Genomic DNA, 72,089 nt, shown 5'->3' with positions numbered 1-72,089 from the left:
GCAATATTATTTTTTAACAAAATAAAAAACATTTTGTTACATTGGCAAACAGCCTAGATTTAAAGACGGACTCTTACAAAACAGCTTTTGTTTCATGTTTGTACTTCCATTCACTTTGAAGGAAAATGGCTCTATTCACTTAATGTACAAAATATACACTTAGTACATTTTAAACCTCGTGTGAATATCATCATGAATCACATGCCAATTTGTCCTGTGTAGACCTACCTACTAGTACCAGAAGTCAAATAGGTATAAGGTGATCAAATACTGTAAAACAGTACACTGTATCATGTTCAGCACTCATGACAGGCAATTGGATCTTTCAACTGGATAGATTCTGAAAAATGTCATAGGACAGGTAAATTTGAGCTATATCTTAAATGCTAAGAAGCTTTTAAAATTATTATCTTTAAGATTCCATACATGCATACAATCAATTTTGATCATATTCAGCCCCTACTCCTCCCTATAACTCCTCCCAGGCCCATCTCCCACTTCCACACTGTCTCAGTTATAGCTTCTATTGTTGTGAAGAGACGCTGTGATAACACTGACTGTTATAAAGGAAAACTTTTACCTGGGGACTGGCTTGCAGTCAGGGTTTAATCCACTGTCATTGTGGAAGCATGGTGTCATAAAACAGACAATGTACTGGAGAAGAAGCTGAGAGTTCTATATTTGGATCTGAAGGCAGCAGGAAAAGAGAACAGAACTGGCATTACCTAAGCATCTGAAACCTCACAGCCTGCCCCCAGTGACATACCTCCTCCAACAAGGCCACACCTCCTCCAACAAGACCACACCTCCTCCAACAAGGCCACACCTCTTTCAACAAGGCCACACCTCCTCAACAAGGCCACACCTCCTCCAACAAGGCCACACCTCCTCCAAGGCCACACCTCCTCCAACAAGGCCACACCTCCTCCAACAAGGCCACACCTCCTCCAACAAGGCCACATTCTAATAGTGCCATTCCCTCTGAGTCTATGGAGGGTCATTTTCATTCAGATCACCATATCCACCTCTTTCAAAGTTGCTGTACCCCTTTTTATTATTTTATAAGCCCTTAAGCCCAATTTGTTGTGCCTGTATACTATACCATGTAGGACCATGCACTGGATCATGGTCAGCCTATCAGGAGTCATGCCACTCAAAATCCTGACAAACCCTCCCTCAGAAGCTATCAACTGTCAATAGCACCTCAGGCAGCAGTTGGGATTCATGAGCCTCTCCAACTTCCTTGCTAGATTGTTGGCAGGCTTCATCTAGTGTAGATAACCATGGCTGTCGTAGGTTCATAAGGGCAGCAGGCATGTCATGTCTGGAAGACAGTGTGTCAATCTCTTCCTCCTTGACCTCCGCCTCTCTCCATCCCTTCTAAGGGTCCCTGAGTCATGGTTGGAGGAAATGTAACATGAACACCCCATTGTGGCTGAGCACTTGACTAATCTTCATTCTCTACGCATACTAGTTTTGAGTGTCTGTATTAATTACCATCTACTACATAGAGAAACTTCTCTAATGAGGCCTGACAGTTGTACTGATCTATGGGTATAGAGAGCAATTTGATACTGTGTACATTTAGCAAAATAATAGTTGGTCTTCACCCTTGAAACCAATAAACCTAATTTATTAACTCTTGGTCAGATTATGGTATCAGGTATGCATTTCCTCCTTAAATCCTATCAGAAAGTGATTGGTTACTTCATAACATTTGTACCATGATTACACCCATTGGCACATATTGGCAGTCATTAGAGTAGCTCAGAAGATTGACAACTTGGTGTTTTACAAAACTGTTGATGACTTTTCCTTTCTAACAGCCCACAAAACACCATCAGTTACTATGGAAGACAGGAAGTCAGTGGAAGCTTCTACGTTGTTTTCTCCATGTCCTGCGATTAATGTGCGTGGTGTCTTCAGGAACAGAGTCAAGTTTTTATGGGAAACATAGAGCAATAGCAATACCAACAGCTTGTACTGTTTGGGGGACGTCGAGGCATAACGTGGGAACAGATAGGGAGGTGTCAGTATGAAAGTGGAAAGGTATGGCAGAGGAGGGACTGTGGGCAGAGCTAATGGTCACCAAGGAGACTTGACAAAGAGTTTAATTCAGACTCATCCTAAATTTCTTTTAAGTAAACAAATGGAGCAACAACTCTTTTTCCAGGCTGGGAGCACATCCATGGTCAATGAACTCCTATGTAATAATTAAGCACATACTGTGTTGAATATGTATTTGTATACCAGCTGAATGCATGAATAAGCTAAATATTATACTTGGTAACAGCACAAACTAAAGTCAAAAGAGACAAAGACAACAAACTAGAAATTCAGGCCTTCCATGTCATCAGAAAGTTGATTTTTAGAACCCATACTCACAGCAACACCGAACCAATTTGGTTTTATGTTTTGAAGTAGTATCATTTAAGAAAAAGGCAGTGAGTGATTGAGACTTTATAACTGTCTGCCTTATATGGTGTGTGTGTGTGTGTGTGTGTGTGTGTGTGTGTGTGTGTGTGTGTGTGTTACAGGGATACCAATTATTTGGAACCTGGAACCAAGGAAAGAAGGGTCCCATCCATGGGTAAACTATAAACAACAGTCCTCTGAAGGGTCAGACTCTATCTATAATGACTTAGAGAAGAGCAGGCAACAGTTTTCAATATCCCTCTCCCTCACAAATGCCTATTCCTATCAAAGAACTAGGTTTAGCTTAATCTTGGGGCATTCTTGGCAGAGACTTTCAAAGCTAGTCTGCACATTATCATTAGCCTTCACATGTTGGGCCTGTCTAATAGACTGTACATTCCTGAGGACAAGAAACAGATCTGGTTCCCTCACACATTTACACATTGAAGCGCATAGCATAGCTAAGTAAATAATAGACTCTTTGTATTCAAAATGTCAAAGCTCTGAACATCTAGTAAGAGAAAGTGCTAAGTTCCCTAAAGGAGGAGTCATGCTGTTTGTAGGAGAAACTGTTTCTATGCAAGGCTTGGTTACTTGGTTTACTAATGGTAAACCAAGAGTTTACCATTCCTCTCCCTGATGACAAAGCTACTTCCTGATCCTGGGTGACAAGGATGCTTCAAGGCAGATGACCTCCTGTGTGGAGGGAGGTGCCGTCTTGTAGTCACACAGTGACCTCTTTTCATCTCACTTCCTAAAGCCTTCAAGTTAAAGATGGCGACAATTTCTCTTATATTGGGAGAAGAAGAATAAACCCAGCCACCTGACTTCCAAAGCAACACCTTGAGGCTTTGTCAAAAGAAGAATTTTCCAATAATTAACACATTCAGGTACTACGTTATGACATTAAAACCTTTTCCTTTGGCCTGAAGAGTTTGAGTAACTAAAAATGGTACTGGGAAGGCCTGGTTCACACCTATATTTTAATCACAAGGGAGGATCCTTTTTCACTTCCTCTCTATGTGAATTGTTTTTCATGTTTTACCAGAGAAGGAAGGTGGGATTTATAAATTCCAGAGCAACGAAGCAAGTGCCAAGGCCTGTAAAGTCTCCATTCACCATGCCAGCGAAGCTCACATACGGAGGAAAGAGTATTTTTATTAAATATCACCTGAAGACAACAGAATTGAAAGCAGCAGAAAAGACAAATGGCCACTGAAAAATTTAGTGCTGTGGACACACACTGTATTTTTCATCCTTTGCCATATTTACTGAAAAATCAATGGCAGATCTCCTGTCGTGTGACTGCGGTGTGACAAACCCTTATTACAGGTTAACGCCCTATTACACCAGTTCATTTGTGTAAAACTTTCTGCCAGCTGAGCAGGTATTCATCGCTGAGAAGAAACAAAGAACAGAGCCTTCTGAGAATGGAAGGAAAAGGAGCTTTTCTGATGATGGAGATACTGACTGATTTTTTTTCCCACATTCATTTTATACCCAACAGACTTGTTTATCCCAGAAAAGACAGTCTCAACAGTGAGATGGATGCAGGGTGGGGATAAAGGGAAAGACAATAACAAGTTAGAAGTGAGAGAGAACTGTGCTCCCAGTGAGGTCAGTTTTCAATTCTTGAGTAAATAAGGCCATCGATGTGATGCTTGTGTTTTCACACCCAACTGAAAAAGACCTGGTCAGATTCATGACTCACAGGGAATCATGAGACAAAAACCACACCAGGTCAGTGCTCAGGAATATCCTAATGTTTTCATTTTATACCCAGGAATATTTCACTCTTGTGGAGACTGTGTGTGTGTGTGTGTGTGTGTGTGTGTGTGTGTGTGTGTGTGGAGAGAGAGAGAGAGAGAGAGAGAGAGAGAGAGAGAGAGATTGATACACATAGAAAGAGACACAGTAAGAGACACACAGAGAGACAGAAAGACACAGAGACAGAGACACAGAAAGTGATAGAGAAAGAGAGAGAGACACACAGAGAAAGAGACAGTGAGAGAGAGACATAGAGGCAGAGAGACAGAGGGGCAGAGAGACAGAGAGAGAGGACACATACTGAAATATGGAAGATACTACACTTTATATATTTTCACAGTGAGCTTACTTACAGTTTTCTTCTACATGACCTGATAGCCTGACAGAAGTACTACCCTAGAACAATGATGTAAGGGATCTTTGGAGCAACTACTAGGCTGTGTTGGAGGGATGGTGCTCATGTTGGAGTGGGCTAAGGAAAGATAGACTTTAATGTGTCCTAAGGACTGGATGAACTCTATAGTCTGATCATTTCTCTTTGTGTCTTTCCCTTTTCTCTTTCTATGTCTCTGTCTATCTGTTTATCTGTCTGTCTTTTTGACTCTCCCCCTCTTTGTACATGCCTGTGTGTACCCCCTTTATTTGCCCTCTCTGTCTTTTTTCCTTTTTCCAAGTTTAGGATTTTAAATACCTTTTGGTAGATACCTGACTGGTCTGATAAAGCCACATGGTTCAGCTATTGATCCCGCTTGAAGTATGGTTGCCATGGTTTCATGAAAACACAGAGGCCTGAGGAAAAAATGTACCCAAAATAGAAAACTATTCTGCTAGCCCATGGAGGGCACCCCAGGATTCTCAGAGTTCTTCCAAAGAAGGACACTTTCCTCAAGACTTTGGAAGACCATATGTATTTAAAGGGACGGCAGGACTGACCTGAAAGTGTATACACCTTAGTTGATTTGCATTCTTGTACATTCCTCAGTGTGAGCTGACAAAGTGGGCCAAGTAGCAATGACTTGAATCTCTGAAATCTGAGTTTGTAAATTGATAGTCCAAACTTCTATAAGATATGGAGAATGTGAGAAATCCACCAAGCAGGTCTGGGGCAGAACCGTCTCCAGTGCCATTGGTTCGTTCCTCTTTGTGCCCACCATACACTCCTTCCTCCCTTAGCTCACTTCACCAGAGTAGTCCCTCATCCCTGCTTCAGATCATCCCATCCGATTTCTCCCTTTTCAGTATTATGAGTGGCAAATCAATGTTGAGCAAATGAATTGATGTTATTATTTATAGACCATCTGCATAAATAAAAATCACTTTGCTAGTTTTGCAATAACCAAAATTTTATTTATATACGGACCATTTAATGAAACACTATATTTTTCATTATAAATGTAGAAGTTGGGATAAGGAAAGGAGAAAAGTTGTGCGGGATACTTGACTTGAGGAAAAGAACCTAGAATCTGATAGAAAAGAAGCAGGATCAATACTCCTATATTAATACTACTATACAATGGATTATATATAATAATAATGGATTTTAAAATCGATTATTTTAAATAATAATTTTAATAATAGTAGATTTTTAAAACAATAATAGATTAAAACTGCTCCATATATGCATATACATCATGTACATATACATCAACATCTACATTTAATCAACATCTACATATACACCTGCATCTACACATACATACACATACATATACATGCAAAACAGTAGCTGCTAAGCTACTCGTCTTTTATATCATGCTCTTTTATGGCATTGTTTTACGCCATAAAACAATTCAATTCTTTGAATCCAGATTGACACAAGCGGACACTCCCATAAGTTTAAATGACTTTGAATCCCATGCCATCCAGTTTGCAGGTTGCATGTGGTTGCAAAGGCAGTAGAAATGAGGACTACAACGACTGGAGTGGAGAATGCAGCTCCATCAGTTACCCCTGAGTGGGGGTAGGGCCATGTGGTGAATTAGGCACATTTGCCCTGATCCTCAGCCTGTAAATGGGTACCCTCCTGACAGTTTCAAAGTGGTTCTGGCCGTGTTTAACTTCTCTCCCTGTGGGGGGCTAATCTTATAAAGATTTCAGCCACACAAGCAACAGTGTCTGGGGTGTAATGATCACTTTGAAGTTTGTTTGCTCTCCAGTGCATTTAAACAGTTTAAATGTTCCAGGAATAGGATTAGATGCCCCAGTGAATTCATTTCATTTACCCCCAGCAGTGGTTCCCCAATACTTGGAGAGCTTTACATGGTATCAATTTAGAGGCATGCTGCTTCTGAAGATTTTCCCCTTCGCCCTCTCAATTTTCTACTTCTCTCAAGGTTTAACTTAGAAAAATATTAGAGGTCAAGTCTCAGTAGAGAGTATTATTATTATTATTATTATTATTATTATTATTATTATTATTATTATTATGCCCCTTGGGCATGCAAAAGATAATTTTCCTGAATTATCTTATAAAATATTGTTAGATAAAGAGAAAGCTGAAAATGAGAGCAAAATTAAGGGCACTTCTGCACTCACTTGAAGATGAAACAGAAGTATTGGATTTCTGGCTAGCTCCAACCCTGATCAGCCATGCTGTTTGGAGGTGAGGGGTCTGATCACTTGCTATGAATTGTGGATTTAGTTAATACCAGATCACATTTTGGAGCTTTGACATGTAGATACTACAGAGAATGGAAATATCCTCCAGCAAAGCCCAAAGCTGTATTTGAAAGTACTGGCTTGTGGTGTCTCTCCATGTCCAACCATCCTTTCACGTCCAGTGCGGGTATAGTAACTCAGCACAATCCAAGAGTGGATTGAACTTTGCAATCATTTGCTATAGATTGAAAAATGTACTCTCAAGCTACCGTATGCCTTGGAAAGGATCTCTGGGACAAGGAGGTGTTAATGAAAAGATTTAATATTCTACTTCTGAAAATTTCCATGACAGGATCAAAAATACTTTGAGATAAGAATTTATCATCACAGGTATCACTATTAGCAGGGCTCATACTTAACATCTATAAGTGGTTGGGCTTTACATGTTTTAGCTGAACTAAATTCAAGAAAACTTGAGATTTAAAAATAGCTTATCTCACAGATTTGTATTGGGATGTGTCCTTGTCCTTGTATTTCCAAGAATGGGTAAGAATAATACCCAACAGGCCCTAGGCTCAGTAGTAGATGGCCAACACAAAAGGGACTCATTGGCCTTTATGGAGGATTCTTTTTTTATAGTGCTCTGTCTCTCTGTCTCTGTGTTTCTGTCTCTTTGTCTTTGTCTCTGTGTCTGTGTTTCTCTGTCTCTCTCTGCCTCTCTCTCTCTGTCTCTCTCTTTCTCTCTCTCTCTCTCCCTCCCCCCCCCTCTCTCTCTCTCTCACACACACACACACACACACACACAGAGTCACTGTCTTTATCCCCTTACTTAACCTACAGGCCTTTTGCTTATGCTATACATTCCAATTTTGTGTTTTTGTGGGATTTCTGTGCACTTGAGTTTGTCTACACCTATGTATCTGTGTGCGCTCCTTTCCTTTGGTTTTGTTTTTTTTCTTTCCCCTATTTGTTTTGTCCTAGTCTGTTTTATTTTGACTGTTTTGTTGCTGTTACCCATTTGTTTTCTAATGAGAGAAAGAATCAACAGCATGCATGTGGATTTGTGAGTGGGGAGAGTCTGGGAGGAGTTGGTGGAAATTAAACCATGGTCAGAATATTGTGTTTGAAAGATATCTATTTTCAACAAGAAAATATGATAAGCTATCAAAATAGTTAAGCAAGATATACTACAGTTTTAATTTAAAATATAAAAAAATAAGGCCCAAGACAATATTGTAAACTTTCTTAAAACACGAGAGTATTTAATATAATCTATTTTTGGTAACTCGATGGTGGTGTTCTTGAGTGTGAACCTTGTAGATGTCAATGCCATTTCACAATTTTAAAAGGTTAAACACATCTCAGATGATTTATGCATGCCTTAGCTATCTATTTTAATCTCTATTCTTAAAATTAAGGTAGAAACAAGATATTCTCATTGCAGAGAACTCGGCAGAATCAGGCCAGTATAAAGGATCAGTTACCCAGAGTTCTTCAGTGTTTCTCTAATTAACGTTTAAACATTGAAAGCTTTTATTTTCTGTATTCTATGTGTATTTCCCATGATCATGTTTATAATATAACAAACGTTTTCCTTATTTTTTCAGGGACGTCATATACCAAGTCCTTGTCTATGCCACTGGCTTCATACAATGATAATGTCTGGACAAGACAGTGTTAGTGTCAGAATTTATTATCTTTTTTGGTAGGGTATTTAGAGTCTCCCTTATCTTGTATATATAGGTTCTACATATTGGAAATAGTTGTAGTACTTTTATTATAATATGTTTCTACAGGAGAAATTAGCTAAAGATTGTGAATATCTTAAGAATTCTGAGAGAATATTTATACATAATCAACGATTTTCACTGATGCACTGTAAAATTATTAGGAAAGTTAATGTTTTAGGATATGTTTATCACTCTCTTTGTTCTCTTCTCTTCCCTGCTCTTCCTCTCTTCCCTGTCCCTTCTCTCTACCCCCACCCCTTCCCTCCCAATGCTCATGGCCGGCCTTTCCTCTCCTCTCCTCTTCTCTCATTAAACCTCTCCACGTGGAATAAAAAGATATGTTTATCGGCATTTAAGTTTTTTCATATTGTTTGTGGTCATATCCCAAAACATTGATGATGATATCCATGTAATTCTTCATGATTTTTGAAGCTCATCATATGGGAAATTATCCCTTTCTCTGTTTATTATGCATATTTCCCCAGGCTAAGAATCACTACTCTTGTTCATTTCATCCACATCTGTATCTTGCTGCTATTGTATCCGAATAAGGCCATTTTAACGACCCATTTTAGAGCTCTACAGATTATTACAATTAAACTACTTTTGCGCTCAGAAATTATGACTAATCACTCAGTATTTGGGAAGGCCTATCACACAGTCACTGAAGGCTTAGTACATTCATAAAGAAAACAGGTTTCACAAATTTACTCTTCATTGGGCGATCACACTTTTCCTCACATACATGTCCTCTGAGCGTCTCGCCATACCCCAATCACCATGCTCTTTTTCTTTCCCTGAATAGGAAAACTTTCAGTTCTTTGAAGGAGAGTTAGAAGTCAATTGATCTTCTCTTCCCACTCTTGCTATATTATCTAGGGACCTGCAGCCCATCTCTTATACTGTCATTTGTTTACCACACACAAAAGGCTCCTCTCTCTCCTCTCTCTCTCTCTCTCTCTCTCTCTCTCTCTCTCTCTCTCTCCCTCCCTCCCTCTCTCTCTCTCCCTCTCTCTTCTCTCTCTCCTCTCTCTCTTCTCTCTCTCTCCTCTCTCTCTCCTCTCTCTCTCTCTCCTCTCTCTCTTCTCTCTCTCTCTCTCTTCTCTCTCTCTCCGTCTCTCTCTCCCTCTCTCTCTCCTCTCTCTCTCTTCTCTCTCTCTCTTCTCTTTCTCTCTCTCCCTCTCTCTCCTCTCTCTCTCTTCTCTCTCTCTTCTCTCTCTCTCCTCTCTCTCTCTCTCTCTCTCTCTCTCTCTCTCTCTCTCTCTCTCTCTCTCTCTCTCCTGTCTGCTTGATCCTATTTTAAGGGACACATTCCATCCCAGCAATGATGTTTGCTAGTCTTCACTTCTTTCGCACTTTGTTTAGTTCCTGATAATGAGTTCTCAGAATCTCTCAATCAATTATTTGATAATTTCTCATTTACTTAAATACTATCCTAAGCAATGAGCAACTTTTACTTAATTTTTTTTGGTAGATACATAGAAATACAGCTTGGATCTACTCTGGCTTTCTCTTAAAGATTTCTTTTTCCTCACAGTTAACACCATCTTGGGATGGAGGTGCATTTTGTTTTCACTTGAGAACTGAACTTGTTGTCTTGCTAGCCCAATATGAAGAATTAATAATAAACACCCTAGAAGATATATGCCCAGATACCATAAAAATTAGAATTATTTTTGCCTTTCCTGTACTTATTAATTTTGAATGCATTTGAAACAACTGTCATAAGCTCAATTATGCAATTATAGACATGCATGCACGCTCTGCTTCAGGCTCGTTCCACGGTGTGACCTATGAGAGTGCTTACTGAGGCCTTCAACTGTACATGCTGTAGGAACAAGAACCACTTAAGCTGGGCTCTGCTTCCTAAACAAGTATCTAATCTTCTCATTAATGATATATGAAACTAAAAATCAATGAACTCCGGTGGTTAGAGCTTTTTAGTGGAACTAATGGATACACCTTGTCTAACATTAGGAACTTCACTTGTGGTTTACAGCTGTACACAATGAGAAAACATGAATGTAGAAATAAAGTCTCCGGCTAGAGTAGTAATTGGGCTGTGAGCTCTGGATAAGCAGGTCTCATAAATATATAACACATGGAGTAAAGTATCGCCAGCTCGCATTCCCTCACACTAAATAGATATGGTGAACTTTGACTAGAAAGCTCAAGATTAAAGACAGTAAAATTTTGCTTGGATGGATGCCCTATGGAGCCTCGTTAAAAAGACTCTTAACAGTAATTTTAAGCCTCGGACATGCTGATATCATGAACTACTTAAAATAAGCAACATTCCACAAGACTTGTTTGGAGGTATAAAAAACCACTTCATCAGGCAAATGGGGCCAAAATACTGGTATATTTCTGATAAATCACAAATAAGCATGTGCTGGCCATTTGAACAAACACCTAGAATCTGAAACAACTGTGTGTGTGTGTGTGTGTGTGTGTGTGTGTGTGTGTGTGTGTGTGTGTGTGTAAATCACAGGATATTTTAAACCTCTTCACAGGTATTCATTCTGTTGCCTAATTCTAAATTATTGTTTTTTTATTTACTTCTCTTGTTGAAAACAATGAAAGAAAATGTGAGTACACAGGAAAGATGGTAAACCCTTTGAATCAGAAATTATGTTTAGCTTCTCTAAAATACTATAACGCATGCACATTGTTCAGGTTAAATCAGCAAATGACCACAATGGCCATATGTAAAGTTGAGCCTTGTTTCTAATTGATGGAGCAGTCTACCTGGCTCTAAGTTAATCATGGTACACCACTGCATAAAGTTCAAACCTATTTTTCCAAATCTGTGCCTAATTAATTTCTGGATAGATGAATTACTATACATTTCATTCATGTTTCTGTAGCCCTCACCAAATAGAAAAAAATGGCTTACTGAGAAACTGTATAAAATTTCTATCTGACCAAACAGACTCATTTTTAATTCTAAGCAGACACCAAGTGGCAGGTTTCTGGGGTCCTGCTCCTAGACAAGGAACAATGGGCATATATTGACTGCTAGGAGTATTGGAATGTCCTAGGACTAACCCCTTATTGGATGCCCAACATAGTAGTCAGTCTTGAAGTCATATCTATACAACCAACAAAAATGTACACTGTAGGTTCCATTTGTATAATATATACATATATACATATATGAATGTTACAAACATAATCAAAGAAAAACAGGCTGTCAACTTGAGAGTATGGGAAGATGGGAGAGGTTCAAGAGAAGAGGAGGAGCTGCAGGGAGGATAGGGAGGAGGAAATGGTGTAGTTACATTTCAACTAAAACCATTAACAAAGAAATCTTGAAGTAAAAATTATTTTTGAGCCTAAGTTTTTTCTCAGTCTACTTTTAATAATGGCTCTTTAACAGTTTAACCTCCCTTTTAGCCCACCACTCACCAGAGGTAGTGGAAATAAAAGGTTATTAGGGTATGGGGGAAGTGGATCTGTTTAGAAATAGTTCTTTGGAGAAAATCCCATCTGTGTTGTTAGGAAATCAGCAGTTGACAGGTTAGCAGTGGCAGCTTGATCTACTAGCAAATACTTCAATGATATACCAGCAGACCAGTTCAGTTATGTCAGGATAACAGCAGTGGTGGCACGACCTAGCAGGGACAGCTAGACCTCAGTAGAAATTGGCATGAGTTGGCAGGAGGGACTAGGACCACCAGGGATACCAGAAGTTCTTTGCTGTGCCTCTCTCAATGAAGTGAAGATTAGTGAAGACATGAGAGCAAGAAGTGTTGCACAGCTAGCTCTATAAGCAAGCCCCTACCTCATAGTCCATTGAGTACCTTTAAACTCCCTCCAAACATCATGTACCCTTCCTGAATCTTGCCTCACCGAGTGTCTTGCCTCAGCACAGGAGTCTGTCTTAGAAAAACTCCACATGCATCTGTATCAGCTGACATCACTCTGCCAATAGGCCTGAGACCAAGGAAGCTACAGGAAGCTGCAGCACACTACCAGAAGGTTTTTACTGTTTCTCTCTTTGAAGTCAACTACGCAATGTAGTTGTGACCAATATATGTGTGTGGTTAGCGAAGAATCCTTCATCACATGTCCTTTCACGTGCTTGCTTTATCAGAGAATCCTTTCATTTGTTTCCTCTTCAGGAAAACACTCTTTCACCTGTTTGCCCCAGCAAAACACCATCCAACACAATTGACTTCCCAAAGAACCCTTAACTTTCCATTTTAATGATTGAAAGGGAAAGAAGAGAATTATAGAACAAATGTATTTGTGAAGCATTGTATGTCATGTATATTACATGGTACTGGAATCTGGAAGTCCTCTCTCTCTGGATACTAGAAAAACTACAACTTCAAGTACTAAAGAATTACTAGAAATTCTTCAGAGCAAACTTCTCAGAAGTCTAAAAGAAAGAATCAATTTCTTCCAGTTCTCATGTTATAGAAACTTACAAACACAATCAGATGAGATTGTACACAGTTGCAAGACTGGGGCTGTGGTTTCAGCTGCAAGAACTTAGGCTCTACCCAAAGTCCGAGTTCCTCGTTCACTTGTATGGTCCTTGTGGTTGCCAGTCTGAATGTATATACACGACATTTATGACTTTTCTCCATTAGTCATTTTCATGTGGTTGCTGCCATACCACACACATCTGGACTATTAAAGGAATTTTTGCTTGTTGTTATAAAACTCCAATTGGAACTACTTGGCCAGGAGAACCGAAGGAGTTGACTCAGATGATAGCTTTTTCATGATCTTGTGGAGTGCAGCTGAACCCACCTTCCAATACAGTGAACTTTGAATCACTCACACGAGGACTGTGTGACGTAATACAGCACCACTCAGAATGCTTTATTACAGGAAGGATGTCCTGGAGTTAACAAGCAGCTCTTTGGACACAGATGTCTACTTAGCTTGACAGGGCTCTGTTTCTCAAACTAAGAACTAAGGAAGCACCCTTGAGTCATTGCTCATGGCACTCTCTCAGGCTTGAGCAGGACCCTGGCATTTGTGTTGGACAACAATGGACCAGACATTCATAACAAAGATGCTAAATATGCCTGATATTGTTTTCATTCCTTGAGTTGTAAGGAGGGCAGAATCAGAGTTTATTGCCAAGAATTTGGCATCCCTCCTGGAATTGACCTTACCATTCCTCATCTTAATGACATTATCTCTAAGATAATTATTAGAAGAGTGAAAACCAACTTTGACCCCCAATTTAATGGTAATTTTGAATGAGTTGGTATGACCTTTCTGCTGGTACTTTAAAAAAAAATCATGATCTCCATGAGCAGTTGCTCTTGCGTTATGTCCTTTAACCAAGTCTCTCTGACTTTCATTTGGATAATCTACCTTAAGGCCATCCAAAGACAAATATATACATATTATTGCCTTGAGGGCATGCTCTTCGGCATTAAAAGAAGACCCAAGGGATACAGTGAATGACACATGTGGGATGGAAGAAAAAAGTGACTCTCCCAGAGTTTTAAATGAAGAATCATTGAAAGGAGTGGGCCCAGACGTTGCTAATCACGAAGTATTAAAAGGAAAAATAATAAAGTAGCCTTTACAGGTACCCTGAGGCTCTGAACTGTGTAAAAGTTTATCTACCCCCTTCTCTGTTCTCATTCAAGCTCCGCTGAGCTCCTTGATGTTGGTTGAGTTGCAGCATGCTCCTGGGTTTGCCCCAGCCATGTTCTCTGGTCTGCTCCTGCACTAACATCTCAGCTCCACCAGCCTCCAACGTGCAAGGCTTTTCCTGCTACTTCATAAAGTAGAACAAGAGACATTTCTGCTGTGTGCCTCCTGCCTGCTTATTGTTTTCTTTCTGGGGGGACCAGTTTCTGGCCAAATGTGTCCCTGTTGCTTCCCATTGGAATGGATTGGCATAAAATAGTGTGATCTTTTGTGTTGTTAAACCTCCGTTTGCTTCATAGCTGGTGTTCAATGCATCTTGTTGAGTAAATGAAGTTATGGACAGATGTAAGTAAAAGATTCTTATGTAAAATCTTATTATTAGCCAACAAATGTGCATTTTGGGCCAACCTCACAGTAAATACTTATCTGCCTACCCAAGTATTTTTTTGATGAGCCTGACATTTCATCTTCAATGATAGCATTTATTGTCATGCAAAATAAAGTATTGGTACTAAATAAGATTTGGTTTTGGTATTGAATTAGCATCTTCCTTAATAAAAATAGCCATTTTGTTGGAAATAAAAGGGGTCATAGCCTTCATGTTGCTAGTTGAAGATAAACACAGAGTGGAAATATACTTAAGAACTGAATGTTCTGCCTGAACATTTATTTAAAAGAAAACCATATACATCATGGAAATGGTACAACATATTGAAAAACACTAAAATAGACATTACACTTTGTTTTATCATCACTGGTGATATTTTAATATAATATATGCTTTATGCACATGTTTAGATGAGATTTTAAAATATTGTCATTATATTACATCATTATGTGAATACTTTAAAACTTGTTTATTTTTAGTAATGAATAAAATCTACTCTGATATCATTAAACACTGTCTTATAAACATTTTAGTAGCTTTATAATCTTTCACTTTGTGGGGAAATATTATTTATGTAGGGACCCTCTGTTGTTGAAATTTGATGGTTTCTTATAGCCATACACAATGGTGTGAAGAGCACACAAAGACCAAACCTGTGATCATTTCCAGAGAATGAATTTCTAAAGGTGGGAACTTGATCATAGCAACTGAGCTTTTCACTCTCCATCTTCCTTTTAATAATTTCCCACAGGTTCGAGTAGACTGGTCTTCCACATCAATGAATCAGAGTATACATCCATTCGTGTTATGCAACGAGAGAGGAGGATGTTATTTTGGTAGAGTTAAATTTTATTTTACAATAAAATTGTGAGATTCACTTAAATTTGTGCTTTCAGTAAAAGAGAATTTACCACAGTGCTTAGAAGGTGTTTGCTCATTTGTGTCCACGCCTGGGGGAAGTGGGAATAGCTGATTCACACATGGCAAGGGAGAAAAAAGGCACATGCTCACTTTTATCTGGGTAGGATTGTGTATTATTTAAGCTTTTTGATCTATTATCCAATGCCTGGCAAACCAACCTAAGTGAAGAATAATTATCTTGGTTCACAGTTCCTGAGGGTTCCTTTTGTAGTCACTTAGGCCTGTTTTACTTACTGGGTCTGTGGTAAAGTGTCAGCAGTGAGAGTATATGGCAGACAGGACTGAGAGACTGAGGATGAAGTAGGGATCAGGGATAACTTTAAAAGGCCTATAACTCCTTCCCCTATAACTTACTCCTTCCAAGTCTTCCTCTTAACATTTCCAAAAACTACCTAAAACAACCCCAACAGTCCCACTAGCTAGGGGCCAAGTGTCTAACACATGAGCCTGTAGCGGGCATTTCAAACTACAATAGGTGGTGAGAGTCCTGGGTCACTGGGAAACCAAATAAAACCATGCAGAGTTTGCACATCTCAATGGTACATACATATCTCTACTTAAAACTAAACCCCAATGTCTGCATTACTCTTATAGGAACTTATCTTATGTAAAGTTAAGCCTGCTTATTAAAGCTCTGGGCATAGCTCTTTAGTAAATGTAGAAAGGAAGGCCAACTAATTATTTTGTTGACTCTGTGGTACAGCATTTTATTCATAAACATAGAGATATATTCCTAGTTTTGAAAGAGAGAGTCATACAAATTAAGTCCTTAGGAATGTGTGAAAGGCTTGCAAAGAGGTTATTTTTGCTACTTAGTTCAGAGAAAGGAGAGAAGAATCATTGACTTACATTCATGAGCTTTGACTAGGTTTACAGTGCCAGGTATGAGTTTCTATGGAGTGGACTTCAAATCCAAACAGGGAGGGACTTGTTACCCTCCTAACAGTCTCATTACGATTGCACTAGTGGGCATATCTTGCCTGGTAAGTTGGTTTTGTAGGTCATAAAGACACAACTAGGTGAGACTTTTCTCTTCTAGCAGCCTTCATAGAACCTCCCAGAACTAAAGCTCATTTCTTAAGAATTATGTGCACTCTCATTGATAAGTGGATATTAGCCAAAAAGCTCGAATTACCCAAGATGTAATCCACAGACCGAAGGAACCTCAAGAAGAAGGATGACCAAAATGCAGATGCTCCCACTCCTTCTTAAAAGGGAAAAATATCCATAGGAGGGGATATGGAAGCAAAGTTTAGAGCAGCAACTTAAGTAACGGCCATTGAGAACCTGACACACATGTGGCCCATAATATACAGTCACCAAAACGAAGCTAAAAAATGCATGCTGAAAGGGACCGGATATAGATCTCTCCTGAGAGACACATCCAGAGCTTGTCCAATACAGAGGTCAATGCTAGCAGCAAACCACCAAACTGAGAGCAGGATCCCCTTGGGGAGAATTAGAGGAAGTATTGAAAGAGTTGAAGGAGCTTGCAACCCCATAAAAACAACAGTGCCAACCAACCAGAGCTTCCAGGGACTAAACCACTACCGAAAGACTATACATGGACTGACCCAGGGCTCCAACTGCATATGTAGCAGAGAATAGCCTTGTCAGGACACCAGTGGAAGGGGAAGCCCTTGGTCCTGCCAAGATTGAACTCCCAGTGCAGGGGAATATGGGTGGGTGACAATAAGGGGAATGTATGGGGGGAATACCTATATGGGGGAGGGCGAGGAGAGGGGGTGGGGACTTATGGACAGGAAACCGGGAAGGGGAGTAACATTTGAAATGTATGTAAAGAAATATATCTAATAAAAATTAAAAAAAAAGAATTATGTGCACTGGTGCATCATTGCTTGTGTACAAGCACCATGCACATGCAGTGCCCACAGGAGCCAACAAAGAACACTGGATTCCTGGAACTGGAGTAATATGTGGTTTTAAGCAGCCTGAGATAGTCACTTGGAAGCAAACCCATGTCCTTTATATGAAAAACATCATCCTCTTAACTGAGGACCTTCCAGCCGCTAATCTATTTTTATTTTAGAGACGCTAAAGCCTCTGCCTAACAACTGGTTTCCATTAGCATAAACTTTCACATATCATGTCAAAAGATTACTAAATGTTAAGGATTACTATTCATGACCTGTTTTATTATTTTTCATTAGATCAAAGTAGTAAGAGATTATAACTTCTTAAGTCACATTTCCTGTTTTCCATCGCGAAACAGGACAGAGCAGTGCAAGTGCACAGGGATTGACAGAGTAAGCTGAGTCCTGGGTGGGGCTGCCAGAGCTGTCAGGTGAAAATATTTTAAAATCACAAGACATACTTGTTCATGGTTTTCCTGCAATTTAGTAAGCTGCCATCTGTTTTCCTTTGTAATTTTAAGCGTAAGTTTCTTACGATGAGATGACTATTGTATTTAATGGCAAGACTACGCAATTTCTGTTTAAAAAAAAAGGAAAACATCCAAAAACAAGCTAGCAGATTGCAAGGTCACCAAGATAACACTCTAGGAGACTCGGTAGGGTCCAGTGTAGTTGTTTTCTTTATTGAGTGGTCATCTCTATAGCCAAGCACAATTACTTAATTATATCTAGAAACAATAATACATTTTTTGTGCTTTGTTCAGTGAAAGTCAAATCCTGAGGGCATAGCAATTTTGAACACAGAACTGGGAGACTATTGAAATATAAAGTGCGGGGCACGTGTCGCCTTGCTGCATTCACTTGTCTTAAGAACAGGAGAGATAAATTGCAATCTCAGCAATTTTTCTAATTTGATTGACACCAGTTCTTACTCAAACCCCCACCCTCATTTTGTTCAATGCCTGGATATTTTGCCCTAAATAATATACAAAAAAGCTCTTGACCTTAGTCATCATTATTTAGTATTTAAAATGAGGTATCTTGACACATGAAATATAAAACACAATGCACTAAAATTCTTCTCTATTATTTCAATGCAGTACACACTGGGCATGGTTTTCTGTATTAAAGGCATGGATTACAGATTTCATTTTAAACCCCACTACTAAGACCCAATCACATCCTTAGTATCTATCCGATATAATTACATTTCAATATGTTTCAATATGTAAAGACATTCATAGCAACCTACTGAGAAAAGCACTAAAAACAGAAACAGTCATTCTATAATATACATGTATGTCAAAATATTCAACTAAAGGTGTGTACTATACCATGATGAATGACATAAAGTGTTAAGAGAAAAATAACCAATTTAATGAATAAATCTTCTATAACTTATTTACGTGAGGCAAAAATAGAAAACACATAAAAACAAACTCTTGTGGTTAAAGGATATATGTGTAGATATAGAAATACAGGAAAGACAATTATGAAGTCCAGGCCAACAGATATCACTGGGGAAGGGGAAAGGGCCAGCCCTTGGGGAACCAAATGAGAGGCAAAGGCAGTATTCTCATTCTCGGTATAGCACACAGATGTTTGGTTTATAAGAAATGAATAAACTGTCTGCGGTTTGTTTAGCTCTTTCTAATATACTTATAGTAAAGTGTATCAAATTAGAACATACACAAATTTCAGAACATCCATTGAAAGGACATGACCTTTTAAATACTGAAACCCAGATCAGCATCATTTCCCAAGTTCTCCTCTTGACCTTAGACATTGCCTTTGTGACTCCTTAGCATTTGAGATGCAATGAGTTTAGTGACAGACACAGCCTGTCTACAGTGGCAAGGCAGAAAAAGGGGAGTGGAAAAGCGTAAGGAAACTGCCAGTGCAAATATGACTTGACTGTGCTTTTTATTGTAAAGTATCTCATTGGAGCTCCACTTGACAGTTTCCCAGAATGCTAGGTATCTTGTATGAGGCTATTATTTAGACACCAAGTTTTGTGAAGATACCTTGGTGCAGATTGCTGTTCAGTATTGTTATATGCTTATGCCCTTTTTCTTTTGAGTATATATATGAGACGATTCCTCAGATTCAATTATTAACTGTAGCATATATATATATATATATATATATATATATATATATATATATATATATGATCAATCCTGTCTCTTCTTTCTGGTAAGAGTTCTGTATCACTTGGTCTACCAAAGTGAATGACCTGTACTTAAATGCCAGTTCTGTAAATGTTTGAACAAATGTACTATTGTTTATTCTTTCTTGTCTCCACTATGGATACATCCGAGTCTTTGGCACCAGTTGTATTGTTGGGACAGTGGTACTTTCCAATCTCTGTACTGGACCAAAACTCTAACTCAGTTTACTGCCAGGAAAAGAGATAATGGATGCTTGAGAACCAAAGAAAAATGTGTGCACATCATATATCTCTGGATCAACCTATCCCGTTTGCCCTTGATATGCATCTGTTAAGGTAACAAAGGGCAGATTTCTATTAGCTGGAACACTGGGCGCTCAAACGATTTGAGTGTAAGTATATTCATGGACGAACAACAGCATGTCCTTGTCTACCAGCTCTTTGTTGAAATAGCTCTGAGGCTGAGGTGTCAGCATTAATACCACTTGTGCTGAAGCCCAAGCTGGGATGCTTTGACAAAGTAACATTCAACAAATCAATAATTTGTCTGAGACTGCAGCTCCTGACTCGGAGCCAGCTAGGCCATCCACACACTCAGAAGGAAAGCAACCCTGAGTCCTTATCTCGACGGAGGTTAACACAAATGGACAGGAAACTCCACATTTGGTCTCACACTGTCCAAATGAGACAACATAGTTCCTTCTGATTTATTCTTTTTTCCCTTCAACTCCAAGCCCGGCTGTATTGTGTTGCAGAGATATGAATGACTATGCCAAGGTCAAAAAGGCACTCTAGTTCCAGTACATCAGACAATAAGGACACAACGGAGCTCCTTTTACAGACTTCCACTGACGCATGAAGAAACCCATTATTGCGCCATTTGTATGTTTTCTCTGAAATGGTAACCACTGGCAGTGATGTCATAGTAATGATATGTTACCATGCCCTGTAAGGAACTTCTGAAGGAAAAGGCAGTGGAAAGCCAGTCTCTCTCCTGTTATTGAAAAAGGTCAGACTCCTGTCGCTCTTTCTGACATGGCACAAGTACTAATCCATGCACTTCACAGTTGACCAGAAATGGAGTGGGCACATTAGACAGCTTGTTCTGTGATCTTGACTGACTCATTGTAAATCAGCGCCATCCTACACATTGCACAACTGAAAATCCCAGTTTAGACTGCCTTGCCTAAAGTATAGTAATGAGAGCTCTGAGAACTGTCATTGCTTCTGAAGTTACAGTCATGGCTGTGGCCTACTGGAGGAAAAAGACTCTTTGTTGGGGCATGTTGGCCAGATCATTCTGTACAATTGGGATGTTGTGCAAGTTCTTTTGGAAGGCAGAAACAAGGTGAGAGAAAGAAAATCTGAATGGAAACACCTTCAGAGCTCCCTATGGAATGATTTACAAGGACAGGTTCCTATTAGAAATAATTATGAGCATATCTCAAACTATGTGTACATGAGTTCGATTTTTTTTATTTATAACTTATAGGTACTTATAAAAACTAGACATACAGCACAGAAAGTGCTTGGGTATCCTGTGATGAATTTATTACTGAGATTGAACTTCTTCTTTAGGCACATGAACACCAGCTTCTATTCAAAATGTTTGAACTGCAAGTTGTACCCCTACTAAATTATTTAGAGCTAGTTGTCAGGAACTTTCTCTTCTTTGTAATTCAAACAGCCAGTGTTTTCCATTCCTTACAGTTTTGTCTTGAGTTTTTATTGCACACAAGCAAGCCCCATTTAAAGAAATAGTAACTAGGACTAGAGATGGCATAGTGACTAATAGCATTTGTAGTTCTTGCAGGGGGCCCAGATTAGATTCCCAGCACCTATGTGGTCCAACTCCAGTTCCAGGAGATCCGATGCCATTTTCTGGACACTGCATACATCAGACACATATGTGGTATACATACATACATATATACATACATACATATAGGCAATTATCTCTATATATAATATATAACTTAAATAATAAACAGTTTTGGAGAATAGTCTACCTCCATATTGTTTCCAATCAATTTATTTTCCATGACACTTTATCCCTTGCAACACTTGATGTCCTTTATATCTTTCACTAGTTTGATAAAATTTATTAGCACAGCAATGTAGAATGACTTTTCCGACCTACTTTGCTTTTGTATCTGAGGCTAAAACATTAGCGTGCCTGTGGGTGTTATGCTTTCAGAACATTTCCAGGTTACGTCATCCATCACTTCATCTGAGTTAGGAGGCAAAATGTGACTTCTTCGGTATTGTCACAAGCAGATCCTACAGAATTGGGTTGTTATTTCAGAGTGCCATTTAACATTCAAATGTAGGATAGTCTTAGCATTTTCAGAGACAGTAGATATATAAAGAGATGTAGAGAATCATATAGGACAGGCTCTGTGGCAAATAATGATGAGTGGATATAAGTTTACAATCCTATTGGCAGGGCAAGGAGAGTTGGCTGAGAGATTAAGATAATGTGTTGCTACTCCAGTGGACACAGGTTTCTTCCCAGCATCCACATGGAGAGTTTGTAATTCCAGTTCTAGGGGATCCAATGCCCTCTTCTGGCCTTGGCAGGCACCAGGTTACACACTCTACATAGACATACATGCAGACAAAAATATCCCTATATATTATACATAATAAATATTATATATATAATAAATCTAAAAACAGATACAAATCCTATGGGCAGTGAGTGGCTGTTATGGGAGGGAGACTTTCTTTCATGTATGCATGTAAGTATGCATGGATGTATGTTGTAATTGTGTATGTACGTTGTAAGTGTGGCCACTGGAAAGTTGTCTATGTCCCAGTGGAAAACTCCACATTCAAGTTCATATGGCCAATTTTAATTGGTCTTAGAGAGCTAAAAATATTCCTTGAAAATTATGGGCAGTGGATATAAAATAGAGAGGGAGATATGTGTGGGAGTCCCACAGCAATAGGAGGAAGACAGTATGGGGTAGCAATGTGGTGAAGATAGACTCTGAATATGGATATTTTTCAAAGAATAAATTGAAAAATATTAAGGAAACAATTCAGGTTTAAAAAATTCTTCAATTTCTGCATGAAGCATGGAAAAGGGCCCATTTAGTTCTTACCTTCTGTTATTGAGCCTTATCATCTAATATAGATATTTTTATGTTTAATATACCCCTTAAAAGGTAGCAACAAAGTCAGAAATTTTGTGACCCAAGTAAATGATAAAGATTAGAAGATGGTTTATATACAAGTGTGCAATTTCTAGGCTTGAAAGTAAAATGATGCTATCTGGTGCTGGATAGAGGAGCCTTATTTTTTATTATGGCAGCTTGCTATTTTTGTAATATGGTGATTTGGTTGAACACATTAAAGTACAGTAGTAACTGATCTCCCCCTCTTCCTGGATGAGTGAGGAGATGATTAAATGTTGATGTCAGCATCCATGAGCATATTCAGATGAGCTTCTGCTTCTGTTGAAAAGGATGCTGTGTTTGATTGTGGTCCGAAGCTTTGAAGCACTACTTGGCATCTCCTTCCTTGGAGGTCTCACTGTTTAAACATAACAGATTTGATAGCTTGTTGGTAAGGTGAGGTCCAGCTTGTCTCCACTAGGTCATCTTCATGTGAATCCGGTGGTTATACGGTTTTGTTCTAGGGATATTTCATTTTTTTAATAACGGTTTTAGCTGACATTCATGGAGAGAATGAATCCTTAGAAGTGTGCCACTAGTGAAAGGAAATCCTGTCTAGAGTATGTTTCTTTACAAAGCTGTGTCACACCATCCTTTGGGCCCTCTGCTGGAAAAGTAGAATCAAGTCTCAAATAATGCCTTTTAAATTGTATCCTCTAGTATTATAGATGTAGGACAGTACTGTATCATACCTCTGTGGATGTAAAATAGCTTGTACCTGCTTTATGATACGTAGTAGTGACCGTGCTTTATCAGAGCTGTTTTTAATGATGTTGCTCAGAATGTTTTCTTTCCAGATGATGATTGAGAAGCTAATTTTAAAAAAAAAAAATGGTGCCAGGTACCACAAGAGTAACAGAACTGTGCTGTTTTCTCGGGTTTTGTTTTTTTACTTTTTTTTTTTTTTAATGGAGTGTGCTGGATGTCTCTACAGTTTTGTTCAGATGACTGCAGAACCTGGAAAAGCTGTTGCTGCTGTTGATGCATAACACACTGCTATTATTGGTCTTTTTATATAAATATAAATATATATAAACAGATATATAATTTGAATTTTTTGAAACTTTACCTGTGCTGTCAACTTTCGAAAAAAGTATCCCCGTTTACTGTGTTGAGTTGGCACTGTACAGAAATTAACAGCCATATTGGTCTAGAAATGTTGAACTTAAGTTTTTTCCATTTGTACAGGGGTAACACACTGTATTAAATATGTAAGGTCTTAAAAAAAAAAGATTAGGCTGTAGGCAAAACTAGAGGGCAATTTTAGTTAGTGATTGATGGGGAGGGCCCAGCCCATTGTGGGTGGGGCTATCCCTGAGCTGGTGGCCCTGGGTTCTATAAGAAAGTGAGCTGAGCAAGTCATGGGGAGCAAGTCAGTAAGCAGCACCCCTTGATGGCTCTGCATTAGTTCCTGCTTCCAGGTTCCTGCCTTACAGTAAGTTCCTGCCCTCCCTGTTTTTAATAATGAACTCTTAAATGGAATTGTGAGTGAACCGAGCTCTTTAATCCCCAATTTGCTTTGGTCATGGTGTTTCATCACAGCAATAGGAACACTAACTAAAACATCTGTGAAGGATTATCTTAATTACACTAATTAATGTGGAAAGACCCGCCTACTGTGGGTGGCACATTTCCTTGGGCAGGACATCCAGGAGAAAATGGACAGAGTGCTAGCATGCATTCATTCACTGCTTGGCTGTGGATGTAATGTAAGCAGCTCCCTCCAGATCCTGCTGCTGTGACTTTCTGCCACAAAAGACTGTAACCTGTAAGCCATATAAAAACCTTTCTCCCTTAAGTTGCTAAGGTGGTTTGAATGAGATGTCTTTCCATTGCCTTGAGCATTTGAACCCTTGGTCTTTGGTAGATGGCACTGTTTGGGAAGGCTTAGAAGGTGTGGCCTTACTGAAGGAAGCATGTCACTGGGAGCAGGCTCTGAGGTTTCAAAAGCCATGTACCACTCCCAGTTCACTCTCTGCTTTCTTGGTGAAGTTTAAGATGTGAGCTCTCAGCTATTCCTGCCTCGATGCCTGCTGCCTGCTGCTAAGATTTCCTGCCACGTGGACTTTGTCCCTCTGGAACTAACCATGAGCCCATCTTATCACAGCAATAGTAACTGATGGAGTTGGTTTTACCAGGGTATGTGTCTTATCGTAGCAACAGGAAAAGACACTGGGGCGTGAAGAGACACAAAGGAGTGACCATGGTTGTTACACTCACCATAGTAGAGTAGCACGGTGGGTGGTGCAGATGAACTGTTGAGCACACAGCTTCTGGTGGCCACACAAATCTGCCATGTGCTAAAACATGTCTCAAAACATTTACTGCATAGTCGTTGAAATAATTAAGAATGAAATAACTCAAAATTATATCGCCGTTTCTCAGGAATTGTAACTAGCTTATCCTGGGTCAACCATTCAACACATCGGGAGGGTGTTTCCATGTGGGGTCTTTTGCCTGGCTGCAGTTGTTTGTCAGTTCTCTAAAGCATTTATTATGCCACCAGGTTACAATGTATGGTCAGTTCAGGGTGCCCACTATCTTTTAATTGGACCTACAATGGTGTCCTGCAAAGTTTGACTCCCAGTTAGGTTGATAAATTTCATCTTTTCAGCTTTATATCACATTGAAAAATAATGTGATAAAATAAGCAGATAAAAGGATAGTTATGAACATTTGACATTTACTGAAAGTATTGTACTTCTTTATCAATAAACTTTCAAGTGTAATCTCTTATGCTGAATAATTTTTTTGAGATACGATCTCATTATGTAGTCCTGAAACTTGCTATGTGGAACTTGCTGGCTTTGAACTACCAGAGATCCACATGCTTCTGCCTCCCTAGTGCTGGGATTACAGGCACACATCATCAGGTCTGCAAATGATTTATTTTATTTTGTTATTTTATGAGTATGAGTGTTTTTGCTCTCATGCATGTCTGTATACCATGTGCACACCTGGAACCCACAGAAGCCAGATGAAGGTGTTGAGCCCTCTGGAATGGAGTTACTGACGATTGTGGGTTGCTATGTGGGTGCTGGGAGGGAGTCAAACCCAGGTCCTCTGGAAGAGCAGCCAGTGTTCTTACCAGCTGAGCCATCCCTCCAGCTCTGATGATTTTAATAAGTGTTTATAGTTATAAAAATACTACAATTTTATTTTCTCTTGATTTTAATTTATTTTAAAATTAATTAGACTAGCTATTTTTGAGACAGGGTTTTACATAGCCCAGGCCAGACAGTCTTAGTCTTCTTGGGCCTGCTTTCTGAATGGTGCGACCCCAGGTATATGCCGCATATATATCCTGCTTAATTGAATTTCTTAGTATCAAGAACAAATACTGAAAAAACTGAAAGTTTCAAAAAATAACATTTATAAAAGTGTACAAATACGAAGTGTCCAGTTCTTATTACATATGTGCCAATACAGAACCCACAAATAACGACATATCTGTGTCTGAGAATGAGCCTAGTTAAAGACATTCAAGGCCTCTATACAGGCACTGTATAACAGTACTGGCAGAAAGTACAGAGATTAACAAAGGCCTGGCGAGCAGGGTTGAAAAGGGTTAAGTCTTGGCTGCAGCGTCTTCCGGAAAATTATAGTTATTCAGTTTGTTTCCACTGACTGAGGAAAACACGCATGCGGCCAGCTGTTGTTTGGTCCTGCACCGGTCCAAGATGCATCTTCAGATTCTGTGGTGCAGAACTTCCGGCGCCGTACAAACGCCCATCCAAGGAGTTTCTCAATGTGCTACAAAAATTTCCAGAACCTGAAAAACATGAATTAATCTTGGAAGCTCCAAACCAACCACCGAAGAAAATTCGTCTGCACGAAGATCGGGTTGATAATTTGAGTGAGGATGGAGAGGCCGGAGTCTCTGTTACGGAAGACAAAAAACATGGCTGCCATGGAGCCTTCGAATCTGAGCGTGCGCAATGTTTGGTTAGGTATTCTTCGGGGATTCTGTGAGAAGGGGTTTATTTCAGAGGTAAACATCCATTTCTCAGCAGAGCTGTGATGATAGATAGGGTCAGCTGTAAAGCTTAGCAGTCTTAGACACACCATTCCTGAACACCACCGTTCATGCCTGCTTGTTTCATTCCAGGGGGTCACAAACATCTCCTCATTAAAAAAAGGCCAACTATTCTGAAATCGTTGTATCAACATACTGCAGAATTAATAAAAACTGTCTGAACCTAAAAAAAAAAAAAAAAAAAAAAAAAAAAAAAAAAAAAGATTAGAAGATGGACTATTTTAATCTTTCATTTATCTTTCTCATGCTTTTTTTGATGCGTACTTGATTTTATGTTACCTTGACACTCACAGGGATTCATCTATGCTTAAAATACACACACACACACACACACACACACACACACACACACACACACACACGCATGCACGCACACATGCACACACACTTCCGAAAACTGCAAGCCATTTGATGGAATTTTACTCTACAACATCAGTCTGGGAGTAACTTTGAGGAAGCTATGAGCATGCTGCTTTTTGCCCTCTGTCTTTGGGGACAGTGTAATAAAATAGCAAAAGGAAATGGAGAAGAGATCACGTGACCAGATGACTTATGGACAAAGCATGTTTCCCTGGTGTTCCCATTCATTTATCTCTACTGTATAATGCATTTTTCTTGTTTTACTGGGTAATTAAACCTTCAACACTCCCAAGTTCTCGAAGAATCTGAATCCCATTACAGAGAGATGCCTGAGTCTGATTCCCTGGTATTATTATCAGGAGTTGGCCTCTTTCAAAGGGAATGCTTTTGATAATGCTAGGAGAGGTCTCCAAGGAGCGTCCCCACTCTGAGCAAGTTAAGCACTGTCATATGTCTTGGCAGGGTTTGCTGAACTTTTAGGTTAACTTCTACAGCTGCTTTCCCCCTCTCACCTAAATTTTGTTTTAAACTTATTGCCTTGTCTGCTTCTTAACGGAACAGGATCATTTTCCAGAGGTAGGGCTATTCTTGCCTTTCAAGTTACATTTTATGTAAAGAAAAAAGAGAGAAAGAAAGAGAGAAAACTCCACATCAAAGTCCTTAGAGGAAAGACTGAAGATTTTCTGCATGTGTCTGCCCTAGCTCAGCAGTAGTGTCATACAAACACTGGACATGAGTTACTGAAGGCTTGCACTAGCTGTGCTGACCCTATGGGCTTAAAGCCAGCTGTGTGTGTCATGTGTCTTTCATCTGAAATGCACAACAAAGATCCTCGTTTACATTTCTCTCTCTCTCTCTCTCTCTCTCTCTCTCTCTCCCCCCCCCCTCTCTCTCTCTCTCTCTCTCTCATATCTCTCTATTAACTCTCTGTTTATGGTTTTGGATCTAGGCAAAAAAAGCTAAAGTTATGTTTCTATTGTTGCTTCTTATATACATCCATCCATCACCATGTATTTTGGTTCTTTGATTTTTGAATAGGCAAACTACAGTTTTACGAATTTTTTTTTAAAGAATGACAATGCGGTGTCTGGTCTGCCCAAGGGTATATTCTTCATTTGGAAATTAGGAGATGCAACAGATGGCAGTGTGGGATAAGAACTTTCATGTACTTCATACAGATACTCTGAGATAGAAGATACATACTTTGGTACCAAGACCAATTAATCCTACCACCATCTCTGTCAAAAAAAAAGGAATTCTCTCTAAAAATCACCAAAATTCCAGAAGCCAGATATGGTTTGTTTCAGCAACCACTCTGAACTGGAAACAAAATCTAGAGGTGACTAATCCCAAAGTTCCACCTCTAAGCAGAGTAAGGACAGATATTAAGGGGATTCTCACAGGAAAGGTCTTCTGAGAAAAGACTTCAACCTCTTCATTTTTAAAAAGCTGGCAAAATGGTAAAACAAATGAAGATGGGGTTTCATAACCTTCACCACAGCCAGGACACCTGCTCTGCTGTGGGATCTCAGGCCAGAGTGTCACTGTGATGACAGCATACTATGATTTCATGAGAGCTAGAATGGGAGCTTAGCTAGGGCATTTGCTCAAAACTTAACTCTAACTATTTAAACAATTCTGAGGGTATTTTTTTTTTTGTTCCCCTTCATTTGGAGCTGAAACAAGTGTCGTTAGCATTGTACATAATCTCCACATAACAGATTATATGCTCAGCAAACAGGAGATATAAGATGATGCCAGGGGGACTCACTAACTCCATGTGTCCCATGATAGTGAAAGTGGCAATCTTTGGAGATGATCGTCACAAGGAGGATGAGGGCATGAGACACTATCTGTAAGCACCACAGCAATTTACAGCAGGAAGCTTCAACAGTGAGAGGTGAAGAGATGCTTTAAGGTCCTGCTAAGACTGAACCCCCAGTGAACTAGATTGTTGGGGGGAGGGCGACAAGAGGGGGAGGATGGGGAGGGGAACACCCATAAAGAAGGGGAGGGGGGAGGGGGATGTTTGCCCGGAAACCAGGAAAGGGAATAACACTCGAAATGTATATAAGAAATACTCAAGTTAATAAAAAAAAGTTCAATCAGCAAATTAATTGCAATGGTTCTGCTTTTAATTGAACGTGGGCTCTGGGAGACTTCCTGCCTTTGTAAAGGTGGGGAGTCTCTGTAGCTCTTTTAAGTGCAGACACTACTATGAGCCAAGATTTCAGTGTAGTAACTTAATTATTCTCTCTGATATTACAGTTATCCTTTGTATTTGTTGACAGGTGTTTTTACTTGAGGAATATTTGTTTATTTCCTCATGTCTTCTGGAAGTAGATCATAAGGCACTAGAGAGCTACCTCCGAAGTTAATAGCACTGGTTGCTTTTCCAGAGAACCCAGTTTGTATTCCCAGCACCCACATGGCAGCTCACAGCTGTCTGGAACTCCAATTCCAGGGGATTCTGTTTTCTTCTGACCTTGGTGAGCACCAGGCACAGACAAACATGCAAACAAACATGCACATCCAATAAAAAACAAATAAATCTTTAAAAACAAGCAAACAAGAAAACAGAATCTAGGTTTCCGCTCCCAGACAAATGACTTTCACCAAATTTGCTGAAGGTTTTATACCAATCAACAGGTTAATTTACATCTGCTACGGGAATGGTTTTCGGAATGAACACTTGAAACAGCGTGAGTCTTGTTAGAGTCTCAGGGCCACTGCTTAGAATGCTGGGCATGGATTCACTTTTCACCTCTTAACTTGGAAGAAAGAAGCTCCGTGGGCTAGGCAGGACCGTCTTGTGAGGGTCAGAATAGAGAGCATCTGAATGGACCAGGCGACAGTGCAACAGCAGAGAGAAGAAAGAAATCGTGAGGCAAACCCATTCCCTCCGTTGTGCCTTTGCTGGCTGATCAAGCACACGCTTTTTCACCATATTGTTTGTCTGCTTAGCTACAACACTCTGTAGAAGAGGAAAAGAAATTCACCTGTGCAGAGTCTGACCCACCTGTAGAGAGTCAATCACCTGAACCGCCAATATGTTTTCTTTCTACAAGTTGACATTAGTTATGTTTTCTGAAACCTTGAGGGCACTGGTGGTATAGTTGCTAAAAATAGAAATTAAGAAATAAACCAAGAAGATACATCAATTACCAATTACCATCATCATGACATGTTTTATAACATATTTCTGTGTACTATAATGAGCATGTTTGAAATATTTTTTTAAAAGAAGACATTAGTTGCATGGTTTCAGAGCTTCCTTCTTGCCAAAATCACAGGCATGTTTTCTTCTATATAGCATGAAGTATTATATTTTATTCTTATTTTAAGGGTTCAGAATAATAGAATATATAGGTATGCTGTCACACATTTAAGCAATTTAGACACCTAAATTTTAGTTGGATTTTTTTCCCTGAATTTAGCTACTATATAATATGATATAAACACATTTGCTGAAAAGAATTAGCACAAAATGTATTGATTTATTTATAACATATATTAGTGTTTTGACTATACATTTGTATATATAATAAGTGTGTGTCTGGTACCCACAGTTTCAGATTTCCTGAAATTGTAGTTAGAGTTTGAACTACCACATGAGTTGTGGGAACTGAATCTTTTTTTTTTTCATGAATTATTTTATTCACTTTCTATCCCAATTTCTGTCCCCCATCTTCTCCCAGTTTTCAACTCTCCCACACCTCCTTCCATCCCCCATCCCCTTGTCTTCTGAGAAGGGAAAGGTCCCCCTGAGTATCAACCCAACCTGGCATATAAAATCTGCAGAACTAGGCAATTCTCTCCCACTGAATTCAGACAAAGCAGTCCAGTTAGGAGAATGATTCACAGACAGGAAACAGACTCAGGGACAGACAGACCTCTCTCCATACTCCCGTTGAAGATCAAGCTGTACAACTGGTACATATGTGCAGGGGACCTAGGACCAACCCTTGCTAGCTCTTTCATTGGTGGTTACATTTCTGAGAGCTCCCAGAGGTCAGGTTATTTGATTTGGTTGATCTTACTGTGGGGTCTCTATCCTCTTCAGGTCCCTCAGTCCTCCTCCCAATTCTTCCACAAGACCCTGTGGTGTCCAACTGATATTTAGCTGTGGGTCTCTGCACCTGTTTCCATTAGTTGCTTGGTAGAGACTCTTAGAGGACAGTTACACTAGACTCCTGTTTGCAAGCATAACAGAATATCAAAAATGTATCCAGGATTGGTTCTTGCCTATGGGATGGGTGCCAATTTGGGCCAGTCATTGATTGGCTATCATATCCTCTGTGAATAAGGATACTTGGACTTCTTTGCACATTTGTGTCCCGTCGATTTCCTTAGTTATCTTATTGCTCTAGCTAGAACTTCAAGTACTATATTGAAGATCCAGAGGGAGGGAGAGAGTGGACAACCTTGTTTTTTTCCCTGATTTGAGTGGAATTTTTTAAAATTTCCCTCTTTTCAAATTGGTGTTGGCTACTGGCTTGCTGTGTATTTCCTTTATTGCATTGAGGTATGTGCCTGTATCCCTGATCACTCTAAGACTTTTAACATGAAGGAATATTGGATTTAGTCAAAAGCTTTTTCCACATCTAATGAGATGATGATGTGTTTTTCTTTCAATTTGCTAATATGGTGGATTATATTGACATATTTTCATATATTGAACCATCTCTGTATCCCTGGGATGAAGCCTACTTGTTTATGGTGGTTGATGCCTTTGATGTGTTCTTAGATTTAGTTTGTGACTATTCTAAGTATTTTTGCATCAATATTCATATGGGAAATTGGTCTGAAATGATCTTCCTGTGTTGAGTCTGTGTGTTTAGGTATCAGGGTGACTGTGGCCTTATAAAATGAGTTTCTCAAAGTTTCTTCTGTTTCTATTTAGTGGAATACATTTGAGGAGTATTGGTATTAGCTTCTTTGAAAGTCTGGTAGAATTCTGTGCTAAAAGCATCTGGTCCTGGACTTTTTTGGTTGGGAGACTTTTAATGAATACTTCTGCTTCCTCTGGGCATACAGGACTATTTAGTTTACCTGATTTTTATTTAACTTTGGTAAGTGATATCTACCTGGGCAATCATCCATTTCATTTAGATTTTCCAGGTTTTTGGAATACAGGCTTTTGAAGTAAGACATAATGATTTTCTAAATTTCCTCAATGCTGTTGTTATGTCTCCATTTTCATATCTAATTTTGTTAATTTGGATACTGTCTATCTGACTTGTACTTAGTTTGGCTAAGGGTTTGTCTGTTTTATTGATTTTCTTAAAAGACCAGTCCTTAGTTTCTTAATGATTGATTTCAGCCATGGGTTTGTTTGCTTCTTTTTTTGTTTTTCAAGAACTTTCAGGTGTGCCTTAAAATCATTTGTATGAGAACTTTCCAACTTCTTTATGAAGGCAGTTAGTGATTTGTACTTTCCTCTTAGCACTGCTTTCATGGTGTCCCATAAGTCTGGGTATGTTGTGCCCTCATTGTCATTGAATTTTGGAATGTCTTTAGTTTCTTTATTTCTTCTATGACCCAGAGATTATTGAGTGAAATGTTCAGTTTCCATGGGTACGTGGCTTTCTGGTGTTTTTGTTGTCATTGAAGTTCGGCTTTAATTCATGGTGGATACAAGAAGTTGTTTCAATTTTATTTTATCTTTTGAGGGTTTCTTTGTGGCTGAGTATGTGGTCAACTTTGAAGAAGGATCCATGAGGTGCTGAGAAGGTATAATCTTTTATGTTTGGGTAAAATGTTCTGTAAATATATGTTAGATCCATTTGATTCATAACCTCTCTTAATTTCATTAGTTCTCTGTTTAGTTTCTGTCTCAATGACCTGTAAATTGTTAAAAGTGGAGTGTTGATGTCTCCCACTATTAATGGGTGGTGTTTGATGTTTGATGTATGATGTAAGCTTTGGTAAATGTTTCTTTTACAAATGTGGGTGCCCTTGTATTTGGGGCATAATGTTCAGAATTGAGACATCATCTTGGTGGATTTTTCTTTTGAAGAGTATGAAGTGTCCTTCTGCATCTCTTTTGATTACCTTTGTTTAATAGTCTATTTAATTAGATATTAGATTGGATGAATGGCTCCTAAAACTTGTTTCTTGAGTCTATTTGTTTGGAAAACTATTTTCTAGCCCTTTACTCTGAGGTAGTATGTATCTTCCTTGCTGAGATATATTTCTTGCATTCTTCAGATACACATCCACTCTGCTATCCATGTCTTTTCATTGGGGAATTGAGATCACTGATGTTGACAGATATTAATGATTGTGAGTCCCTGTTATTTTGATGCTGGTAGTGGTACTTTGTGGGTATGTGATTGAGTGTGTGTGTGTGTGTGTGTGTGTGTGTGTGTGTGTTTGTGTGTGTGGTTGTATAATCCTCTTCTTTGGTTTAGCTGCTGTGGAATTTTCTATTTATTTTGTTTTTAAGGTGTTGTTACCTTATGTCTGTTGGAGTTTCTTTTTCCTAGTATTTTCTGTAGGGCTTGAGCAGTGGAAAGATATTGTTTGAATTTAGTTTTGTGATAGAATATCTTGTTTTCTATGTCTATGGTGACTGAAAGTTTTGCTGGGTATTATAGTCTGGGCTTGCAGCTGTTTTCTCTTAGAGACTGTAGGGCATCTATTCAAGTCCTCTGGTTTTTAAAGCCTCTGTTGAGAAGTCTGGTAAAATTCTAAGAGGTCTGCTTTTATATGTTACTTGCTCTCTATCCCTTGTGGCTTTTAATATTTTCTTTGTTCTTTACATTTAGTGTTTTATTATATGACAGAAGGATTTTCTTTTTTGGACCACTCCATTTGGTGTTCTGTAAGCATCTTGTATATTTATAGGCACCTCTTTCTTTAGATTAGGGAAATTTTCATCTATGGTTTTGTCGAAGATATTTTCTGGACCTTTGAGCTGGTAACCTTCTCCTTCTTCTATTCCTATTATCTTAGGTTTGTTCTTTTCATAGTGTCCCAAATTTCCTGGATGTTTTGAGTTAGAAACATCGTCTACACCTGAGATTCCTTTTTACATCCCTTCTATTCTGTTGGTGATATTTTTGTCTATAGTTCCTGTTTTATTTCCTAGATTTTCTATCTCAGGGGTTGGCTTAGTTTGTGTATTCTTTATTGCTTCTATTTCCATTTCCCGGTCTTGAACAGATTTACTCACTTTTTCACCTGTTTGATTTTTTTCCATATTTCTTCATTTCTTCTTTAAGACCCTCTACTGGTTTGATTTTATTTTCCTGTATTTCTTTAAGGGATTTATTAATTTACTCTTTAAAGGCCTCTATCATCACTGTAAGATTAGATTTAAGGTCATTTTCTTGCAACTCAGATGTGTTAGCATATTCAGGGCTTGTTGTAGTAGGAAAGCTGGAGTTTGGTGGTGCCATACTGCCCTGGTTTTTCCCATTGTGTTCTTATACTGATTCCAGTGTTCGCAGGCCTGGTAGTTCCTGATGGGACTGCAGGTAGAGCTGGTTGTTCCTGGTGGTAGCAGGCTTCCAGCGATACAAGCAGAGCTGGTAGTCCCTGAAGAATCTAGGCGACTGGTTGTCCTTGGTGTAGCCAGGGAAATAGAATGTGGACAAGGGGACAAGAGGACAAGGGGACAAGGGGATAAGGCAGAGGTCACTGCTCCTGGGTTCACCCAGAGAGGTCAGGCAGAGAACTGGGGTACGGGTCTCAGGTGACTGATGATGTCTTCAGGCATCTGGGACTGTGGTGTGGCACAGAAATTGGAGCCCAAAGGGGACAGGGCACACTTCAAGGCTGCTTTGGTTTGAAGGTTGGGGACTCACCTGGTTTTCTCTGGTAGCAGCTGGCCTCCAGGTATTCAAGTGGAGCTGTGGCCAGGAAATGGAGTGAGAGAGGGCAAGGCAGAGCTCAGCACAACTGGGTTTGCTTTGTTTTCCCTGGCAGCAGCAGGGCTCTAGGTATCCAGATGGAGCTGTGTCCCTGGAGATGCAAAAGTGTTCTTAACCACCAAGCCATATCTCTAGCCCCAATCTTAAGTATTTTTGAATGAAAACTTCTGAACAGCAGAGCAGTAGAACAACATGTTCTGAAATACATGTGTGTGCGTGCACCATATAACTTCATCCCTTTGTTCAAATAGACAAAATCTTAGTTCTAATAGTGGCTGAATTCATATACTCACAAGACATCATTATGCCTATCATTTTCCTCGGTGTGGTAGATATAAAATGCTCACAGTCAGGCAATATCAACAGTGGGCAGTGGACGCACAGGTACAGGTTTGCAATCAGTAAGGACCTGTTTTTGTTTCTTTCCTTAGGCCCCATTAGTGATGCAAAGTTAACCAAGTTGACCATTTGTTTGAGCTGTACAGTTTTGTTGATTTATCGCCTAACTATATTAATGAATTATAAACTCATCAACTTGGTAGAAGCTAGCACAAACAGCTAGTAACTTAATCACTGAAGGTTTTACCTTGCTAAAATGTACGGTGTGTGTGCGGAAACCTTTGTGGGTGGGTGGATCTCTGTGGCTATACCTTTTTCACCTTGACAAGGAAGTAGATCATTTGGAGATGCTTCAGTTGGCCTCTTTGTCTGGGTGTGGAAGAGCCCTTGAAGACAGAAACCTTCTTGATCCCTACAGCTATTTCCGTTAACCCCTTGAAGACTGCATCATGTGTGCACTCAGCTGCTGAACTGTTTTAATGAGGTGACGCTGATTTTAATGGTCCAAAAAAGATGGATGATTCACACCAGATGTCCATAAGGGCCATTCAGGGATTGCTCTGCCGGACGCATAGTACATCATGTTGCTCGCTGAATTCTTAAGGGGTTAACTTGACCTTTCTATTTAACACGGCACTAAAAGTAATGCAATTTCCATTTTTCGGTGTCCCTTTTATTTATATAGAAAGGTTTCATGACAAACCAAACAGGCCTCTGAGAACAAGTTCCCCATTTATGTCTTTGCCATCCATAAACCCTTGTGGGTGATTTTGAAACTGGAGTAGACAGAGGTGGTGAACACCATCCAAACTTTTATAAGCAACACTTCCACATCACACTTTCCCAGAATCAGAGCTTATTCCTGAGGACTGTTGGTCAGTGCTGCACACCTTGTTCCTCAGAGTTTATTTCATCCCAGCTAATCAATACTCTTGCCCCTTGAAGAATGAAAATAAAATAAAAGGGGAAGAGGAAGAATCATAATTCTTCTCTCAAGTCGAATATTCTTGACATAATATTATATTATTCCTTGATATATTCTTGATTCTGGTAAAAAATGATTCACCCTACCTGATCTCTCTTGCTACGAATTGGACCTATGATCTTATGCAGGTGTTTGAGAACAAGAGGTAGCATGTTCTGACTTTTAATTCTTTCCTTCTTGCTTGTTGGCTTGAAGTAGGTAGTGACATCCTACCCTGAGGTCATTAGGCATTTATCTAACTCTCTATGAAAGAGAAGGATCTGAGTAGTTGATTAGTTATGATCTTTGCAGTCGATGAAACTTCAAGTTTGCTATGTTTCCATGGATGGTCAGATACTATAACTAATTACACAAGAAGCCTGTGTCTACAAAGACTTTTAAAAAAACAACTAGTAAAGAAAACACCTATTTGCACAGCTTCTAAAAAGCAACCAAATGGCAACTCCTCATTTATTCTCCTGTCCTCTGTTATGTTTTACAACTTAACTATAATTGTACTAAGTGAGGGATTTTATTTTACCCTGAAGGTGCCATAGCAGTATATGTGCAATTGCTTAGTAAAATTTCTGATTTTGTTGTAAATTTAAATTTTACATGTTGGGAATACTTTTAATGACTTGTTTTTGTTTTATGTGTTAAAAGTGTTTTACCTACATGCATATCTGTGCACATGTGTGCAGTGCCAGTGAAGGGCAGGAGAGAGCCTAGGTCCTCTGGAAATGGAATTTCAGATCGTTGTGAATGGCCACATAGAGGGTGGGAATTGAACCCAGTTCCTCTGCAAGAACAGCCATGGTTCTTAACTACTAATCCATCTCTACAGCTCGTATGTTGAGAACTTTTGTCTATGTATTCCTTTGTGATGCTTATTCTTCTTGAAATATATAAAACTCTGTTTTTATATATTTTCTTTAAACAGATCCCTTGCGAAAACAAAGATGAGGAGGAAAGTAAGGGGCCAGAAGAGGGACTCAAAGAAGATTATAGGGGCTCACAGAGACTAAAGTGACAACCAGGGAGACTGCATTGGACTGACCCAAAACCTCTGCATATATGCTACAGGGGGTAGCTTATGCTTCTGTGGGACTCCTAACAGTGGGAGTAGATGCTGTTTCTGATTCTTTTATCTGCTTTCGGGACCCCTTTCTTCCTACTGGGTTGCCTTACCCAGCCTTAATATGAGGAAATGTGCCTAGTCTTACTGCAACTTGATATGCCATGATCAGTTGCTATCCATTGGAGGCCTGCCCTTTTCTGAAAAGGAAAGGAGGAAGAGTGAATCAAGGTGGGGGTGAGGGAGAGAGGAGGTGGGAGGGAAGGAAATGGAAGGAAAGGAGGGAGGAAAAACTGTAGTCAAGATGCAAAAATGAAAAAGAATAGAAATATATATTTAATTATAAAAATAAAATAAATCACGTATATAGACTCAGGAAACAGGTCTTTAGTGCAGGATTCCTGGTAATCTGAGGGAGGCTGGGGTTGTGCTAATGTTCTATGCAGCTGTATGTGTCCCGACTCTCAAATTTTTCTCCTTCTCTCTTGATTTAGTACTTTCTGAGGTTCTATTCCTCAGAGATATTATGGGGTTTTGCAGTTTTTCAGCTGTAAGCCACTGTTAGTTTTCTATATTCTTATGGTATGACTGTCAACTTTGAGAAAGGAACACTCTGCATTTTTTCCAATTCTCTGTGTTTTCATGGGCCAGGGTCTCAGGGCTGTAATTGTCATTAAGGTTTTCTCCTGCAGTATGTTTTTTTGGCCACCTCTTGTTCTGCTTTTCGGAAAAATTATTTCCAATTGGTTTCTCTTAAGGACTGATCACTGTGGTTTCTCAAGGGCTGGAAGAATATCTTTCCTTTGGTAAGGAGGATGAGCCAGCACACTGTTCTTCTCCAGAGCATCTTATGGTCTTTGAGAGACTTGTGAGGAAAGCGCAGCAAGTGCCAAACCGGGAGGGGCTACTCCATGCAGGACAGGATATGCCATGCAAGACCTATGTAGTGTTTCTAACCATGAAGGGAAACAGGAGACTCAGCTCCCATAAAACTAAGGTCTTAGAGCTTTCTCATCTCACCCCTCGCAACAAACTCAGCCTCCTGCCACTTGACCAGTCCCCACAGAAGTGTCCCTGGTAAGCATGTCTCCAAGGTTTATCTGGACCTGCTTCCTGACTTTGGTCTGGCTGTTTGTCATAAGTATTCAGTTGCTGGACAGATCCAAGAAATGACACTAATGTCTATTTTCTTGACTTTTCCTTGAAGTGAAACAAGGCAACAACTGCCAAGTTCCTTTCATGTCAGAACTGAGGCCACAGCCTTATATTAAGCACTTAGATCCACCAAAATAATTTCTAAATATCTGTATGCTGACCCACCTGTAGAATTAAAAATATTAAATAAATACTGGCAGGTGTTCCACTCTACCAAACCAAATGAAAGACACACACGCATGCACACACACGCATGCACACACACACACACACACACACACACACACACACAGAGCCTTTAGTCTTTATACTTTGATATGTCTTAATTAGTTCATTGGATTGGCTCGGCCACTTCCTAACCTCCCCTCCCTGCTGATAATCTCGAGTTATTACTTACTAAATCATACATTCTATCTTGGTTGCTCTGAACCCAGAATGATGCCCAGCTGGGGTTGCACTCTCCTTGCTTCTTCACAAGTGGGCTATGCCTCCCTGTCCTCCACTCTCCTCAGGCTTGGTGGCTGTCCTCTTGTTCTCCCAGTATGGTGGATCCCTTCTCCTTTGGTCCCTGGGAATCCTAAAAGTCCTGCCCCTGTCTATCCTGCCTAGCCATTGGCTGTCAGCAACTTTATTTACCAATCAGAACTAACTGGAGGAAGGATTCCTCAGTATCTTGCTTGAGGACTTGCAGATTCTCGTGCAAACAATTTTGGGGACCCAAATTAACCTAAAAATACAAACATTAGCCCAAACCCATTACACTACCCCTTAATAAATAACATTCTTAGTGACTGAAGTTCTGCTTCTCACACAAATAGGATTCTTTTGCTAGAATTAAGATACTTCGATCCTCTGTAGCCAAATAGAAGACTGTCTACTAAATGTTTGAGGGTAAAATTTAAAGGATATTTATTTCCCAGTTGAGTATACACATCACTAAACAGACTGTTTCATGTCTCTTAATACCGACGCATCTCTGAGAATACTTTAGGTCGTGTTATGTTCTTAACTAAACATTCATAAGTTGCTTCTCATTTCTTAGGATACTGACTGAGATACTTTATAAAGTAAACAAGTCATTTCATGACCTGGTCCTGCTCTCTCCAGCCTACTTTTATGCTTCTGTTCATCTCATTCAGTTACTTCTTCCAGTTGACCTCCTATGGTTCCTCGGCCTTTCCCCTCCATGAGCTCCTTTTACCCTATGTCTAAAACGCTCTTCCTTCTTCTGGGAATCTTCACCTTAGAGCTAAACTCACAGGTTACTGTTGATCCTAAATAAAAATATTGCTCAGTGTATCTTTTAATAAGTATCACAAGTATAATCAATTCCTAAAAATTATCATGCAGTTCTTTCCTTAAGGTCCATCTCACCCAGCCGGCTGCATACTCAAGGGGACTGAAAAGTGAAAACTACCTGGTCCACTAGCCACAATTGCTCATGTAGCCTCAGAACACCCGGCTATCATTTCCAAGTACATCGACTATGGATGAATGAAAATTCCATCTCTATTTTCATCTTACCAAAAAACCAAAGCAAAACAAAACCAAAAGACCCCAAAAAACAAAATCCTTGGCTTATGGTTAGGTGGTAAAGTATAGAGACGCAGTCAACCCAAGCAGAGGCTCCCAGGAAAGAAAGTATGTGCAGAAATTTCATTTTAGAGATGAGATGAAAATTCTCCCCTAGGGAAATGCAGAAATATTTGTAAAGAGACCCTGTTTCTTACTACTTTGCAGATGTGGTCATGGCTTAATTTCTTTGGTTACTGAAGAATGGGGTAACCCAGAAGACCAGAAATTTCAGGGACACTCGAATTGCAGCAGCCATAAAAATGTGATAATCATTATCAGCTAACTAATCTTTCTCTTCAAGTTTCCCAATGATTAGAGTGAACCATGAAAAATTGCCTCAAAGCCACAGATGACAGAATGGTTCCCTGGGCAAGTTCTGTGGTGATCTTAAGCCTCCCAAAGTCATTCCAGGAATTTGGGCTTGAGCTCACTGGCTGCATTTAAAGCAGGCACACTTCACTTCCTGTGGTGTGAGGTGGTAGATCCACGAAATTAAAGATAGTCTTGCACAGATATTTAATCTATACAAACTATAATACGACTCCATTGTACACAGCATATTCTCACATGCTATCACCTTTATTTATCAAACAACTCACAGGGATCGACTTTCTTGTTTCCATTAAAGAAAATAATAGAACTGAAGTTTAAAATGCCTCTGCCAGGAAGAAAATGTGGAGTCTGTCTTCTGAGGCACCTCAAATGGTAAATCTCATTTTGGAGGTATGCCTATCCTTATGAATAACATCTATGACATTTGGGGAGTTACTTTTATCGTCTGGTATTGCCTTGCACACATAATCGCTGCCCTAATCATTTTAAATATTGATGCCATTTAAGGCAATGGGTCCCCTGAGCTGAAACACACTTGAATGTTTGTTTTTCCAGTCCCTGAAACTTTCATCCAAACCCAGTTCAGAGAAAGAATCCTTTGCCCTCCAACCCAAAAACTCTTCAAAAATATGCGCATTTAAACAAGAAAAATGGAAGTGTGTAGGCTAGGAGCTCTTGAAGCAGCTGTTGTACAGAGAGTGAACGTGCCTTATGGCAGTTTTTAGTGTCTGTCCCAGCTGTAAATGTGCAATATAATCTGAACATTATACAGAGCGGCATTCATTTCAACATGTAAACTTTATTGACAAGAAGAAACTTCAAAAGAAATAGCAAACCAATCTTGTCAATTGTGTTTGGAAGAGGGTTTTTTTTTTTTTTTTTTTTTTTTTTTTTTTTTTTTAGTACAGAACAGATCATGGTAGTTTACAGGACAATTTTGAGTTGCAAGTGAAAATGTATAGATAGCTTTAAAGAAGCACATACAGGAAATCAGTCGGGCTAATCGCAATCAATGCCTTACACATTGATATTCACATGCTATATATCTATGGATCAGGGTACACGCTGCCGTCCGTAGGCCATCTGACCAGCTTGTTTGGGTTATATGGAACAGCAAAGGCGGACAAAGGAGAGTGGAGCAAATATTACCGGAACAAACACACAGTTCCCTCACACTCCACGCAGCATGTGGTCACGTTCACACTGGGGAATATACCTGCTAGCAGTTAGGAATTTCTCCTCCTGTTGTGCACATGGTCAGGTACACTGTTTCTTTCCTTTTTGATTTAATAGCAGCATGTACCCCAGCAGTATATTTTCTACCTTTATAGAAGTTATATTTCATTTCTTTCTTGAAAGGCTTATTAAATGAACCTATAAACCTTGCGAATCTGGATTTTAACGTTGTTGGTTTGCACTCCTTGGGCGCCTTGCTGACGTCATTGGTTTGTGTTCACGTTTCTCCTTGGGCGCACTGCTGACGTCGTTGGTTTGTGCTCACGTTTCTCCTTGGGCGCACTGCTGACGTTGTAGGTTTGTGCTCACGTTTCTCCTTGGGCATACTGCTTTGACTTGGTTGGATTTTGTTTGTTTTAGGATTGATTCTATTTATTTATTACTCTTTTCCATTTGTTCGCCTCCTCTCTGCGTCAGTCCACCACCAACTCTAAGATACATGGCCTTTGTTCTGCAATTATTACCACAGATTTTCTATTATGACACAGAACTGTCCTAATTACTGTTTTGGGTCATGCTTTTAAAAGAGATATAGCGAGGTGGGCACTCCTGAGGCTGCAGAGCGGAAGAGACCACCAACTCTGCTCACCCCTGCCCACATCCCTGGCCCAAGAGGAAACTGTATAAGGCCTCTGGGCTCCCGTGGGGGAGGGCCCAGGAGCGGCAGGACCCCTGCCTGAGACAGCGCCGGAACCTGAAAGAAACAGACCGGATAAACAGTTCTCTGCACCCAAATCCCGTGGGAGGGAGAGCTAAACCTTCAGAGAGGCAGACAAGCCTGGGAAACCAGAAGAGACTGCTCCCTGCACACACATCTCGGAAGCCAGAGGAAAAAGCCAAAGACCATCTGGAACCCTGGTGCACTGAAGCTCCCGGAAGGGGCGGCACAGGTCTTCCTGGTTGCTGCCGCTGCAGAGAGCCCGTGGGCAGCACCCCACGAGCAAACTTGAGCCTCAGGACCACAGGTAAGACCAAATTTTCTGCTGCAAGAAAGCTGCCTGGTGAACTCAAGACACAGGCCCACAGGAACAGCTGAAGACCTGTAGAGAGGAAAAACTACACGCCCGAAAGCAGAACACTCTGTCCCCATAACTGACTGAAAGAGAGGAAAACAGGTCTACAGCACTCCATACACACAGGCTTATAGGACAGTCTAGCCACTGTCAGAAATAGAAGAACAAAGTAACACTAGAGATAATCTGATGGCGAGAAGCAAGCGCAGGAACCCAAGCAACAGAAACCAGGACTACATGGCACCATCGGAGCCCAATTCTCCCATCAAAACAAACATGGAATATCCAAACACACCAGAAAAGCAAGATCTATTTTCAAAATCATATTTGATCATGATGCTGGAGGACTTCAAGAAAGACATGAAGAACTCCCTTAGAGAACAAGTAGAAGCCTACAGAGAGGAATCGCAAAAATGCCTGAAAGAATCGCAAAAATCCCTGAAAGAATTCCAGGAAAACATAAATAAACAAGTAGAAGCCCATAGAGAGGAGACACAAAAATCCCTGAAAGAATTCCAGGAAAACATAAATAAACAAGTAGAAGCCCATAGAGAGGAGACACAAAAATCCCTGAAAGAATTCCAGGAAAACACAATCAAACAGTTGAAGGAATTAAGAATGGAAATAGAAGCAATCAAGAAAGAACACATGGAAACAACCCTGGCTATAGAAAGCCAAAAGAAGAGACAAGGAGCTGTAGATACAAGCTTCACCAACAGAATACAAGAGATGGAAGAGAGAATCTCAGGAGCAGAAGATTCCATAGAAATCATTGACTCAACTGTCAAAGATAATGTAAAGCGGAAAAAGCTACTGGTCCAAAACATACAGGAAATCCAGGACTCAATGAGAAGATCAAACCTAAGGATAATAGGTATAGAAGAGAGTGAAGACTCCCAGCTCAAAGGACCAGTAAATATCTTCAACAAAATCATAGAAGAAAACTTCCCTAACCTAAAAAAAGAGATACCCATAGACATACAGGAAGCCTACAGAACTCCAAATAGATTGGACCAGAAAAGAAACACCTCCCGTCACATAATTGTCAAAACACCAAACGCACAAAATAAAGAAAGAATATTAAAAGCAGTAAGGGAAAAAGGTCAAGTAACATATAAAGGGAGACCTATCAGAATCACACCAGACTTCTCGCCAGAAACTATGAAGGCCAGAAGATCCTGGACTGATGTCATACAGACCCTAAGAGAACACAAATGCCAGCCCAGGTTACTGTATCCAGCAAAACTCTCAATTAACATTGATGGAGAAACCAAGATATTCCATGACAAAACCAAATTTACACAATATCTTTCTACAAATCCAGCACTACAAAGGATAATAAATGGTAAAGCCCAACATAAGGAGGCAAGCTATACCCTAGAAGAAGCAAGAAACTAATCGTCTTGGCAACAAAACAAAGAGAATGAAAGCACACAAACATAACCTCACATCCAAATATGAATATAAAGGGAAGCAATAATCACTATTCCTTAATATCTCTCAATATCAATGGCCTCAACTCCCCAATAAAAAGACATAGATTAACAAACTGGATATGCAACGAGGACCCTGCATTCTGCTGCCTACAGGAAACACACCTCAGAGACAAAGACAGACACTACCTCAGAGTGAAAGGCTGGAAAACAACTTTCCAAGCAAATGGTCAGAAGAAGCAAGCTGGAGTAGCCATTCTAATATCAAATAAAATCAATTTCCAACTAAAAGTCATCAAAAAAGATAAGGAAGGACACTTCATATTCATCAAAGGAAAAATCCACCAAGATGAACTCTCAATCCTAAATATCTATGCCCCAAATACAAGGGCACCTACATACATAAAAGAAACCTTACTAAAGCTCAAAACACACATTGGACCTCACACAATAATAGTGGGAGATTTCAACACACCACTCTCATCAATGGACAGATCATGGAAACAGAAATTAAACAGTGATGTCGACAGACTAAGAGAAGTCATGAGCCAAATGGACTTAACGGATATTTATAGAACATTCTATCCTAAAGCAAAAGGATATACCTTCTTCTCAGCTCCTCATGGTACTTTCTCCAAAATTGACCATATAATTGGTCAAAAAACGGGCCTCAACAGGTACAGAAAGATAGAAATAATCCCATGCATGCTATCAGACCACCACGGCCTAAAACTGGTCTTCAATAACAATAAGGGAAGAATGCCCACATATACGTGGAAATTGAACAATGCTCTACTCAATGATAACCTGGTCAAGGAAGAAATAAAGAAAGAAATTAAAAACTTTTTAGAATTTAATGAAAATGAAGATACAACATACCCAAACTTATGGGACACAATGAAAGCTGTGCTAAGAGGAAAACTCATAGCGCTGAGTGCCTGCAGAAAGAAACAGGAAAGAGCATATGTCAGCAGCTTGACAGCACACCTAAAAGCTCTAGAACAAAAAGAAGCAAATACACCCAGGAGGAGTAGAAGGCAGGAAATAATCAAACTCAGAGCTGAAATCAACCAAGTAGAAACAAAAAGGACCATAGAAAGAATCAACAGAACCAAAAGTTGGTTCTTTGAGAAAATCAACAAGATAGATAAACCCTTAGCCAGACTAACGAGAGGACACAGAGAGTGCGTCCAAATTAACAAAATCAGAAATGAAAAGGGAGACATAACTACAGATTCAGAGGAAATTCAAAAAATCATCAGATCTTACTATAAAAACCTATATTCAACAAAATTTGAAAATCTTCAGGAAATGGACAATTTCCTAGACAGATACCAGGTATGGAAGTTAAATCAGGAACAGATAAACCAGTTAAACAACCCCATAACTCCTAAGGAAATAGAAGCAGTCATTAAAGGTCTCCCAACCAAAAAGAGCCCAGGTCCAGACGGGTTTAGTGCAGAATTCTATCAAACCTTCATAGAAGACCTCATACCAATATTATCCAAACTATTCCACAAAATTGAAACAGATGGAGCACTACCGAATTCCTTCTACGAAGCCACAATTACTCTTATACCTAAACCACACAAAGACACAACAAAGAAAGAGAACTTCAGACCAATTTCCCTTATGAATATCGACGCAAAAATACTCAATAAAATTCTGGCAAACCGAATTCAAGAGCACATCAAAACAATCATCCACCATGATCAAGTAGGCTTCATCCCAGGCATGCAGGGATGGTTTAATATACGGAAAACCATCAACGTGATCCATTATATAAACAAACTGAAAGAACAGAACCACATGATCATTTCATTAGATGCTGAGAAAGCCTTTGACAAAATTCAACACCCCTTCATGATAAAAGTCCTGGAAAGAATAGGAATTCAAGGCCCATACCTAAACATAGTAAAAGCCATATACAGCAAACCAGTTGCTAACATTAAACTAAATGGAGAGAAACTTGAAGCAATCCCACTAAAATCAAGGACTAGACAAGGCTGCCCACTCTCTCCCTACTTATTCAATATAGTTCTTGAAGTTCTAGCCACAGCAATCAGACAACAAAAGGAGGTCAAGGGGATACAGATCGGAAAAGAAGAGGTCAAAATATCACTATTTGCAGATGACATGATAGTATATTTAAGTGATCCCAAAAGTTCCACCAGAGAACTACTAAAGCTGATAAACAACTTCAGCAAAGTGGCTGGGTATAAAATTAGCTCATATAAATCAGTTGCCTTCCTCTATACAAAAGAGAAACAAGCCGAGAAAGAAATTAGGGAAACGACACCCTTCATAATAGACCCAAATAATATAAAGGACCTCGGTGTGACTTTAACCAAGCAAGTAAAAGATCTGTACAATAAGAACTTCAAGACACTGAGGAAAGAAATTGAAGAAGACCTCAGAAGATGGAAAGATCTCCCATGCTCATGGATTGGCAGGATTAATATAGTAAAAATGGCCATTTTACCAAAAGCAATCTACAGATTCAATGCAATCCCCATCAAAATACCAATCCAATTCTTCAAAGAGTTAGAACAATTTGCAAATTCATCTGGAATAACAAAAAACCCAGGATAGCTAAAGCTATCCTCAACAATAAAAGGACTTCAGGGGGAATCACTATCCCTGAACTCAAGCAGTATTACAGAGCAATAGTGATAAAAACTGCATGGTATTGGTACAGAGACAGACAGATAGACCAATGGAATAGAATTGAAGACCCAGAAATGAACCCACACACCTATGGTCACTTGATTTTTGACAAAGGAGCCAAAACCATCCAATGGAAAAAAGATAGCATTTTCAGCAAATGGTGCTGGTTCAACTGGAGGGCAACATGTAGAAGAATGCAGATCGATCCATGCTTATCACCCCGTACAAAGCTTAAGTCCAAGTGGATCAAGGACCTCCACATCAAACCAGACACACTCAAACTAATAGAAGAAAAACTAGGGAAGCATCTGGAACACATAGGCACTGGAAAAAATTTCCTGAACAAAACACCAATGGCTTATGCTCTAAGATCAAGAATCGACAAATGGGATCTCATAAAACTGCAAAGCTTCTGTAAGGCAAAGGACACTGTGGTTAGGACAAAACGGCAACCAACAGATTGGGAAAAGATCTTTACCAATCCTACAACAGATAGAGGCCTTATATCCAAAATATACAAAGAACTCAAGAAGTTAGACCGCAGGGAAACAAATAACCCTATTAAAAATGGGGTTCAGAGCTAAACAAAGAATTCACAGCTGAGGAATGCCGAATGGCTGAGAAACACCTAAAGAAATGTTCAACATCTTTAGTCATAAGGGAAATGCAAATCAAAACAACCCTGAGATTTCACCTCACACCAGTGAGAATGGCTAAGATCAAAAACTCAGGTGACAGCAGATGCTGGCGAGGATGTGGAGAAAGAGGAACACTCCTCCATTGTTGGTGGGATTGCAGACTGGTAAAACCATTCTGGAAATCAGTCTGGAGGTTCCTCAGAAAATTGGACATTGAACTGCCTGAGGATCCAGCTATACCTCTCTTGGGCATATACCCAAAAGATGCCTCAACATATAAAAGAGACACGTGCTCCACTATGTTCATCGCAGCCCTATTTATAATAGCCAGAAGCTGGAAAGAACCCAGATGCCCTTCAACAGAGGAATGGATACAGAAATTGTGGTACATCTACACAATGGAATATTACTCAGCTATCAAAAACAACGAGTTTATGAAATTCGTAGGCAAATGGTTGGAACTGGAAAATATCATCCTGAGTGAGCTAACCCAATCACAGAAAGACATACATGGTATGCACTCATTGATAAGTGGCTATTAGCCCAAATGCTTGAATTACCCTAGATCCCTAGAACAAACGAAACTCAAGACGGATGATCAAAATGTGAATGCTTCACTCCTTCTTTAAATGAGGAAAAAGAATACCCTTGGCAGGGAAGGGAGTGGCAAAGATTAAAACAGAGACTGAAGGAACACCCATTCAGAGCCTGCCCCACATGTGGCCCATACATATACAGCCACCCAATTAGACAAGATGGATGAAGCAAAGAAGTGCAGACCGACAGGAGCCGGATGTAGATCGCTCCTGAGAGACACAGCCAGAATACAGCAAATACAGAGGCGAATGCCAGCAGCAATCCACTGAACTGAGAATAGGTCCCCTGTTGAAGGAATCAGAGGAAGAACTAGAAGAGCTTGAAGGGGCTTGAGACCCCAAAAGTACAACAATGCCAAGCAACCAGAGCTTCCAGGGACTAAGCCACTACCTAAAGACTATACATGGACTGACCCTGGACTCTGACCCCATAGGTAGCAATGAATATCCTAGTAAGAGCACCAGTGGAAGGGGAAGCCCTGGGTCCTGCTAAGACTGAACCCCCAGTGAACTAGTCTATGGGGGGAGGGCGGCAATGGGGGGAGGGTTGGGAGGGGAACACCCATAAGGAAGGGGAGGGGGGAGGGGGATGTTTGCCCGGAAACCGGGAAAGGGAATAACACTCAAAATGTATATAAGAAATACTCAAGTTAATTAAAAAAAAAAAAAAAGTGATATAGCTATTTCCCTAAGTCTTCAAACTTATCAGCTCACCTTTCTCAAAAATATTCTTTTTATCATTTGAAAGTCCTTTGTGTCCACAATATGATCCTTAATGCAACTGGAATTTTCAAAACTTTTACTTCCTTTTGCTTAATCTGCCTAGCTAGAAGTTCATCTTATTTATTTTGTTCAAGTTATGAATTTTCCCAGTTGCTTGTATTTTGCTTTTGGATGTTGTTTGTCTTCTGCTTACATTCTAGTTCTGCTATCTACACATCACTCAAACTTCTTGAGTTGTATGTCCACCTCCATTTTATTAATTTTTAAAATTTTTCTTCTACAATATTTGGTTGCGAGTTTTTTTATTGTTTAATTCCAACTACTTTTAAAATTTCCATTGCTTTTTCTTCTTAAAACAAAGAAGTACACTAGTTATATATTTGATATATTCCAATAAATAAGATGTATATTTATTTTATGTGTGTAAATTTTTTGTGTACACGTGTGTGTGCGCATCAGACTTATGCCTGGTGCCTGAGGAGGATAGAAGAGGATTTTGAATCTCTCATAACTAGATTAGAGATTGCTGTGAGCCCCATATAAGTGCTGGGGACCAAGCTTTGGTCCTCAACAAGAGTGGATGTCCTTAACTACTGAACCTGCTCTCCAGTCCCAATATACAAATTAGCTGTGCCTTCATTAATTTGCTGTATTGTTTTCATAGAACACCTACTATGTGATTCATTGAATTTCATTTGTGGCCAAATACAAAAATAAATGTAAATGTTCTACATTATTTTCAAAATGTATGTTCTCTACTAAATTGAAACAAATGCATTTTAACGAGTAATAGTATGAAATGGTTGAATTACTTAGATATTGTTTATTCTACTTGCTGCCTTTGCATTCTAGGGGGAATGTTAAAACAATAGTTTTACCTGAATAACTACCCATTTTACTTCACACATTGTGAGACTATGTTGTAAGGCTCTCTCTCTCTCTCTCTCTCTCTCTCTCTCTTTCTCTCTCTCTCTCATAGCATAGCATACATCGCTCACATAGTATTAGTAAGTACCACCGAGTAATTCAATGATACTGCTTTATCTTGAATTGAAAGACTTTAGAAATGAGGATTGCTGCTCCAACTCTTTTATTTTTACTACCTCCAATGTCCTTCCATCCTTCACTCATCACTGTTGAAATCTACTTTAAATGTCAACTTTACAGGCCACTGCTTCTCAAACTGACTCTGAAGAAAAGTCTGTTTTCCTGAGTTTTTATTCTGTTTGCATTGTACTTTACAAAGTACAATGAATATGGCTTTTGTAGAAAGTAAAAGACAAGTGTACAAAATAAAAAGTCTGTGCCCTCATTATTAGAGTTTTTAGACTGGAATTTGCTCCGTTAAATTTCTATAAAAATTAGTAATCCTCATTTTCAAATCTGTGTTCATTATCACACATTAGTAACCAAAGCTACTGTCTGGAGTCAGTGTACCCCATGCTTGCAGCACATTTCAATTTTTCTTGGTTGCCTTGAAAATCTCTAACAAAGACTCTTTTAACAATCATATTCTTTGAGATGATGTAACTCTAGGTTACCCTCAAGCTCACTGCTACCCCAGGATGGCCCTATAGTCACTACCACCCACTTACAGTCACCAGCACCTCCTTTCTTAGCCTCCCCCAAGCCTAGCGCTCAGAGTCAGCCTCAGTGGTTGAGCTTAATCCTTTCTAATACATTGTGACTACTGTTAAGATTTATTTCAGTTATCTAAACGGAGACAATTAATTTACTTTTCTACTCACTATGGTAAACATACCAAACCTGATGGGTTCCACTATTTTAATTAATTATATTGGTGTTTCATATGCCCAAAATAGCTTTGTCGGAGTGATATTTCTGAACTCTGGATAAAACCCTGAGCAAAATAAAGTGAGATGGTTTCTAGCAAAGTTTGTCATATATTAAAATACGCAAAACCATATTGTATGAAGACAGAAGTCCTCTGGCCTCGGGTGATTGCAGGGATATCTAGTAGAATATTAGGATTTCATTTGGGAAAGTAAAACTCACTTTGTGGCATTGTTCTGTACGTTTTAGGGTGCTCATTATCTTTACTTCCTGACTTTAAATGCTAACATATCACTATTATTCTAAGAAGAAAAACCACTGTCACAAATGCCCAAAATACTTTGCCAGTGCTGCCGTACTCCTGCTAGAAACAGTTGCTCCAGAAGGGTGTAGAACTCACAGGTCAGGCTCCATCTCAAGAACTCCAGACTGTGAGAATGGCTGGGGAAACTTGAACCCATCCTTGGCTATGGGAAGTAATTGGGCTGCGGTATGATTAAAGAGTGATTAAACCTGGCACATGTAGAGCGTAGACAGTAGCTATGTCCTGGTGATGCTGATGGTTTCCTGCCTGGCCCTTCCTAGTATTTCTAGTTTGATATGGTTCCTTGTTGCTCAGACACATAGAGATGCTTATTGACAAAATATTATTTCGTGTTACATACAATCAGGTACTGTTAAGAAATACTTCAAGAGCTAACTTAGCAGATGTTCAATAAGGATCAAATGTATGAGAATTATAGGAAAAAGAACTTCCAGGGACCCTTACCAGGCAAGATTAAAAGCTTGCTTATATATTTCAAAAATAGATACGATAGGATAGAGATAGTATACATTAGCTTTAGACATTAAGGAAAAAAGCATGTCGAAGGATAACTGAAATATTAAACCCAGTCCGTGTCAGTTTGACATGAAAATCTAGGGCATTTTGCAAGAAGAAACTGCTTCTGCCATAATCTGCTCCAGGAGGCATTAAGTGTTCTCTGGCAGCATAAATGTTTTCTTTGGAAATAGCTAGTATATGGTGGAATTTTTCAGGATATCAGTGTCTGTCAGTGTTATCTTTGGGATAACTTCAGCATGGTTGTTCTTTGGAAAGTCTGTGGAAGAGTTCTGTGACAATCGCAGATTTAATTACATAGAGGTCAGCTTTGCAATGTGATTAAGACAGGTAAGCTCTTGAAGCAGTAGCATGTCCAGGAATGGGAAGAGTCACTATTTCTATCTATGCTGCCGTTTTCAGCAGAGCCTGAAGCACACTTAGATAATCAGCAGTCATCAGGGATGAAAACCTGAGATATTAAGATTTTAGAGGAGGATTGACCAAGGTCCATATCGGTTATTATAAATGAACTTAGGTTTTTATGACAATGTGAAAACATTAAAAATTTCTCAAGGCCCAGTCATCAAAACTTATTTCAAAATTAAACACATGATGAATCCATGGTGTCTTGTAATGCCCTCCTGTGTTGCGCTGAGTGGCTTCACTTGTAGCCTTGGTTCTGACCACAGGTAAGCACTTTGCACTGAATAGGTCATCATATCAGCAACACCAAAGAATGCTGACTAAGACATCTAGACTCAGCTTTGAGACTTAATGTAGAATTAATCACAGTGCTTTTTACTACATCTGCAAAGCATTTTCTTTATTTAAGCAGCATAAGAAAACAAAAATGTTGGTGATTTTTTTTATTATCATCTCTCAGAAAAGGGAATAGGAGGATATAGGTGATATTAAGGCAGCGATGGTAAAAATGTGGGGGATATGATGGGTCTGGGAAGGGGGGATAATACAGGAGAGGGCAAATAAATAATACTAAGAATGTTTGAATTATCCTTCAGGAATCATTTTATGTTTACCTAAATGAAATTATGCCATTTTTGGTTGACAGTGCCTTCCTCAAAAGCCTTAGAGTGTCTAACAAAAATCCTAGGACCAGGTGTGAGAACCCTTTTTTAAAGCCATTGGTCAGAGGAGTCCAAGAGATTTCCTCAAACAATATAGACCTTGCTGTTGCTTTGGTTACCTCCCAGAAGTTGAAGGTAAGTCTCATTGGTAAAGATACCACATACATAAGACACAAGAATCAGAGGTTTGCAGCTCAATCTGACTTGAAAGTCTTCTTCAATGGAGCAAACCTTCATAGCACCTGAAGGTGCTATATAAGCTGCCCAGGTAGGAAAGCAATCAATAGTCCCAGCCAGTTGTGTTACCTGTGAACCAAACCCTGGGCATAAGGGCAGGATATCAGGAAAGGTAAAATAGTGGAACTTAAACCTTGGTGGTAGTAAACAGTTGTCTAATGGAGCATAATGACTGCTCAACAGGGGAGAAAAAGCTCCTTCAACAGTAAGCATAGTCTTGTGGCTAATAAGGACGTAGAGCCTAGGGGAGAACATACCACTTCCCTAAAACAGTATAATTCTTAGTACTTATCCTTATACCTACATATAATTGTATTTCTCACTCTCAATGGAAGTAATCTTTTCTTCAGCATGAAGAGACAATTGCAGAAAGCCACAATTGTTCAAAAACTTTGTCAGGAGCTGTGTCCTTCCTAAAATGACAAATCTACAGCACAATCCCTCTCACCGAAGGCTCAGATAACATCATGAAAACGAGGGCAGAAAGATTGCAAGAGCAGGAAGGTAAGGGACTTTCTTGCAAGACTGTGTGTGACAGAGAAGCTATGCCCAAGGAAATCTTAGCTATACAGCTGTTCAAACAAGACCTGACAATAACTGTATCAGTTGGTATGACACTAATAGACAAACACTCACAGGCCCCAACCATAGATGAAGAACTACAAGAAATTGGAAATCACTGAGAAAAAGAGAATTAGTCTTACCTGGGGATCATCCTAAATGGTTATCCAATCCCAAGGGTGAGCCCTAAAAACATACACATACAAATAACACTGAACAGATTCAGTAGGTTGCACTTATATATTTATTTACATACATATATAACAACAATAATTAAGGAAAATAGGCCATAAATTTGAGGGGGTGTGGGAGGAATAGAAGGAAGAGGAGAGAAGGGTAAATGATACAGTCATATTCTAATTAAAAATTTAAATGTAAAAAAGTGCTGGTTGTGGTGGCGCACTCCAGTAGGATTTGATGAAGGAGGCAGAGGCAGGAGGATCACGAGTTTGAGGCCAGCCTGGGCTACACATTTTGTAGCAAAGGACAGTCTTGCTGGGCACCAGTGGAAGGAGAAGCCTTTGGTTCTGCCAAGGTTGGACCCCCAGTAGGGGAATGTCAGATGAGGGGGGCAGTAGCAGGGGGGAGTGGATGGGGAAGGAATACCCTCATAGAAAGGGAGGGATTGGGGGGTTATGGACAGGAAACGAGGAAAGGAAATAACATTTGAAATGTAAATAAATACCCAATTTAAAAAAGGAGAAAAGATGTAAAGAATTAAAAGTATTTTAGTGTAAAATATTTTTTGCATTTCCCTTTGAATTTTGCATTTAAATTATTGTTTAATAATAATAATAATAATAATAATAATAATTATCTTTCTCTCCCTCTCCCCCTGTGTGTGTGTGTGTGTGTGTGTGTGTGTGTGTGTGTGTGTGTGTGTGTGTGAGATATGGGCATTATGTGGGTGAGTACTTCTGGAGATTAGAGACAACTTCATGAGGCTGATTCTCTCCTTCCACCTGTGTATAGATTACAAGTGGAATTGAACTCATCTTGTCCTGCTTATGTGGCAAGCAATTTTACCCAACGAATCATGTTTTGTTTTTTTAACATATTCTTTGCAAATTTTATACAGTATATTTTATCATATTCTTTCTAGTCCCCAGATCCTCCCATGTCTTTCCCCTTTCTTGGCATCCAACTTCATGTTCATTCTCTTTCTTAAACACAAACACACACCCCCCCACACACACCCACCCACCCACACACACACACACACACAAGAAAAAAGGCATGAAGAAACATGAATTGGCAAATAGATCTAAGCACGGGAAGTGTGGTTGATATACTGAATGTCACTCCATTGAAGAGAATAAGAGAATAGATTTCCCCTCTACCAGCAGCTATCAGTTGTGTAAAGGTTTGTTTGTTTGTTTGTTTGTTTGTTTGTTTGTTTTTGCCAGGTGGAGTCTTTGTGCTCACGTCCCCTCCTTTGGCCTAGGATTTTTGTCTCTCTTGAGCTCATGCAGGTCTTATGCATGCTGCCAATCTCTTTGATTCCATGTGTACATCAGCGATGTGCCTAGAAAAATCTGTTTTCTTTGAACCCTCCACTACTTTTGTTATTACAATCTTTTCATTGCCTCTTCTGCAACAATACCCAAGTCTTGAGGGAAGAAGCATTTCATTCTGGGGTGGTCACTTCAAAGTTTCTCACTTTCTACACAGTAAGCAGTGATGGGTCTCGGTGCCAATTCCAATCTATTGCAAGAAGCTTCTGTGAAGAGGTCCGAGAGAAGCCACAGTCTGTGGGCAAAGTCATATGTCATTAGATTCATGGTGTTGCCATGCTAAGTTAGCAGAATACTAGTAGTAGGTTTGCCCCCGGGCACATGGCCTGGTTAGTTTCAGGTTCTTGGCTTCATTAACAGCATCAGATAAGTGTTTGTTTTTATGCGGTAGGATTTGCTTCTCATAAACAATGATTGGTTACTCCCCCAACATTTATGGTCCTACTGCAGCTCTGGTTATATATTGCAGTATGTCTTTATGGTAGCATTGAGGGCTGTAGGGTTGTGTAGTATCCAGGTAGCTGTGTGGCTAGATGATTACTTTTATCCCTGGTAGCATGTATTCCACATTCTATCACTAAGAACACTAACCAGAAGGGGTGAAGCTTCCAGGTGAATATTATCTAGATTTCTCCTTGTTCTGTGTCATAAATATGTGGAGCTAATAGCAATGGGGCCTCACTGCCAAGTTGTGGAGAGTAGCTGAGAGCACTGGCAATAGGTTATAGTGTACTGGGGGCTTCTATGGGACCCCTTGGTCCAACTATCCAAAAAGATTTAACTTATTCCCCAAACTGTGAGTTTTATTTGTGTCTAGTTGGTTCACTTTTTCTTCTATTATATGGTGATTCCTTTTCCATTCCTCTTGTATATTGTGCACACTTCTACGCTAGTTGTTTCCATATCACTTTTCCAAAGATCTTTACTGTTAGCTGCCTCTGCCTATATTCCATCCTCTTCTCTGCCCCCACTTCTCCATCATCTTTAATTCTTTTTATTCTTTGCTCTCTATCACTTTCTAATACCACACTCTGTCTTACACTCCTTGGAATATCCTTCTTCTCCTTTGTTCCTTACTAACTTGCCCTCCGTGGTTGGTTATTATAAACTAAACACGTATCAAAAGTATGAAAGGATTGCAGACTGGTAAAACCATTCTGGAAATCAGTCTGGAGGTTTCTCAGAAAATTGGACATTGAACTGCCTGAGGATCCAGCTATACCTCTCTTGGGCATATACCCAAAAGATGCCTCAACATATAAAAGAGATACGTGCTCCACTATGTTCATCGCAGCCCTATTTATAATAGCCAGAAGCTGGAAAGAACCCAGATGCCCTTCAACAGAGGAATGGATACAGAAAATGTGGTACATCTACACAATGGAATATTACTCAGCTATCAAAAACAACGAGTTTATGAAATTCGTAGGCAAATGGTTGGAACTGGAAAATATCATCCTGAGTGAGCTAACCCAATCACAGAAAGACATACATGGTATGCACTCATTGATAAGTGGCTTTTAGCCCAAATGCTTGAATTACCCTAGATCTCTAGAACAAACGAAACTCAAGACGGATGATCAAAATGTGAATGCTTCACTCCTTCTTTAAATGAGGAAAAAGAATACCCTTGGCAGGGAAGGGAGAGGCAAAGATTAAAACAGAGACTGAAGGAACACCCATTCGGAGCCTGCCCCACATGTGGCCCATACATATACAGCCACCCAATTAGACAAGATGGATGAAGCAAAGAAGTGCAGACCGACAGGAGCCGGATGTAGATCGCTCCTGAGAGACACAGCCAGAATACAGCAAATACAGAGGCGAATGGCAGCAGCAAACCACTGAACTGAGAATAGGTCCCCCGTTGAAGGAATCAGAGAAAGAACTGGAAGAGCTTGAAGGGGCTTGAGACCCCAAAAGTACAACAATGTCAAGCAACCAGAGCTTCCAGGGACTAAGCCACTACCTAAATACTATACATGGACTGACCCTGGACTCTGACCCCATAGGTAGCAATGAATATCCTAGTAAGAGCACCAGTGGAAGGGGAAGCCCTGGGTCCTGCTAAGACTGAACCCCCAGTGAACTAGACTATGGGGGGAGGGCGGCAATGGGGGGAGGGTTGGGAGGGGAACACCCATAAGGAAGGGGAGGGGGGAGGGGGATGTTTGCCCGGAAACCGGGAAAGGGAATAACACTTGAAATGTATATAAGAAATACTCAAGTTAATAAAAAAAAAAAGTATGAAAGGTAACATCAGCGTATAAGAGAAAACACAACGTTTCTGTGTTTGGGCCACCTCACAGGATGATTGTTTCTATTCTAATAATTTTCCTGAAAATCTGATTTTTCTTAAGAAATGAATAATATACCTGGAAACAGCCAAGATGTCAGTCAACTGATGAATAAATACAGAAAATGTTGTGTATCTGCACAATGGAATGTTATTCTGCTGGACCATCTTGCTGGCTTGCTTCTCCCTTTACTTTCATTCAGCTATTTATCTCATCAGACAAAATCAGTAATTGCTTCATGATATGTTCTCCAGACTTTAAGGAACTGAACAACTTCGGAATTCTTGGATATAAGCTGCAATCTATGATCTAAAATGTGAACTGAGAACATTTATGTCCTATTAAATGTTTCAGCATTGCTAACTCAACTTGTTAATTTTATTGCTGTTATTAAAGGTATTGAGTAATGATTTGTTAATACTTCCTTATCATTCTATTTGTTACAAACAGATGGAAATCATTAAGGTCAATAAATTGTTTATAGTGTATGCATGTTTACTTTTTCTTTTTTTCTTCTTCCTTTTTCAATGGGGGTCTCACTATATAGCGCTTGCTGGTCTGGAACTTGTTATAAAGACCAATATATCCTCACACTCAAAGAATTGCCTGTCTCTACCTCCTGAGTGCTGGGATCAATGGCATGCACCATTCGTGCCCAACACCATGGTTTATGTAATTCAAAATAATAAATAAGAAAATTATGACAAGCAAATATATTTCTGAGAATTATCTTTTAAGGGTTTTGAAAAACTGTTTTTGGATCACATAAAATTTTGTTTGAAAAAAATTTTTTAAAGAAATGCGTATAATGGAAACTTAAAAGGTTCTTAGTGAATCAAATGGCAAGAAGATAAACCCAGCAGTTAAATAGTTCACTTTACCTTCTTTGTCACATTTTAATTACTTTAATATGGTGAAATTTGAGTTATTATTATAGATAAGCATAAACATGGCACGAGAATTATTACTTTTGACAAGATTACTTAATGAAAGTTGAATGTTTTGCCTAGCTTTCAAATACATCAACAACAGGAAATACTACTTGAAAATCTACCCATAGTAGATATTACAGGCCAGTAGTTTTAAATCCAAAGTTTCTGCCATGTTTTTTCTTGTTAGACCATATTTCTATACTATCTCATTTTTTATCATTTTAACTATCTGCTTTGTTTAAATAAACGCTACCTTAATGTTTTTAATGCTGTTTTAAATTGCTGTTTGCTTTAGAAATAGTATCCAGTATTTTTAAATACTCCATATTGGTCAGTATTACTCTAGCAAAGTAATAACATAGACATGTGGTTATATTTCATTTATTTAGAATTAGTGGTCACAGGCATGGGGGGAAGGTTCTTGAAATGATTCTAAAAGCCTTACTGCTCCTCTTCTGAAAAGACCTTTTCTTTTTATTGGGTATTTTTTCTTTACATCTCAAATGTTATTCTCTTTCCTGGTTTCCTGTTCATAAGCCCCCTATCCCATCCACCTCCCCTTTCTTCTATACAGGTGTTCCCCTTCCCCAACAAATCCCCCTTCCCACCTCCCCGCTCTGACATTCCCCTACATTGGGGGATCCAGCCTTGGCAGGACCAAGGGCTTCTCTTCCTATTGGCGCCCAACAAGGCCATCCTCTGCTACATATGCAGCTGGAGCCATGGGTCTGTCCATGTGTACTCTTTGGATAGTGCTTTAGTACCTGGGAGCTCTGGTTGGTTGGTATTATTGTTCTTATGGGGTTGCAAGCCCCTTCAGCTCCTTCAGTCCTCTGAAAAGACCTTTACACCAACTCTCGTTTGTCCAAGTCAATTTCGTCTGGCCCTGTACTTTACCACCCTTGTTTCACATACTAACAACTTTAGGCATAATTGTGGATTATGCATGTGTGTGCATATGTTTGGATCTTCTTGCTTATTGACTATTATCTTCATTAGACTTTCAGCTTCCCCAAAATACAGATCTCTTTCCCTTACTCAATTCTGTGTACCTAGTATGTCTGACACTAGACTGCATGGCAAGGAATTTTGATGGCATTCCTTGCTAGTTCACCTTCAGCACAAGGCCAAGTAAATGGCTCACTGAGAAACACTGAATAGATGGACCTTGCAGGTTCTCAGTGCATATTTCATGAATGACTTTATTAACTTCTCTCCATGCCTGCGGACTTGTTTCTGAGTGATGCATCCTAACTTTGGTATCCTTGTTTTAGTGACTTTCTCCAACAGTAGCTGTGTGCCTAGTTTGGGGAAACAGCACTAAATTAGCCTTCTGCAAGGCAGGGCATTTGCAATTAAGAAATTCAGATTAGGTTTAGGGCATTTCGTTTGTGTTCTGTAAAGGTGAAAGCCATTTTCTGAAAGGAAAAGGAAAACAAACCTCAAACCACCAAACCAGAGTTGTCTTTATTTTAGATGGGGGGGTCTCTGGCATTTTACTCATTCAAGTTACCTCCATCAAACTTGCTGTATTCATTGAGAGAAAGAACAAGTTCATAAGATCTTTTCCATTCACTGTCCAATACTACAAAGAGAAAAGACCGTGGAAATAAACCTAGACTCTTTCTGGATCTTGAGTTTCTGTATAGTCACTAGGTATTACTTCGAACTTAGAGGAAAAGAGTGAACAGAAGGGTGGATGTATGTAAAATAGTTCTGGTTGACGGTTAATGTGAGGAAGAAAACTGCTATTTTTGTGCCAAGAAGAGATTAGTAAGTAAATATTCACCCATTGTATGCCTTCTATTTTGATAATGCCAGGTTAGAGATTAGAAACCTCCCTATCTTAGAGTCAGTCGCTTAAGAAAATTGTTCATGATGTCAGCAGCCATTGTTAATTTGCATCTTACTAATATATGATTTGAGATAATTTGTTAAAGAAAGGGAATCAGAGCAGTTGTGGCTAAAAATAGACATTGAGTTTTTTTCTTTTCCTTGTGTCATCCCTACCTTCAATCTATTCTTAATGTCCCCTAGATATCCCATCCTTTCCTGCATCATTAATGATCGTTTCTTACTCCTACATTCAAAAGAAAATTAGTGAATGGAGGGAAATGAGAGTGAGGGGAAATGAATAAGGAAGAAACTCAAGTTTCTTTAAACAGTAACAAACTGATAATAGTTCATGATGGCAAGGTGTGGGCATTTCTGCAGTCCCTGCTTTCTTGAAACCATGAATTTACTCACTTTTATAAATATTTTTATACGTGTGAATGAAAAGTGGATGCTCAATACATAACAGTTCAAATTGTGTGGGTTTCCTCTTTCCACGTGTGTTGCTGATGTTCGTGATGTTGGCACCTCACTACAACGATGAGAGCTCGTCAGTATTTACACAGGAACCTGGTTAGTATTTCTATGGTAAAGGTTCCTTGTCTCCCTTACTCCTACAGCCTCCTCAAAGGGGGTAGAACACAGCAATTTGGCCTTATGTTTCCTATTTTCCAGATCAATCTGTTTTTCTTAATTTTAATTTATAATCAGCACAGCTGAAGCTTCCTAATCATGTCAGACATGCCAATCCTCCCAGAAGCAAATCTGATTTAGCATCAAGGAGCCTGGCTTGTGTTCACAGAGGGGGACTTCCTTCCCCCTGCTCTCCTGAAGTTTTTGGCTGTACACATTCATATAGCCGAGATTCAAACCAGTTTCCTAATACTCAGTGGACAGCAGTCTCTTTCTGTGGACGCAGGAGATCCATCAGGACAGTGGAGGGTATGCTCAGAGAAATGACCTTGGCATTTCCTGTTTATATTTTGGTGGAGAGCAAGAGAAAGAAATACATGCAAAAGGAAATCTATCTTGGAAAAGTCTGGAATGAAATAGAAACTGCCTCTCTGAGGGCAGACATGCATTTACTCTCAGCTTTCAGAGTGATGTTCTGGAGGGAAGGAGTGTATAAGCTTACCTTCCTATCTAGTTTTGCATCAAAGAGCAGTTGAACCTAATAGACAGATAGGGCTGGTCCTGTCTTAAGGGATATGCAGTTTTCCAGGAAGGCACTTTACTGGTATTTGGGACCTACGAAATGGAGCGGGAGCGCTTTCCTTGCTGGCTGCAAGCTGGAGCTAGTGTCAGGCTTCACTAGGCACACAAGGCTCTGATTTTGTATCATTAAAGACTCATTATCTCCTTTAACTTCTGTTGGAAGCATTCATCCATAGATCTAGCTAGTACTGAAACAATAGACGTTCCTAGCACACTGATAATGCTCCCTCCTTCCCAAGCTTAAAGAGTCTTTAAAGGATGGATTGGCTTTCACAATGCAGAATCAAAACGCTACTGTGCAGGAACATATGAAAGGTTATTTCTCTGCATAACTTCAATTTTAAAGAGTGGAGGAAAATCATTTTCTCAGCGTTTATCAGAGCTGGGACTCTGACTGCACCTGAGTGTTCAATCCCTATTGGGGAAATATTACATTTTCTGAAGGAGAGCAGCAATGCCTTACTTATGCTCAGTCTCAAAGAGAAAAATACTTTAATAAGAATGAAACAGGCTGGGCGTATTGATCTTACCAATTTGTTCAGTATTAATATATATTTGGCAGGGAGTTAAACTCTCCATTGAATTCAGCAGTGGGTTATATGAACAGTAATTTCTACATTTACTGGCTTTGTTTACACTTTCATTAGACCTCTACTGCATTATCTGATGCCTTCATACCGTTTTCAATCTTATAGCCACTTGAATCTCCTCCTGCACTCAGCATATCTGAGTGTTTGTTGGCATAAGGGAATTTTGAAGGTTATATTGCAGTACATGAATCAACAGAAAATGACATGCGCTGGAGACACCCTCAGCCAGTTTTAATTCATTGCAGAAAGTTATAGATACCAAAATGCATAATGTAATCTGATCTCTTTATTCAGCTTCGAATTTATGAGCAATTCACCAGGAGTCAAATGACAACTTTGTTTTAAAAATAGTAGTCTATGTCGAATGGCATTTTAATACATCTCTGACATATTTACATTTAAAGAGGAGTGAAAAGTGGAATCTTTGAACATCAATTTCTCTTTCCATAGAAAAGCAAAGCCCAAGAAAGATGATACTTTTGTTCATTGTAATGTTATCTGTCATTATAACATAGGTCAGCTTGGTGATACAGTTGAATAAATCCAGGTAGTCAGTACAACTGGTAAACCGATTAGAAGCCCCAAGATTACAGAGTATTTCATTTTCAGAAGGAGGCACAATGTGTCATGGAATTCAGTGTTGTAAAAAACATTTTTCCAAACAAGCCCTGTCTTTGCCTGAAATGATCAAGTGTTTATGGTTCAGAATACTCAACAAGAGGATGGGGACAGTGGTTCTTACAAAATGTCTCCATAAGTAACATGAGTAGATGGTTAATGTCAATCAGTAGCTGGTCAGTTAGAAGACCTGATCCTTCATTCATGGGTTGAAATTGTTCTTGGTAGTGTTAGCCCTATCAGCATCACTGGACTTATTAAGACATCCTCACTCATTTCTGAGAAATCTATCTTTCCCACATCACACTATAGACATTAGGTTGAAGGACAAATGTAGAAACTGTCATGCTTTTCAATTTAATATGCAGAAATATGAAATCTATTACCAAAGGAAAAATTCTTTGTGTATCTTTGGAAAATTCATAATTTTTTATGGACAAAAGTTATATAACTCTCTTATATCTAAGGGAATAGCATAGTTTGTGCAAAGTATTGATCGCATTATAACTTATTAAATGTAGAAAGTGTTCTAAAATTTTTTATTGTACAAAACCTATAGTCCTGATAGAAAATATAGTTTTATGTGTTCATGTGGAATTCATGACTATACAAATATCCTTTTTGACTAAGTATATGAAATAAATTTGAATTTCGTCACAAATTGAATGGAATGGTAGCATATGAAAGGAATGTGTTCCATGCTATTGACTAAGAGATGACTTTGGAATTAAAACTGAGTATTATATTACTACAATATTACAGTATTTATCCTAGCAAGGGTCAATAGTTAACTCTTGCTCAATAGATATGAACTGGTATTCTAAGAACATTCCAAGCCAAAACTCAGCCACTTGCAAATACCAATGTTTATTTTGTTCTGTTATGTGGAAAATATCAAACTTTAAGAGAAAAGAAATGTTTATTTGTTTGTTTTCACAATCACTAACAAAATATTCTAAAATGTTTGATTCAAAACATTGTATTAAAGTCATCCTCTGACATTTTAAGTGGACCAACAGAAAAGAAGTTTTTCCTAACCCAGATCCAACAAGGTAAGAAAAGGGGTTCATCTTTTTTCTCCTTTAATTTTTTTATTGATTAAACTTATTATTTCACAATTTCATATATGTATATAGTGCATTCTGTTTATACTCACACCTGTTCTTCCTTATCCCCTCCCCACTGTCATCCCTACCTCCTGCCCTCAGGACCTCTGCCCACAGTTATGCTTTTTAGCTTTATTTTGTACCTCACCGATTTTAACCAGGACCATCATGTGGCCCTGGGTTTGGACTGTCCACTGAATCCTGGTCCACACCCAGTTTTGTTGAGATCCAATGCTGGTAACTACAGTTTTCATGAGATCATGTTTGTCGTGACCATGCCATTCCTTGAAGACATTATTTCTGTGTCCTTTATCTTTCTGCTTTTACATTCTTTCTGTTTCCTCTTTAGCAATGTATCCTGAGACTTGTTGTAGTGGTTACAAAAATGTTCTATTTAAGGCTGAACACTCAATGTCCTTAAGTTTGAGCACCTTGAGCATCCATAAATCTCCAACTTTAATGCTGTCCATTACAAAGAGAAGCTTCTCTAATTAGGGACGATAGTAGTGCTCATGTATAGACATAAACACAAATATTTAGATTCCAGTTGGCATCCTGTCAGTTTAGCTAAAGAATAGTAATGAGCTACACCTTAGGCCTGGTGTTTTCCCCATTTTGTGGGTTTTTGACAGGGCATGTATTTTTGCCTAAGTAGTGGCCTTATATCCAATCCACGAGTTGTTGGATACTGCTCTAACCATTGTACCACTATTGCCGCAGTGGCTGCTTCTTACTAAACAGATTGGTACTATAGTTTATAAGGATCATAGATTTTAAAGTTAATTCTTCTAGATTCCAACAAATATGCACATTGTAAAATGTTTCATCACAAATACTTCAAATATTTCTCTCCTCAAATTTCAATCATTTATTTTCTGCTCAACTTTTTTTGGTGGTTATTCCTGGTTGTCTTTAGTCGTTATTCTTTACTCAGTATAACAATTCCAAAGCTCATATTTTCAGCATGATTTTGTACACACCCAGGAAATGACATTTCAATAGATGTGCTAGCAATGCATTGGCATCTGATGGCCTAGTTACAGGTGTCCAGTTCATCTAGTCCACTGGGATTTCAATTGCTTTCCCAGAGTCCATAATAATTATTTGTAACAGGAAGAATATTTTATAACTAACAGACATATGATAGAAGTGATCTATTTAAATATATACCTGTGACACCAATTGGTAATCAAGAGTATAGGTTCATGTTTTCCCAACTGTGTGAACAATGAAACATTTTAATCTTGGTAGAAAATAGAAGGAAAAAACCTCATAAGGATTGTCCCAGTTGCTTTCTCATTTTATAGCAAAATAGAAGGGAAGGTTTATTTTGGCCTGTGGTACAAGTGATATAATTCACCATGGAATTCCAGGAAAGGCATGGCATCAGGAGTCAGTTTGTGTACTGGGCTGATCAGGTCGCAGAGAGAGGTGAGTGTAGCTGGCTTCCTTCTTTTAAGATTTTTCTTTAGTGTAGTTCTTTATCCTGGATACCTCCTATCCTCAGCAAACCTTTCTGTAAACACCCTAGAGATATTTCCAGAGGTGATTTTCCAAGTTGGTTCTAAATCTGATAAAGTTGACAAGGAAGGTTAACTATCATAAGGATCAAAGCTCTTGAAAGATCAATCATTTTCTTGTACTTATCATCTGTGTCTTCTTCTGCAATTTATAGTTTGCTTTGCCTCTAAGGCATGCTGTGGCACTCATTGACTTTGGCATCTAGTCTGTCATTTATTTTCCTCTTGAGACTGTAGGTTTCCTCATCAGAATAAAGTCAAGCACACTGACACTTTGGATTTGGACAAATGATGCAATAGCTCATTGATGACACAAAAGTAACAATATCACAAACATTACTGATGTTAAAGCAAACTGTGCCACTTAACACACTGTAAGAAATTACTTTCATGATGTGTGGCCAACTGAGTACAATAATTATTTCATTATATGTGTACTAATGCATATTTTATGCCCTTATTGTATCTTGAAATTTGCTGTTGAAATAATTTTCTAGTACTATTCTAGAATACAAACAAGGTAGCAAAACATTTTAAAAAAGTCCAAGTATTAGTAATTCTGAGTATGAACTTGAGAGCTAGGGGGAATGGCTCAGAACAACAGGTACTACAAGTGACATAAGAAGTCATATTCCAATGGCAGTAAACCATTTGAGGGAGTGCAAAACCATGATGAAAGTAAAATGATCACATCTAATTATCTTCATCAATTCTATCTCCTTTAGCAATTATTTTTGTAAGTTATAGTTTTGACCATTTGCATGTACCAACTCTGAACTGTCAGTAATTCTCTAGTTTTCTAGCACTTTAGAATGAGATGTTTATCACACAACATGGCTTCTGCCAGCTAGTTGTGTCCCACAATTGACTTATACATCAGGCAAACTTTAAAGGAATCATAGGATAGAACAACTTGTGGACATTTCAAGTATTTTCTCTTCTACTTGCTATTTCAATATGGTGGACTGTTAAGAGAATGATGTGCTGATTCTAAGGTCTTAGTCCCTGGTTGCTACCTTCCTCTCCACAACATGATCTCCTCAAGAATTATGGAAAGCTCATTCCTTTATCATGTGAGACAAATGTAGAAAAGAAAAACCATGCATACATCTGCCATTTCTTTAGGTGCTCTGAAATACCCAGTTTACTCAAAAATATGGTTTTCCCACAGAATAGGAACTTGTCATAATGTACAAGCAATCTTCTATGTATGCGGCTGTTTTCTGTTGTTGCTGTTTTGAGACAGGGTCTTAAGTCATACAGGCTGACCTCAAAGTTGCTATTGAAGCTGAGGATGACCTTGAACTCTGATTCTCTTGCCTCCTACCCCCTCATCACCACATCTAAATTATGGGGTGCAACAGACTGAACTCAGGCTTCACAGATATTGGAAAGGCATTCTAATCATTAAGCTACATCCTCAGCCCACAAATGAGATGTTCTGTATACTGAAGTCAGTATTTAGATGACAATGCTCAAAGATTATTAATGTCACAAAAAATTCAGGAATAAATTGTTTGGCATCTTCTTTAAGAGGAAGCAATAACACCTACTCTCCACAAGGTCTATTTGTTTCCTAAGAAGTTATTTATTTGTTAAGTGGCTGTTCATGTGATCTTAAGTTGGTTAGTAAGTGATAGTGGTGGCTGGTAGATAAGTCTGTGCTTAGACATTTAGATTCTTCCCTGCGTTAAATAAAATAAATGAGACTGCAAAAGCCAAATACCACAAGTTTTCTAGCTAGAACCTAGATTTAAAATTATGTGTGTATTTAAAATTATATATATATAGTGGCTTTGTGTGTATATGTATGTGGGTGATTAAAGTAGCTCTTTCTTATGGAAGTAGGTAATAGATAAATGAACAAGTGATAGATAAATGAATAGATAAGTGTAACAAGAAGGGTGCCAGGTGGATGGGGGAGGGGAGTGAGTGAAAATAAACCATGATGCTCAATATATGAAGATGTCATGAGTCCCCTTGCTTTGTATTCTAGCTTAAAACACCAAATAAGTTAAAGTTGCTATCAAATTATTACTATTAAAAATTGAAAATAACTTCATGACAGATTTTTTTATTTAAAAATTACATGCTGCTCGGTGTTTACTTCCTCATCTACTCCGTGAAGAAAGTGTATTCAATCTGGAATACACCATGGTTATTACATTTTTAACTCCTAGTGACTTGTGAGTCATGTACTTTCCCAAGCATTTTGTTGTTTGTAGTTGTTTTCATCCATTTTTATGAGATGTTCCACTGTCTTCTGATTCTCTACTCTTCTGTTTGTCGTCTCGTTTGAGTGCATTTTAAAAGCCTAAATATGAGTTCCTTCTCTTTAGTCTTTTTGCATCTTTACTCCTATCTTTTTAGACTGTGAAATAGGAAATACGTATAAAAACTCTTCCACATCTTGGAAGGCAGCTACACTCACCACAATGCAATCAACACAACACTCCCTTCCACATCTTGATCCATAATGCTTGCAGTTCCTTATTTGGGAGTTGGTTCTTATTTCCCTATCTTCTTTATGTTTCATTTTTTTCATGACCATCCTGAGATCGTCTTTGAGAAATGAGCATTTTGCATACTCTAGTGCTTGGCATTTTGAGTCAAAGTCTATATTCTTCTTTCATGTTTGCAATCTTTTCAACTTATAGTCTTTGTTTTTCAAGTCTAGGCAGCATTTAATATAGTCTATTTCTGCCTGTATACTCACTACCTTTTGCTCGAAGCGAGGTATGTCTCCTTTTTACCTTATCAATTCTCATGTTCTCACTCCTTTCTTAGATCATAGTGCCATCACCTGCAAAGTCTTGGCTGGTAGAACATCGTTAGTGCCCTTAGTCTATGCTTGTTTCCCATTCCTTACACATCACACCACTGTCCTCATTGCCACAGCATCAACTCATACTTTTAACTCCAGCCTGTATCCTGCCATCATGTCTAAGGTCGTGGTCTCTTTAAAGTAATACTATGTAAGAGAAGGTCTAAAGATCAAGGATGCTCCTGGGAAGGCATACTGTTCTCTCTTTTCTCAGTCGATCATTTGACTAGGCCGCTGACTTGTTCATTTTCTCCACGTTTATCAGAGCAGAATGCATGCAGTAGCAATGAAAGAAACGAGAGCACAAAACATAGAAAGATTAGCAGAATGCATTTGTATTTGCCATCTACAAAGGATTCCAATTCCTTATGTGTCAGTGGGCATTGTAAAGGCCAGGAGGTTAGGACAAAGGATTAAAAAACAAGTTGAGTGCTGTTTTGCTGAAGAAAGCACTAGAAACTCTGGAAGCTGTATAGGTAAGACTTCTTGCCTTTACACACAGAGGTGTTAATTAAGGCAGAAATGCAGAGGTAAGGGCTAGAATAGAATTAAGTGAGTCAGGGCTAGAAGAGAATTAAGCCTTGAATGAGCAATGAAGGATCTCTATCAGGTGGATTTGCATTCCAGAGCATACTTCAAACACTCTTCCATTCCCCAAATAAGATCAAAGGTGAGAAGAAAGGATAAGAAATGCTACCTGCCCATTCCATCTTCAATTCCCCTCAGCCACATACCTGGCCTGAAGTAAATAATTGGGTGTTTTAAATGTGGCATAAAAATATGTTTGACCACAAAATAATTGAAAATAAAAATATTTTTATAACAAAAAAGCTTGAAAGAGTTAAAATATATCTAATAAGCATTTTTAAAATTTAAATTAATATAATTTAATTTTATATGTAGTAATGCTTTGTTTGCATGCACATCCCTGATAGCAGTTTAAAAGAGGAAATTGTAGCTTAAGGTACTGGAGTTAGAGATAGTCGTGAACCACCATGTGGGGTCTGGGAATTGAAACCAGGCCCTCTCGAAGAACAGCCATGGCCCCTCTAGAAACACTTTCATATATGTTCACAGGATAGGGAAGTTTGATACAGTGCAAAGGGGCAATGATTTGAGGGAAGAATGTACTGTATTTTTACCCCACCAATCAGAGACATCTGAACAACTACTTAGCTATTATCACCTTGCCTAGTTTCCTGTGTGTCTGTTCCCTGATTCACTGAGAACTCTGTATGTGGTTCCATACATTGTACACAGGCTTAAATATTTTTGTTGAGTGAGTGAAGCTATGCATATCTGAATGAGTCAGCATTCAACTGAGTATACAATGGTAAAGTGGAAGGCATAAAAAGTGGGGAAGAAAAACCCAAAACAATAATCCGAGTCTCCCTTTAGAGCATTTTTTCACATTGAGAGCTACTGTTTATTTAATGCTAAATTCGTAAGTAGATGTACTGTACCTATTGCCTTCTTGCTGTGTATCTCTCTCTTTTATCTTGAAATCCGCACACACACACACCCTGTAAAGACACATGGCTACTGTGAGCTTTAAGATGCCACTTCTATTCCTCTGTCACTGTCTACTGACTTGTTAGTTCTGTGTGCTAACTAATTACTATTTAGCTACCATGAAGACAGTATGTAAAACTGAGTTATAAGGGATCACTATCTTATTAGGTCACTTTTTCCTTCCATGTTTAAAAAACTGGATTCTCAAATCATCGGGCATAGTTCCCTCATCATGGTTTGAACCTACAGACATGATTCTTCACATGCTTAGAGTCATATCCATGTGGTTCTTTCAGAAGGTCAAGTATGTGCTACTTTTAAAAAGAAATTGCACTCACCATTGCTTGCCTTTAGAGCTGCAAACCAACACTGCCATCCACTGTTCCTTTGAATAATCTTCTTCCCATAGCTCTCGCCAAGATGCTTTGAAGAATATTGGTTGACAAAATCAAGTCTTTTGAACAGACAGGGAGCTCATTGATTTTAAGCAAGTGACACACTAAATCATAAAAAAAGCAGACATTATGACTCACCTTCCTTTTCCAAATGCCTACATGTGGAAAATACATTCACACTGTGACCAAGCTGACAAGCAGTATCTAAAGTCAGTATTAGGTTTGGATAGGAAACATTTCTCAAGGGCCCATGTCTGAACAGTTGGCTCTCACTGATGGCGCTGTTTTGGCAGGTTGTAGACTTTTACGAGGTGGGTCTTAGCTAAAGGAAGTGGGCTGCTGGCAGAAGAATCTTATGAGTTGTAACTTGGTCTGGGTCCTAGCTCTCTCTTTTTTATGATCCACTGGAATAAACAAGCTGTGTGGGATCTCCCATCATAGATCCAGTAGATTCAGCTGCCATGTATTTCTGGCCATGAGTGACCATATCTTCAAATCATTAGTCGAAATAGGCCTGTGGTCACTTAAATTCCTTCTGTAAGATACTTGATCTTAGTGATGACAAAAGTAGCAAACACAATTTCTTTCTGAGCCTTACAGGAAGGGAGAGTCATCCATTTTCTTCTTGATCATAAGTAGGTTTGCTTCATAGGCTCTTTAGATTCAGGGCTGGTTCTCAGCCATATCCTAATTCTCCAGGGTCAAAGCCAGTCTTCTTCAAAGTAGCATGGTGTCTGTGTCAGAAAATCCTATCACAGTTGGAGGAAGGAACATGCATATCTAGACTCAGCCTCCTGACTTATCTCTTTATATGCTTTCCTATGCCTCTCCCATGATTATTACATATCAAGGTTTAGCTTTATTCTGTTCTCACTTAAACTTTTAAACTGAACTTTTAATGAAAATTATGAAGAATTTAAAATAATTTTTTTGCAAATTTCTCTTATTAGTCATTCACATAATCAAAGGGCCCTATTTTGAGACCAGAGTGTCCTTTGTGAAATGTCTCCTGATGAGCTGATTCATTTCCCTGCCTATGCAGGTGAAGACTCTAAGACTCAGAAAAAGCAAAACATCCTGGCATGGAGTCACCCGGAGACAAGGCAGGGAGCAGAAGTCTAGTCTTTGAATGGTGTCCAAAACAACTCCTAGCAAATGCTTCTCCCAGAAGTACCAGCCACCTCACTGCCCTGGAGTGACAGACAATTATGAATTGTCAGTAATTTAACCTCTCTGAGACTAGCTTTGTTTGTTCTTTCCTGCTTCTCCTTACCACACTTAACACCCTCTCTTGACAAGCAGAGTACTGAAGCTTGGAAGGAGCAAACAATTACCTCTTCTCCTCACCTGAGGAAGGCATGCAAGCTGATGGCCTGTAGAGGACAGACAGGAGGAGTGCCAGTCTTCATGTCCTGGTCTAGAGGGAGGACAACTGAATTTGTTAGTTTGTTTTGTACTTATCTAGATGTATTGTTCTTCCACCTGAGGACCACAGTTCCTTCATCCATCCAAGCATCCAAGCATTGTTTATATTTGTACTGGTCGTCAATTTATGCAGGCCAGATCTTTCTTATTATCTTTTGAAATGGTCCCAAAGTATGCTGAGTAGATGTGTTAGGGAGACAAGAGGCCACCTCAGTTACTGCTCAGTGCTATTCTTGTAGGGATCACACTTGCTTTGCAAATTTAGAAATATCGACCACTTCATAGTTCCTTAAGTCAAATTCCAGTTGGTTGATCTGTTTGCAATGCTCGCTTTATAGATTGACAATGTGTGGGTGTGGGGTTGAGTTCTACAAGATTTTAGCACAGAAGGTGATGAATGATACTGGAGTGTTTTAAGGATCATCAGTTTACTTACCAATAATTTTTTTCTGTGTAGATTATTGCTTAAAATAAAAGTGACTTAGATAATTTACTGGAGATTGGTGTATATAAAGTATACATTGAAAGACAGGGCACAGTGAGAGGAGAGAAACATTAATTATCTTGGCTATGAGAAAAAAGATAAAAAGGACATAATTATTAACCAAGTTATACTATGTAGCAGGCATTATAAGAAGAGTTTCAAACTTGTTCTCTCATGTTTGGTCTCTATAAAGTTCTGAAATTAATCATGATTGTACCAATTTTTAGGTGAGCAAACAAAGGACAATAAACTACACAGAAGTCATTCAGTAGAAAAGCCAAGTTGTAGAAAGCTTATAGGAAGAAAGCAAATTTAAGGATAAATTAGCACTACAAAGCTTATTTGCTTCTCTGGAATAGAGAATTCATGGAGGATATTAAGGAAATAGACTAGAAAGATAGGAGACCTGAAAGCTAGATTAAACTTGTTAATTTCAGGGCAAGAGATATGGCTCAGAGGTTAAGGATACTTACTTGCAAAGGACCCAGGTTCTGTTTTGGGCACCCAATGGGGTGGCTCATAACACTCTATAACTCTACTTCTAAGGGATCCAATGCCCTCTTCTGAAATTTCTGGGCAACTAAATATTTGTATTGCACATAAATTCAAACAGTAACTCCCTCCCCCACATACACATACA

The sequence above is a fragment of the Rattus norvegicus genome, chromosome 3 (genome assembly GCF_021556685.1).
Source record: "Rattus norvegicus strain SHRSP/BbbUtx chromosome 3, alternate assembly SHRSP_T2T, whole genome shotgun sequence".
NCBI classification, from domain to species: domain Eukaryota; kingdom Metazoa; phylum Chordata; class Mammalia; order Rodentia; family Muridae; genus Rattus; species Rattus norvegicus.
This window is presented reverse-complemented; position numbering follows the sequence as displayed.